At 41.6% G+C, this 72,089-nt stretch overlaps 2 protein-coding genes across 3 annotated transcripts; both read right to left on the reverse strand.

Moving 5' to 3' along the window:
- Positions 1-642: 642 nt before the first annotated feature.
- On the reverse strand, positions 643-12,080 carry LOC119654614 (esterase E4-like). 2 transcript variants are annotated; one of them, XM_038060088.1, is made up of 10 exons: positions 11,978-12,080; positions 11,375-11,758; positions 11,146-11,286; positions 10,751-11,090; positions 10,469-10,671; positions 1,597-1,759; positions 1,359-1,537; positions 1,140-1,302; positions 942-1,068; positions 643-884 (listed from the first exon to the last, which is right to left on the reverse strand). In XM_038060088.1, the coding sequence occupies exons 2-10, from the start codon at positions 11,585-11,587 to the stop codon at positions 707-709; spliced, it is 1,707 nt and encodes a 568-aa protein (XP_037916016.1). In that variant the 5' UTR covers positions 11,588-11,758; positions 11,978-12,080; the 3' UTR covers positions 643-706. The 2 variants fall into 2 exon arrangements, with proteins under 2 accessions (XP_037916016.1, XP_037916015.1); XM_038060087.1 differs by lacking the exon at positions 11,978-12,080 and having other exon boundaries at positions 11,375-11,804.
- A 12,865-nt stretch (positions 12,081-24,945) lies between these two features.
- Positions 24,946-38,344, reverse strand: LOC119656092 (esterase E4-like). The gene is made up of 9 exons (XM_038062401.1): positions 38,115-38,344; positions 37,910-38,053; positions 37,498-37,837; positions 33,417-33,619; positions 33,185-33,347; positions 25,659-25,837; positions 25,437-25,596; positions 25,248-25,374; positions 24,946-25,179 (listed from the first exon to the last, which is right to left on the reverse strand). The coding sequence occupies exons 1-9, from the start codon at positions 38,307-38,309 to the stop codon at positions 24,999-25,001; spliced, it is 1,692 nt and encodes a 563-aa protein (XP_037918329.1). The 5' UTR covers positions 38,310-38,344; the 3' UTR covers positions 24,946-24,998.
- Positions 38,345-72,089: the final 33,745 nt, after the last annotated feature.

The raw sequence follows: 72,089 nt of genomic DNA on the forward strand, positions 1-72,089 counted from the left end.
AGATACTACCTATGTAGTAATGAGACCAACGAAACTGATGAAATCAAATTCTCCTCCAGGAATACATTTGCTGTATCTCCTACAAATACAATTCAAGACTACTTGATTCCACGCTACTAGATCCTTACAAAGTTCTTGCTTGGGGGTAGACACAAAGAATCATAGATTATGGTGCTTTGTCTCTTACAATTAACTTGGAATTGGAAAGATGTCCGCTGCTGGATCCTGGGCACAAAATCATTCCAGCGTGGTTGCCTCTAACAAATTTGATATCAAGTCGCAGGTTATCGGTTTGGTGAATTTTTCATCGTAGAAGATTATGCCCTCCATTACTGGCCCGTTACAAAAATTTTTGTTGAACCGATCCCATGGCTCTGGACCAGAAAAATATAATGGCAGTCCCGCAACTTTGTAAGCCTTACTACCAGTAGAAATTAAAGGGGTTTAACATTCTGTTAATTTGACCAACATTTACATGTTGTAAAATTCGCCATTACCTATTACATCGAGTGTAGGTCTCAACGGGTTACTAGCTTGTCTTCACTTTTCGCTGAGGATTCATCAAGAAATTACCCAAGAACAGAAATTATAACTTCCAAAAACATTCCATTCTCTGGGAGCAATCAAAACTCAGTTCCTTACTTCATTTATTTAAAGCAATCTGTATTTTGATTTTCATTTCTTACTTAATTTGCTGCTGCATGTGTCAATGAAAAATCTCTTCCATGTCTCTCCAAAACTGCATTCGTTCTTCACGAAAACCTACTTCATTGGACAGGATTGTCCAGTCCCAAAGTGTTTTCCGTCCAATATGCGCGTAATTCAAAGGGAACTGATTCGCCGGTATCCATTTGGAAATTTCTGAAGTTCTAGGAGTTGGATTCCTAAATGGAAATGTTTTATTAATTATTCTCTCACGGCACACCAGAAAAAAAAATCACCCTGTTTTTGCAAAGTTTGTCCACATATACGGCAGCGCCCATTTCATTTTATCGTCATTGCTGTCTCCTTGGATATTAAGCGATTTGAAGAAAAACAAATATAGCAATTCATCAAGGTGACAAACTCCTAGATTTGATGAATATAATTGGACCCAAATTTGAAAACTTTTCCAGTTTATGATCAATTAAAAATCATACCATAATACTCGGGTCCTGCTTGTAAATATACACTCACTGACATTGGCCCTCGATGGTCAAATAAATATACGTACGTTGGTCCAACTTCTGTGTAAGCAGCAGTGTCGAATCTGTTCCGCAAAAATTTATCCATACCCCATCCGAACCACGCATCTGTAAAGAGCTAAAATAGTTCGATTCAATTTTAATATTTTCCAGCTGTGCATAATACTCCCTTACATTGGTCAAATTGTAATGGTTTTCCTTGGACCAATTGTGTTTTCTCTGGAAATAAAATTCATCGATTCGATCTGTGATTCCGTTTCGGATGTACTCGGGTTTATGGTCATAAAATAAGATTATTGGAAGAGCTTTCCTAAATCTTTTGGTAAAATCTCTTTTTCTGAGGTTGAGCAAAGCTAAGAAAGGGAATTGGGCAATTAATTTGTTTTTGATCTATTTCAATTTAAATCTTTACGTCCTGATTTCATTGCTCCATCTTCACTTAAAATGCCTACCACCACGGGGACGTTGGCGCTTGGTGCAATTTCGAATTCGTACGGATGCTTCGTTAGGAAAGCTCGTTTAGAGTCAGGTTCAACTACTGGTGGTAAAACGTCTGCAGGATCGATGTCATATTCCTGAAATAAAATTTATTGATATCCGTTTAGAATTTTGCAGTCATGTCGGGTTGAGGTGCCCTACTTTACTTGTTGTCTAGAATCATTCTGGGTTGATCAGTTACTAATACGACCCCGTTTGTCTTTCAAGTGCGCGATGGGGAAATGGACGATCGCTGATCTGGCATAATGCCTTTTGGTCTAGTCAGTGCGAATCCGACATTCGCGAAATCGTTCAAATAACCGCGAATTGAGCCGGGTTTTTCAAAAGCTGCGCACTACTGACGTAATACACCCTGGTTCCTCATGGAGAAATACCGTGAAAAACATGGCCTCCTTACATTGCATTTCAGGATTTGAAAAAAGCCTTGACCGTGCGCCACAGAAACTAATCTGATATGCTCTACGACAACACCAGAAGAACACGTGCGGTGGTTCAATATAGCGATCCGAAAAATAAAGTTGGAAGTGCGGCGGGTGAATCAAAATAGCTTCGTGTCTCTGACAATGTTCTTCTAGGAAGCACGCTTTCACGACTCTTCTTTGTTCTTGTTATGGCATTGTCACCCGCGACATTCAACGTCCAGTGCCTCTATGCGGATGATATTTTCCTGGCGTCTCATAACAAAAATTATCTCGCCCAAATAGTCCAAAAATCAAATTATTGTCTCATGCAACATGGTCTCCAACTGAATCTGGATAAAACTGAATTTTTATCGACCGATCGCCATGAAGGAGGCACAATCACTGCCAGTGGCAGTGAGCTGTCCAGAACTGAGCCATTTAAGTATCTCGGCGCAATACTATCAGAGAACGGAGAACTGCATTAAGAAATTGTTAACCCAACCTGAATAAAGTGGCATTCCACAACTGATGTCTTTCCTTTCCTTTTTCTTTTCACCTCCAGTTAATGAAAGGCATTTCCTGATTTGAGGACTTCATCTCAAACGATTTCAGGATACTTCTAGTTAATAGTCCGCTTACGGGAGTCCAACATTCAAATTCATCCATTCCATTCAAATTCAGCCTTTACGTTCTGCCAGAATACCCTGATGGCGCGACGCAGGGAAATGCTGACAAAGGCTTGAAGCTTTCGAGTCACTGCGGTGGCCACTTTGCATGTACTTTGCGAGGTGCAGTCTCAACTTGATGTTGATATTTACATTTCGAGATTTTGGCAAAACAGCGAAAGCGGCTTTAGCTCTGTTAACATGTCAAGCCACTTCAAGTTCGATGCAGTTGGCGGCAAAAACAAACCTACCCAGATACACAAACTGTTCGATGCGATCGATGTTACCTCCGTTAATGTAAATAGAAAGATTGCGATGACAGGTCATATTGAGACCCAAGGTTTAGTTAGTATTAATGTTCAGTTCGACACTGTTAGCTTTCCTTTCCAGTTCCAAAGTCTATGCATCGGTAAGAAAGCAAATAGATGCCATTAGTGTAGTCGAGGTGTTTGAGGAAAGCTGTGATGATGCGTTGAAGCCCTTCACTTTCTCCGCACACGGTAGGATGAAGAAGATTATCAATAAGACTGTCGCACTCCACTTTGGACTTCAAATTCCTCTGAAGTTTTACGTCAATGCCGCACGTGCGATAATACCTGAATGGCTAATGCTAGCCTCTTTGAAATGCCATCAATCACCCCCCCCCCCCCTGCATAAAGCATTTTAGAAACACTGTCGAAAGCTTCCCGAAATTGATGTATGGCAGGTGAAGCGGAGATGTGAACTCCGCACACTCCAAAATGATCATAAGTTATTAATTTGGGCAATCCTGCCTGCTTTCAATGGATAAGTATTCTTCAATGTATTGTTTTCGCAGCGGCAAGAAAAACGGAAATTTCCCTCTGGTTGTCGTATTCAAGATAGATATCCTTTTTCGGAAACTTAACGACCATCACCTTCTTTAACTCAGCGATTTATGAATTAATGGAAGAGTAGCTCTGTAGTGGCTGGGGCAGGGGCTGAACAGGTATCAGGGTCCAACTTTAAAGAGCCTCATCAGTTAAATAATTGGTTATGTACTGAGGAAGAGTCCAACTGTTGCCGCCAATACGTATTTAGCAATAAAATAACATATCCCGCTTTTAAGGAAAAAAATCAACTAGCATCTTTTTATTTTTACTTTAGTGAAGAGCATGGAAAACCACGACGAAATTGAAATTGATGCGTATAGTTAGTCATAAAAAGCTTCCCCTTTTCTGTGTCGGAAATTTTCGTTAGTGTGTAGCGCTGCATAATTGTTATGCTCCTTGATCACCATCTTGGCTATGAGTGCGTGCCCTGATATACCAAACAGCAACAGTGTGATACCGCATTTGCGTCTTCTATAAATAGGCTTAACAGTTATTATGTCCGTGAGACACTTCGGTGGCTCAAAGAATAAGTGTGATCAATTCCTCCCAGACTAACTTTATTTTTTGGTGGTTGAGAATCCAAGTATTCCCTGGTTATTGTAAAACGAAGCCAAAAGGTATAGTGATTTTGGGGTGATAACATGCAATTCTTGAACCCCTTATGAATCAGAAATATGTAGCTACGAACTTTTGGTTTGGTCAACTGTTTATGATTGGCTTCTTGAATCTGGGAATGCTTTTCGAGGACAGTATCGAGGCTCCTCGGAAAGCATATTCAATCTAACTTCAGCGAAAATTTCAGCAGCACTCAGGAGTTTAGTGAGGTAAGATGATGGGACTTTGGGAACACTTTTCTCCCTCCTGCGGCACTGTGTTATTGTAATCTTGCAAGCCCGCCGGAAGTAAGCGTGAATTTGGTGTCGAATTGATGCTTGTTGCTTCCACTACGTGGTCCAAATGTCAAGATGAGACAACACCTTGCTCAGATATGGAATGGGGAAACACGGTCGTAACGATACTGGCGAGAAGTTTTTGGATTTCAGCAGCTTCAACAGCCTCGTCATTGGTCAATTCGGTTTCAACTCACCGCCAAAGTACATCTGATCAGATCAATCACATCGCGATCAGCAGTAGATTTAGCAGTTGTCTCCTGGATGTGATGTTCGGTTGCATATTCATTCGGTCTATAAACCTGGACTTGCAAACGGATCCACGAACATAGGAAACTGAAGGCTCTTGTTACCGCTACGAATGTGATGTGTTTGGGCCCCAGTTTCGAAGGAAGTTGTGCGAAGTACATTGTCATAAAAGCGAGTTTGTTATTGTGCTAGTTAGGGAAGCAAAGGCTTAAGCCAGTAATAACGATGTCCATACCATATCACGAAAAAACTGGCAAGTGGTGGCAAACCTTTTTGTGTCCTGTGAGGAGCGGTAACGGTCGATTCTCAACCACAACGACGAGCTGCTTAACGCTTGTGTTATCACTAAACAAAGTCTACGTTGTTTACCACCCGTCTACCCATGCACAGTTTTATAAGTAATATAGTACCATAGCTTAAAATAAGTTCATGTGTTAGATAGATATTGACTATGTTATAATTCACCAAGTTATTCGAGGTGAATATAACAATACTTGACTTTTTTTTTATATGCAATTGTGATGCTTGTAATCCTAAATCAGGTATAATACCCAGGTAAGGTAGGATTCCTTGAATTCAAAAGATAAGTAAAAAGAAGGGTCTCTATATTCTTTGATATCTAAAAAACATTCTGGAAAAGTTTTGGAACGAATGTACACCAGGTTGGCTTATCGTAGGCTTACAAAAAGATAGCGCCACTAGTATTGAATCTATATGATTGTTAATGAACTCCCACCTTCAAAACGCACCTGTAGAAATTTGGCAGCTGTCGGACTATTAGTTTGTGGTATAGACCATTTTGAGTGAAGCAACTTTTGTTATTTGAAGAAAATGGATAAAAAAAATACTGTTGGAGCCAAGGCTTGGCTTGATAACCATTCTTTGGACTTTGTATCAGGAAAATTAGCCGTTGAGAAGTGGTTTGCTAAATTTAAACGAGGTGAAATAAACATCGAGGGCGATGCACGCAGTGGACGCTCCAAAAGGCTGCTAGCAACGAAAACATAAGAAAAATCCACAAAATAATTTTGAATGACCGCAAAGTGAAGTTGATCGAAATAGCGGCTCTAAAGATTTCCGAGGAACGTGTTGGACACGTCGTGTATGAATGTTTGGGTATGAGAAAGCTCTGTTCAAAGTGGATACCGAGCGAACTCACAATCGACCAGAAACAACAACGAGTTTTCGATTCTGAGTAGTGTATGAAGCTTTTCCTCTATAAAAAAACCCGAATTTATTTGTCGATGGGTGAGAATGGACGAAACATGCTCCATTATTGCACACTAGAATCAAAGCGATCATCATCTGAGGGGACTGCACGTGATGAACCAACTCCAAAGCGTACAAAACCGCAAAAGCCGGCTGATGGGGATATCGCATCAGTATTTCGGTGATGGTATAATGTTCATCGATTATCTTGAGAAGGGAAAATCTATCAACAGCAGCTATTATATAGCGTTTGCAGCGCTTGAAGGATGAAATCGCGGAAAAACGGCCGCATTTGAAAAAAAAGAAAGTGCTGTTTCATCAAGACAATACACAGTGTCACAAATCAACGAAATCGATGACAAAATAGCGTTAATTGGGATTCGAATTCTCCAGATCTGCTCCAGCGGCTTTTCCATGTTCTCAGACCTCAAAAGACTGAATTTTTGAAGTAGCACATATAAAACAAAATATTTAATGTAGTAATCTGAGTCTAAAGGATTTACTTTTGGTGACGATGCTTAACTGATTAACTGTGTTTTATGATGAATCTAAAACCGATGCCAATACCATGCAACAAATGTGAGTGAAGTTCTCTAATAAACGACGAACGGGTAGTCGTTCGCCCGCTTGATGTCGATATCGTCACCATGGGCCAGTAGTTGTGTGGACTTAAAGAGGATCGTACCCCTCACATTTACCTCAACACCACGGATCACTTTTTCCATGATCATGATGCATGATCCCCTTGTCGTAGACCGTTGTTGATGTCGAATGGTCTTGAGAGTGATCCTGCTGCTTTTATCTGGCCTCGCACATTATTCAGGGTCAACCTAATCAATCATATCAATTTCGTTGGGGTACCGAATTCCCTCATGACCGTGTACAGTTTTACCCTGGCTATATTATCCTAGGTGGCTTTAAAGTCGATGGGAAGATGGTGCACTTGATGTCCAACAACTTTTCTATCACTTGCCGCACAGAGAAAATCGGATCTGTTGCTGATTTGCCTGAACCACTGGTAATTGGTCGCCTCCATATTTAACCAATTCGGCTGAAATTCCATCGGCTCCTGGCGATTTATGTTTTTTAAGCCGATGAATTGCCTGGACTGTTTCTTCTATACTTGGTGGTGCCAGTATTTGTCCGTCGTCTTCAGTTGGCGGGACCTCCAACTCGCCGATGTTCTGGTTGTTTAGCAGTTCATCAATGTATGGCTCCAATATGCACATTCTTTCGGAAATCAGATTTCCTTCTTTGTTTCGGCAGGATGAGCATCGAGGTGTGTAAGGCTTCATCCTGCTCACTTGTTGGTAAAACTTCCGCGCCTGGTGCGGTTGCTCCCTGTACTTTTCAAGTTGACAGACATATTTGTATCCGTATCAATGATAATGTTCTTCAGATGATTGTGAAGATCATTTCTTAATGCTTCATCTCCAGGATCTCTGTTGACTGCGGTTATTGCGGCATCCATTCCCCCCTTATAGCTATTACAGAGGGCTGTGGTATGGATGGCTTCAGTGTTCACTCTCACCCAATTGTGTTGTTATTCGAGCTTGGAGCACTATGCCAACGAGATAGTGATCCCAGTCTATATTGATCCCCCTATATGTTTTGACATTCATCGAGTCTGAGGGATAGCGGAGTCTGACCAGCACGTGGTCAATTTGGTTGAAAATAGTCCCGTCTTTTCGTGTCACCTTCCTAATTGGATAATCATTTGTATTTTGGTGTAAGCTATGGGGGCCAACGTATCGCCTGAATACAGGCTCCGTCCGTTCCTGTTAAAATCCCCCCGAGGGTTAGTTCTATTGGCATGAACTTTTATGAGATTTATATTTTTAAATTTGCCTCGCAAACGTAGAATGCATGGCCTTTCGCTTATATTTTCAAAGCCAATAACAGCCGGTTTCATTTTTTGGCTGACTAGGAAACATATGGTTTACTGGATTGCCACTATAATACAAGGTGTAGCGACCGTTTTCCAGGAAACCGGTTCCTGTGCAGGGTATCTCTTGCAGCGCTGTTACATCGGCCTTATATTGGGACAGGGTATCGACTAGCTGCTGAGCGGCATTCGGTAATGCCGTTGTCGTTGTGAGTTTCGTCATTGTAGAGTCCATGCTGTCCGTGGCTTCGTAATGTTGATTATCCGTGTAGGGTTGTCAGCCCTACCCAACTTTCAACCTGGAGGACCAGTTGGTACAATTACAGATTCGCCTTCATCCTTTTCCGTCATCAGCTTTTCATTAACAAAGAGCTCGGAGGGGTCAACACCTGGCTGCTTTGGAAACGTTTGATGCTCCATCGTGGGTACCAATCCACGTTTTGGCCTGGGACCTATACTACCCTTTGACCACAAATTAGGGATCGAAAGTTAAGAGAACATACCATGCCTCAAAAATTACTAAACGTTTAGAATTCAATCATGCCACAATATAATAGTCCCATTATTTTTTGGTTATTGGGTAAATTTCGAAAGTTGTATATTTGTTTTCGTAACGATGATGATGTGAAATGTAGTTATTATTATAATATAATCAATGTACTTACATATGTATACACTTTATAAACGACTAGAAATCAATATGTTATTAATGTAATATCTATTTATCTTTTTTGTCTAGAAACAGATTTGTTTTATGATATAATACATAAATAACATAAATTGCGTATACCCGGGCATCCCTGGTGGATTATACATATACCTTTTTTAAGCTTCAATATTTTCTTAGTTAAAAAAAGTTGTTGAATGAATAGTTTAATAGGAAATCGCCATCAACGAACCCAAATGGGACCACCTTGTAACTCCTTCCTTCCACCTTCACGGAAATTCCGAATCCGGAAATTGGAAATCTTTCCCACTGAATAGTAGAAGGGGGTGACTGTGAAGGTTTCGAAGAAAGATATCAGTCTTCCGTGCCGTATGCGATGGACCTTTGCTGCTTCTAGTCACCGCAAAGTCGCAAAGATGACAGGTAAAATTATCAATAACATAATACAAACATCTAAAAACTTTGAGTGACAGAGACGCAGATAATTTCTTCATAGATCCTCCTCCTCATCAACACTCTTTTGATGACTTTGTAGCGGTGCATGCAACTCAGATTTCCGCTTCATAGATTTTGAGAATGCTTTCGATACTAAGCATAAATAGAGAGTGTATTTGCTCCACGCAGGAGGGGCATTCCGAAGAAGCTAACAACTATTATCGGAGCAACATCTAATGCACAAAATGTCATGTGCTACATCGAAGTAAAATTTCATAGTGAAGTACGACAAGGTTAGATTTTTTCGCGGATACTATTCCTGCTCCGGATAGCTGAGTGGGTAGAGCGCAAGGCTATCGTACGGAAGGTTGCGGTTCAAATCTCACTGGTGGCAGTGGAATTTGTATCGTGATTTGACGTCGGACACCAGTCGACTCAGCTATGAATGAGTACCTGAGTCAAATCAGGGTAATAATCTCGGGCGAGCGCAATGCTGACCACATTGCCTCCTAGTGTACCGGTACGGTCTTGAATGAAGTGCTCTAACACACTTCAAGGCCCTGATCCAACATGGATTGTTGCGCCAACGATTATTATTATTATACTATTCCTTCTTGTTTTCGGTGGCATACTTTATGCTACCTTGTCCGGAGGACGTGGAGAAGTTGAATGGACGATGACCCCTTTCCTCAAACACCTTGGCTATGCTGCCGACATATGTTTGTTCTTTTATCGATTTGGAAAGGAAGGTAAGCGGAGTTGGCTCGAAATTAAGCACCAACAAAATGAAAGTTCTCAGTCTGCCCGATCATCGCACTCTCGCTATTTACATTAGCTGGCAGGACATCGAATGCCTTGACCAAATTGTCTATTTTGGTAGCATTGTCTCTTGTCGGTGCCACTGCAATTGAAATCACGAGATAAATTAATAGAGCTAGATCAAGTTTCGCTGTTTTGTTCTATTTGTAGTATGTAGGTTTTTCTTTAAGACCTAGAAGGATCTGAATTATCGAACCTGCAACGCCTCATTGTTGTGCTTAGTGGCCGCGCTGTGCTCCATATGGGGTATATTCACAACAATGTAAACATTCTCACTAGTACTCCTTCGCAAAGGCGGTGAATATTATTTACGAAACATGTGAAAATTATATTTTGGGTCAAACTGCTGGGTTAACTACTGTCATTCTTATATTCCTTCCTCTTCGAATTTCCCGGCCGAACCAGCCAATTTCTCCCTTCCTCTATAGCTAGCTCTTCTTCTGTCATCCCAATTTGCATGCGTCCTCAGATTGTTCAGTTTTATGGCAAGCTAGGGCTATTATCAAGGAGCTAGCAATATATACTTCGTTCGTGGTGTGAAGCTCAAATAGCCAATAGTCTGCGTTCCCTGGTCTATAGAAATGAATATCACGAGATAAGCTAAGGAAGGAAGAGTTCGGAAATACCAGTACAATCACCCAGGATCATCTCATACGTAAAATCTACACATTCTTCCTACCCTGTTACTAAAAGGGAGAAATTTTGATATACTTACAAATAGCTCAAGAATAGTTGACGCAACTTCGACAGCTGGCTTCGTACGAAGACAGTCAATAAATGGTTTCCAATTATCGCCTCGTTTAGAACAATCTAGCAGTCTTCCAATTTTTTTTGTTCGTTCAAGTATAACAGATTCTTCTCCAACTGCCCATACATTAAAATTTGTTCCAGACTGTAGTATAGATTTATGGAATAGTCCTGCAACAATGAAATCGCAAAGTGAGATTGAAAATTGAAAGAAAGATTAAACGTTTCAAATAATACAAAAGCAACTCACCTTTAGACAGATGCGAAAACATATGAAGCCCAACACTTGCGCCTCCTGAGCTTTGTCCAAATATAGTCACATCGTTTGGATTCCCTCCGAAAGCTGCAATATTTTCCTCTACCCATTTCAGTATCATTACCTGATCTTTCAATCCATTATTTCCAGGGCAATCTTTAGTTCCGGTACTGAGAAAGCCTAACACGCCAAGTCTATAATTCCCGGAAACCAGAACGATGTTATGGTCTAACAATCGTTCAGGTCCATATAGGTCTGAATTTCCAGTGCCTGAGAGATATCCACCACCATGGAACCAAACCATGACTGAGAGCGGTTCCCGATTAGTTTGCTTCTGAAATGGATTTATATCAATTTTGATATTATATACTCCAAATGCAACTTATTACAGGTGTGTACACATTAAGATATAGACAATCCTCGTCGCCCACTGTTCTGAAATCTCGTTCAAAGATGTTTTGGGACAGGCAAGCGTTTCCATCACTGTTCGCGAGCCTCTCACCAGTCCATGTTTCTGCTGGTTTTGGACGCTAAAAATGTTGCACAGTTTTGGATATTAGATATATTGAATTAACCACAAATATTAGACAAAAATATTAGTAACTGTAATCTTCTTACTCTGAATCTTAAATGTCCCACAGGCGGTTTAGCGTACGGAATGCCTCTGAATGCTCTAATTTGATTTCCATTCGCGGTGTCTATATAAGATCCAACGAGGATTCCGCCATGGGGTAATCTCGTTTTCGGAACCAATCTCACACCCTCACAATCCAAAACATTATTCAACTTGAACACAGTTAACAGTAAAACGAAATTAAACAGAACAAACATTTCTTAAACTTTTTTAAATACTAAGCGATGACCGTGTGGATTTGAATACTGATGTCCACTGTCTCCAGCACACCTTTCTTGTTCGTTACGATTGGAAGCTTTAGGTGCTATCACTACACTAATAGAGTTAAAATGATACCAGCCAGAGAATTTCCAATAATGCAGTGTTCCCTGCAAATATTATTTACATTCCAGTCGAAGTTGTCAGAGTGAATGTGAACTCCAGAGGTTTAATAAAAATATATAAACTGCCACAAAAGCAGTGTGTACATAGGTAGAACAGAAGATGCTGAACTACTTTTCAGTTTTCAACAATAAAAGTTGTTATTGATATTATTGGGAAGGTTGTGATAAGTCGATAACTGTTCTATTAAATTTTGTTCACCTCACCTCAATTCAGATATTAAGCAAATATAACGTTATGACCTAATGTGAAGTATTTTTTCAACAGCTAGACTTGCTTGTGTGATAACATTTGTGAACTCTTTCGCTACTTCAGAATCATCTAAATTCTAAAATCTACAAATCTGCAAAACTGGTTTCTACCTAGACGGAGAGTAATGGGTGTTGCATTAATGTGCTGCATTGCTAGCTATTTTGGGAAGTAAATATGTTTTCTGTTCTTTTTCAGTTTTCTGGGCGATGTAAATAGCTTTCATGCATTTTATTTGTTATATAAAGAAAAGAGATGTTCTTCTCAAAGTGAAGATTTTTCACTAATAAGTTAATGAAATTGAAGCACAGTCCCATTAAGGGGTTATATGCAGTTGTGATCGATTTTTAAGGTTTTGTGTAAACACAAAACCTTATTAAAATCGGTTTACCGTCTGTCTGTCTGTCTGTCTGTCCGTCACACGCATTTTTCTCGGAAACGGTTATAGCGATTGACACCAAATTTGGTAGAAAGGTGGGAACTGTGAACGCTCACGCATACAGTGAGTTACATCCTTTTAAGTTGAATTTAAGGGGGGGTCCCCATACATGCAAATGGGGGGTGTAAATTTTTTTTTCATCAAATATACTCATGTGGGGTATCAAATTAAAGGTCTCGATTAGTACTTTTCGAAGCCGGTCTTAGTTTTGAGATTTGTTAGAAAGGTGGGGAGTGCGGGGGGTTGAAAGTGACCATTCCTTTAAGGGGGCCATTCTCAGAAACTAACATACCGAAAAATCTGAAAAAAATCAGGAGGCTGCCACTATATGGTGCCTAGGCTCCGAAATACCTTCCATACTGATATCTGTACAAATAAAGTTAATAATAGTATATTACCATAATTTTTAGTAATTGGCTGCAAAACCCCCCTTAAGTTCACGTTAGCAATACTATAGGGTATAACATAGAGCACGATCTCACCAAGTTTGGTCGAAATACCGCTATTACTAACAAAGTTATAATACGTCAAAGTTGTCACTTCCATGTAAATTCAAGACTATGAATGTCAATGTCATCCGAAAGTGGATATTCTCACATAATATATGCATATATTACCTGCTACGTGCAAAGAAATACACAAAACCTTTCGTACCTGAAGCGTCCAGCTTCCGGTTTCCCGACTTGTTTATATTCATGAACACATTATCTCACAAATATTCTCGCCAAATCTCATAATGCAGCCGGAGCCTTAGGTTCCAAGTTATAGGTATTTGTAACACGTTACTGCGCTATACACGCTTATGTACATGTATATCCGGCCGTAGTCGGTCCCAAGTCCGGTTGTGGAAGGAGGAGGGATACGAGGGATACGAAAGTGCAGGAACTTTCCAGTCTTGCAGATTACTCACTGAGGAAGCTATCTCTACACCTGACAATTAGGTATAAAATCCACTTAATGAGAAGAGGGAGAAACTTGCGGTCAGGTACGGATAACCGGCGGGAGTCGTCTGACTTGGGACTGGGTCGGGCTTCCGCAATGGACAGCACGGCGTCGAAACCGCTAGTCGTGGGGCGGTACGTCTAGGCGCCACGACGACCAAGAGCATAGCTCCGCCTGTTGCACCTAATTCGCCACAATCTCAGGTTCACGTGGTTCACGTAGGCAGCGGATGAAGGGGACTCAAGAAATCAACGTTTGCATATACCAGGGTATTCCAGGCTCTATGCATCTCCAGCAGAGAATTCTATCTCAAATCAATGATGAGATTGAATCTCGATTGTGTGCTGATGTGTCGCTACTGTAATTACAATCACGTTACGGCTATCAGATTGAGTGACCAAAGAGATCCAATATGGAAAATTCGTCTGGAACGTCTTGGGGACTCAACAAGGCAGAATATTGCTGGACTTCAGATTAGTACTAGCAATGCCAGCAGACGGGTGAGAAATTAAGTGCAGAGAACTGAATTTATGCCATCCCCAGTGAGACACCCGTAGTTGTAATTTTGGACACACTAAAGCAGAAACTTTCTGTCATATGCAGTCGGTTACGACGGTAGGCGAAAGTCATTCCAAACGTGTCCAGAATGCAATATACGTGAGGAACCAGCGGAGCTTTTTCGGAACGAATCCCAACAGAGCGTCCAGACTGTACAGTTTTCGATGACGGAAGCGAAAGAGTATTGGGGTGCACTTTGGGGGTTACCCACCCAGCATGCTGAGTGCATCCTTCCTTACTGCGTGGATTACCTACCTTATCCCTAAGAAGGACACGGTGCTGACCCTGCAGACAGAAGACCAATTGCTTGCTTACCAATCCTCTCCAAATTCATTATGTCCATTATTAGTGGAAGGGTCGATGCGTACCTCGAGACCAACAACATTCTGTCCGAGGAGCAGAATGGCTGCCGCATTATCGACTCGGTAGTTGTAGAACAAGCAACTAGAGGCCAAGCAAACCTCTTAAGTTGCTATATGGATTATGCCAAGGCTTTCGATAGCGTTCCGCATACCTGGATGATGGATGTGCTACATCTGTAGCGCAATCCGAAATTAATAAAGTTTTTGGCGAAGGGGAAGGGTGGCTAGAGGCATGGTTTTGTAATTAAATATGGTCTACGTGCTAGGTGCGAACTAGCACACTTGATGTGCTTAGATGACATCAAGCTGTATGCTGGTACTGACGACCATCTTAGAAGTTTTTTGCGAATAATAGACATCTTCAGTCGTGATGGAGTTTGGATTATAGAAGTGCCGAATCCAAGGCATCCGCAAAGGTCATCACGAGCCGCATGTCGGATATAGCATTGGTGACCTCCACATCGAAGCTATGACCGAGACAGATTTCTACAAGTACTTAGGAATTCTGCAAGGAACCCATGGTCCAGTTGGTAATCTGAAGGATGCTCTGCTGTCCGAATTCCTGCGAGGTGTAAAGCTGGTACTGAAATCGCATCTCTCCGGGACCCCTTCACTAGTTTATACATTCGGAATATTGCCGTAGACGAAGACCGATCTGAAAAGCGTCCAGTGGCGGATACGGGCAACTATGTCCAAATTCCGAATGCATCATCCAAACTCTGCCGTGGAGCGGATGAGCCTGCCTCGTGACATCGGAGGTAGGGGCGTGGTTGACGTGGCGACACAACATCATTGCCAAGTCGACTCACTGTGCGCTTGGACCATCTCATTTCTGGCTGTACTGTTATGGCACCGGTGCAATACATAACCAGGCATAATGCTGTATGTAAGGTTATCCATCAAAACTTTGCATACAAGCATGGGCTGATCACGGGAACATGTCCGGTTTACCGATATGAGCCGCAAGCAGTACTTGGTATTTTTGCTTATAGCATGTATTGGGACCGGCGAGTTCTGACTGATCGCCATACTCTCCATAACAAGCCTGACGTACTGTTAGTTGACAAGACGCTCCATGTATATTATTGATGTTGCTACCCCCATAATAGCAACATCGAACGCAAGTACGTGGAAAAGAAAGTGAACTATGAGCCATTGGCTAGGGAAATCAAAGAAATTTGGCGTCTCGAGCGGGTGGTTGTATTTCCCATAATATTGTCAGCTACAGGTATTATACCTAAATCCCTCATGGCTTCCCTTGATGTCCTGGGACTTTCGCACAGTCTGGTTCAAACCATGCAGAAGTACACCATTCTGCATATGTGCTCGATGTTGCGGGGAGTTCTCGACGGATTCTCCCATTGACCTACCACCGGCCATCACCACTAGTGCCCCTTTAGTTTTTAAGTAGGTAGGATCGTCCGAGCCTAAATGCTTGGCACTTAGTGCTAGTATTAAGTAAAATCCCGCATCTGCCGGGATTGTGACAACTCGGAAATAATAATCGTTGCCAACAATACATATTGGAAGTGTGTTAGAGCACTTCATTCAAGACTGTAACGATTTACTACAGTAGTACACTGTAGGATGCAATGTGGTCAGCATTGCGCTCGCTCGAATTATTACCCTGATTTGACTCAGGTACTCATTCATTCTCATTGAATCTACTGGTATCCGACGTTAAATCACGATACAAATCCCACTGCCACCAGTGAGATTTGGACCGCGACCTTCCATATGACAGCCTTGTGCTCTAACCACTCAGCTATTGGAACCATAAAAAATTTAAAAAAATAAAAATGTTACACTTGAAAAAGTAAACATTTTGTTAAAACAATGGCCGAGTTTTTCTTTAAAGTTTACACTTTGACAAACGCAAATTTTATCACAGTGAAAAAGAGATTCTTATTATTTTTTTTAAATAAGTATTTATTATTTGAGTCCAACCATTCATTGAAAGTTTCAAATACATTTTGAATTTAAAAACTACATAATTCCATGTCGATACTGGACGTTTTGTGTTTAAGCATAATTTTTTTTACATGTGAGCGGCTCGGAAGAAAGGGCTCACATGCCTAAAATATCGATTTTCAGGTGTTGACAGTTTTCATACCTACAAGGCTCCATCTGTCAAATGCCGTATCTTCGCAAGGGTGAACAAATTTTTGGTGACGTGTAATTTGTATAAAAAATACCAACTTGTATTTCAAAAACAATAGGAATAAACCATTATTAGGTTCTTTGGCTGGCTCTCGATGCCCGTTTGGCTGTTTGTTGCGGAAGCGCAGTTTTCGGTTGCTTGAGGAATGCATCTTCTTTTCTGGATTAGATCAGAGTGGTCAGATTAATTTAAATATATATCACAATCGTTGGAGGGATAATGCTTCTGGATGAACTTGTTGGGGAATCAGTGCAGGTTCTGGTACTGTCTGTAAAATATTGTACACCTGCTCTGTAGAATCCACGAATTCATTGCAGTGAACGCCGATATCCCCATTCGTCCATGAAAAATGATGGAACCCCGTCAACAGTTGACGAGACTTTGGAAAGTGCCTATACTCCTCCGTGCATACTTTTGCTTGATCAGGAGTGAACTTAGCGTACCTCATTAAAAAAAATTTAAGGAAACGTTTCCATTGTATGGTATTTCATGTGAACACGCCTTGCTAGGTACTGTATGACTGCATTGTTCTTGCTCTGTCCTACAGTATTGTCCCATAACAAGGCTAATTGCTTGATTGGAAGTGCCTTCGGTAAAAAGTCACCTTCCTTCCTTCGTTATTAACTCCAAACAGTTCCAAGCAAGCGATAAAAGCATATAGTTCGTTCCATTTTTTAAAAAATGTTTTCTTGTGCATGGTGGTTTACAAATTTTTTTCTTGGCACGCTTCCATGTACTAACATCGATTTGTAGATCAACAACTTACAATTGAAGAGAACGGTGTTTTTTTGTGAAGAACAAATAGTTTTTGAAGTTAAATTTGAGTTGTTGACTTTTCGCCTCTATGTGTCTTATCCAACGTGTGTCCCCAAGTTAACGTGTTCCGATTGGGATACAGCAATATTGTTGATCTTCACTTGAGGACAATTTCCTTTTCGCAAACTGTTATTTGCACCCACTTCGACTCGCTAACTTTCACACTCCAAACTAAAGACATTTGTCGACTTGCTTTAGAAGCAACTCCAAGTGCGGAGCGGGTTCCCGCCATACCCTGATTGTGCGCGTTCTCTCTTCCGCCGTCAGCGTGATTTCCAGTTGTATAATCTTCACATCTCCTCAGTCAAAATATGAATGAGCACCAATTCCACGACTACAAAAGCTACTTTTTTTGACGTTTTTTGGAATGATTTTTCTCTCGCTGCACCTGTTGGTGTGGAACTATCCTTAAATATATCAGGGAACATTTCCGCGTCAAACAATTTTGAACTCCGCGGCATGACTTTTTGTCTCTTGGGAGCCCCATTCTCCTACCCTTCATTACACTAAACAGTACAGCCTGATGATCGCCAGGTAATGTCCCTCATCAACATACTGCTTACGAAGGTAATATCTACCACTGTATCTATCGCCACTTTACGGAAGGTATAGGTACTTACGATATTAGAGGGAACTATGTCCAGCAAAGATGAAGCATCCAACGATATCAGCCCCCTGTTATTATAAGCCTTGCTTCCCCACTCGGTACACCTTGCGTTGAATTCTTCCGTGATGGCAACGGCGGATCGAACACTTACAACTCAAAAGATCGTGTGCCTTCTTTTATTTTTTTTTTGTTTTTAAAATCATTTTTTTTTTTAAGAAATAGGTAACAATAGTATATAGATTGGAAAAATGAACAATAAAAAACGAATCTTTTAAAATAACAAAAATAACTTAAATCTAATGGCCACTGTGGGCTCTCAAAGTTTTCGAATAACAATTTACAGACAGAGAGAACAGTAAGAAATAAAAATCTAATTTTACAATAAGTTGCCGGGAAATGGTCAAAAACCCGACAGAATTCACTTGGCCTTAGTGGCAAATAAAGAAATATAAAAGTAATAATAAATATTTGATCGCTTCAAGAAATACTTTTAACTTAAATTATTGTTCTTAAAACTATCATAATTATATATTTTATATTACACATTTTTTCTTTTTTTTACAATAACATCCATACAAAAAAAACAAAGAATAATAACGTATGTATTTATAAGTTACAACTGGAGACAAAATCAGCACCCGTTAAATATGTACATATTTACAAAAGAAAGCAGATGGCAGAACTGAGCACGGCCACCGCTAACCGGCATCCCGCAGCCACCAATACCAGGATTTCTCTTTTTCATCCCGCTTAATATCAATTGCTCTCGCTCTGGAGTATCTCCAGTCGAATCCCGGAGCCCCCACTGTCAAATTCAGGGGGTATTCTATCCTTTTGTCCGTGGCCCGTCTATGTATATGATACATAACCGGATCACCGACAGAATCAAGAATTAGACCATTCCTGTCAAGATACACGAACGCTTCGGGAGGAATGAAGCCTGTCGTGAGAGTTTTCTCGAAATACCCATCATTTGGGTAGAACGGCTGCGAAACCCAAGGGTTCTCACCATGCGAAGCAGATCGCACTATATGATTCCGAATCAATCTGACGATAACTGTGTCGATTCTTGGCACAGCAGCAGCTGCATACATCACTTCATTAGTTACATAGTGCTCATAGTTTGACGAAGCAGTCCTATTAAGCCCCGTGCAAGCACACAGACATTTCCTTTCAAAGATCCTTATTTTCTCCATTTGGCTAGCACTCAAATTAAACCAGATAGCACACCCGTAGGTGAGCACCGGTCTAACCAAAGTAAGATAGCAAATAATCTTAACCTTCCGGCTAAGATGTGGAGGATAAAAGAGTCTTGAAAGAGACATGAATGCTTTGCGAGCGCTCACTAGCGCGACTTTAACGTGCTCGTTAAATTGGAGACGCTCGTCAAGACGCACACCCAGGTATCTAACGCACTTCTTATGAGGAATGCGCTCAGAACTATCCTCGTTCGCGACAATGTGGAAATCTCTCCAATTCCTTTTCAAGTTCCTACTGGCATACGCCAAGGAATTTCGAAACAGAATCGTTTCACACTTTTGCGCATTGATTTTCATCCGCCAACTGTTCGTGAAGAACTTAATATCATTGAACATCTTCTGAAGTTCAACTTGCACCTCAGTTACCTTCTTGTGCACCGTGTAGGCTATCAGATCGTCAGCAAAGGCAACCAACGACCTTTTAGGAGATTTATTAAAATCGAAAGAATTGAACAATTCGCCGACAAATACCGCAAAAAGTGTAGGCGCAGTCACTGTCCCTTGCTGTAATCCATTCAGAACATGAAATTCTCTGTTAGTAGTGAGATTTCCGTCCGTAATGACAAAGCACTTGCCATACAGCATGCTACACATCATCGCTACGAGGTGACTGGGAAACTCATTCTTCAGGAGCCTGAAAATCAGTCCATCCAACCAGACGGTATCAAAGATTTTCTCCATGTCTATGAGGCAAGCGCCTAAGCACTCATCATTGTTAATCCGCCAGCAAATATCAGACGTTACCTTCGTTATTGCATGTATTGTCGAATGTCCAGATCGAAATCCGAATTGGGCGTTCGGCAATAATTCCTTCTTCTTGAATCGTGTGCCTTCTCACAATGGTTGAGGTTTATCTAAATAAAGCTTATTTACTCAACCCCCCTAGACAGCGGCCATTGTTCGCTTTGTTCGGCGTGACCCTTATCATCAAAACATGCATTCAGGGTCTTTCTCATAATTTTGTGCCAGGTGTCTTTGTTGAAACGTCAGTTGCATCGATCAGACCTATCGCGCTTGCTTGTGAAAGATCTGGCTATATGATCGTAGTCCAGACATTTAAAACATATAGTAGGAGATATTTTCTCCCAAATCCTACAGACAGTCTATCCAATCTTAACCCCAACTTTCAGCAACTTGTTTGCTCAAGCACCTGGCAAGCTGATGATTGCATTTGCTTGCTAACGTATACGTTCTGCAAGTTCTTTATTGCGTCGACATTACCGTCTAAAATTTAAAATTACCACACCAATCCTTTTCATATGTCCTCCTTCGTCTTGATCTCGTCAAGGTCCCTGCACACCACCACCACCAGTTATGTCGTGGGTCAATTGCCTGACCGTAACCTCCTGGCCTAAAGATCTACCAACCAAGTTTTGGTAGTTGAGCGCCCTTTCGTCCTGCATATTTCGAAGCTCCTCCAGGAGCAGTTTCCGCTTCTGTGTTCTTCTGATCCGTGTGACATTGCCTCCTAGGCCGTTTAGTATTGGATCTCCTTCGACTTTCCGCAGAATCTCAGAGTAAGAGAGGTAACTCTGTTTTCATCAACAATTGCATCCGGAATAGGCTTCCTTCCTTACATGCTTCCTTCACAGTTGTCCAAACATTTGCTCTCACCTTCTGGGATTTTGTTTGTGAACCCGATTGAAAGCCCAAACGTTGCACTCCCTCCATTGCTTGTCCTATGGACTCTCGGCTTCTTTTGTGTTATAAACTTTACACCAGTATCCCCCATTCCTCCTCTGCTAAGTTTACGCCCTCTACAACTTTCCACTTTGGACTTGTTTCCATTGTCCATATCCAAAAAATTTCGTTCATATTGGTAAAGCAGACCGACAAATAAGCAACGACCTCAAGCTGGTCGACCAACTTTCTTATATCAAAACACTGCAGAAATTGAAGAAAAAAACGTATTTGAGTTCTACAAATACTACTTGTTTGGGTCCTGTTTACTTCTTGGCGGGTGTAGGGCACCCACACAGTCTATTCGTTGTTATTGCTACTTTTTGCCAAATTTTATTTTCAATGAGACGGTGGTTCAGTTTCATTATTATCACACTTAATGCTGAGCAAGTGATATGCTTACTACAGCAGGGACAAGCAAAAAGACAATCACAATACATCCATGACGACCAGAATTCGAATCTGGAGCAACGAGATCGAGAAAATAACGTTTTCCTCCACGGTAAATTTTAGATTTGAGACGTTCGTTGATACGTCGACCACAAAGAACTACAGGTCCTCCCGACTCATTAGTCGGTTCCTCAAGGATAGTGCATTCATTATCCAGTAATGGAGTTATCGTCCTTTCTGAAAATGTAACTTGCCCCATTCTGTTTCCGCCTTCTAATTGATGCATTTACCGTGTATTGACGTTGCTCTTCACTCGAGATTTTGTTCAGCCACAGTACACCGATGATATGGCGAAGACAGGAGCTTATGAAGACTTGGCGGCTTTGAGTAACAAAAGTGGTTATTTTCCATGTGCTGTTCCCATACAAAAGAGGGTGACCGCAACTTTGATACCACCGACGCCTTCGATGTTCTGTCCGTTAATGTTAACGATAAGAGTGCATGACCGATGAAACTGAGAACGACGGTTTTGTTTTGTATATTTTCAGCCTGACTCGGTTTGCTCCCTTTCTATTTGGTCAAAGCGCATGGCTCGGTAAGAAAGCCAACAAATGTAATCCGCGTTGCTGAGATGTTTAAGTGTAGATGTTATGAGTCATGGTCCTCCACATCGTTTGGGCACGCATGAAAGAAGTACCAAGAAGGAGAAGGATCGGAGGCGGAATGCACCTTTACCATTTTCCACTAATAGCAGGATATAGAGCGGATATTAGCGGTGGAAAGTCCCACCTGAAGAATGTTAAACCTTGCCCTGATTGAGTGTATTGATAGCCGAGGCATGCATCACCAAAATAGCTATTATTTGCGAAATCTTCTGTTTCGTTTTTGCATACCCGGATATCAACTCTTTAGTCTACTGCTCATCGCGATGTGAACGATTGGAGCAGATCTGGTAGAACAATATGGTGAGCTGGTGGAAGCCCAGAAAGCCATGAACCTGTCACCGTCGTCATTATGGTCCTAAAAGCCTTGGAACAAAATCACATGTCCGATCAAGGTGTTATCGATCAAGTCGTCAAGGAGCGTTCGTACATTTTAGAACGCAATCATGAATTGTTGACGAAAAGAAAAGGTCGTAGCCGGAATACTAGGCCGATTCTGAGACATGCTAACCTATTCCAAAGTATAAGGAAAATCGAAATTTTCAATTTGCTAACCCACATATCTCTATCTATTTTAGTGCCTTTGACGACGAGCAAATTTTAAACCTAAACCTTCACAGTGAAGTCACTGCCTTAGCGGAGCGCCAATTTGCCGCCTTAATAGTAAATACAAGTAGTCTGGGTAGAGTTGGCCCTTCTCCTAGGAGCTATCCGGCCAATCACCTTATAAGGACTTTTCCCCCCCCCCCCCTCTTTCTCAAACAGGAAGGTGCTTCGCGTTTGATGGTTGAACTAAAGTTAAGTCCAAAAAGCCGGAGAAAAAGAAGAAGGGTTTAACTAGCATTTGCCATTTGAGCTGCAGGTAGATATACTTAGAACAAGTCCAACAGAAACTTGTTAGCACTGATGAAGGGAACATGTGGTTCCCGAAAAATCGGTATTTGCAAATAAAAATCAACACTAGCGAATAGGAAACACAAGTTTTTATTATTTCAAACACTTACCAGAGGAGTTATGTACCATATTTGTTTTATCACTCCAGGGACAACGCTGGTCCATCCCAATTCTCTAGACAATCCTACCTTTTTGGTGCTGACACTTTTTTTTATCAACTTTATCGTGATGGTGATTTTCATACTTTCACTTCTCAATATCTGGGTAAGGTTTCGAATGCAACTCCCTTATAAGGTCAAAGTAGATTGCTCCGATAAAATCCAACTTTCAGCCTCATTTTTCATATAAGCTACGACTGTTTTCTAGTCATTGTTATTTTGTAGTTGAAGCCATGATACCTTATTCCGCCGAATCAGATGTCGCTTCCTATTCACAAAAGGTTACTTTTTGGCCTTTTACACCTACTGATTTATTAAAAAAAATGAATTGCTCATTTTGCTAATCGTCAACTTAGCTATCGACCAGAACTAGATTTGGGCTAATGATTGAAAATACATGCTATATACTGTAGGAAAAAAATCAATTAGAGGAACTTCCCTGGCGACACAAAATGGGAGTGAAGAAAGACGAGCTCATATCTGTACGTGATCCAGTTTTTGTCTCCGGTGATGACTATATGCAAATATTCCTTGGGCAACCCAGTTGCAGGTTCAGTACAGTCATCTAATGTCCGATTATTGATCCTTCGTGGGCACTAATGGTAGACGTGTAACTTGAATCGGCATTCAAGAAAACGCTGCAGTCGCTTATTAAAGAAGCTGCAAGCACCCTTGAAATAACAAGACCCCAAGGCCTGACGAAGTCGTGTCGGAATCGCTAAAAGTTATCGTTAGTGCTCACAAATCTTGCAAGATATTGGTGATGTATATTTGACAGAAGATATTTTCCGTAGAAGGTGAAAGCGTACCATAATGGTATCGTAGAGACTCCATAGAAAGACTGGTAACACCAAGTATTGAAGTAGTAACTTAGAAGCTTGAAGGTCTTACGTTCAGAAAACAAGGTTTTACGACAAGAGTTTCAAGTTCAGGATCAATAGAGAAACTGCTTCTCCTAACATGCATATGCCGTTATAGATAAATCTCCCAATCAAAGGATAAGTTGACAAGGTGCGGAAAAATGTCAAGTATCTAAGTAACTTACTCAGCAGACACAGGAAAGAAAGACAAGCAGGCAATCCCTACCTTCAATATATAGGTTCAGTGACGGTATTAGGGCTAACCGCTCTAATTATACCACATAATTGATCTACTTATTCTAGATAGAGGAAGTGGAAGGCGCGAAAAAGGAAAGGAGCCTTGGATGCGGACTATAACAAGAGGCACTCACTACTTGGGTGAAACAATTGTCCTTTCGTAACCGGAGAAAAAATTCTGAGACTCCTCACCATGCAGATGATATCTGTTCGTTCTTGTATCGCTTTGTATTTCAAAGATTCGAGGTGAGTTAACATGAAGATAAATACCAATAAAACTAGAGTTTTTTTCCTGATAAGTCATGAAGGGATCAAATAATTTGTATAACTCCATAAATTTAATATCTTTCGAGGTTCTACCATCGCTAAATTCAATTTTGGTTTTTGTCTGCGATCCTGAAATATGTATCTGAAGACTGAGCTGAATCTTCAAGCTTTCATTAGCTTACCTCAAATCAAGCGTAGTGCTACTTTGGCATGTACATAATACATATATTGATACATGTTAGTTAGAAGGCAGGGGTAGGTAGGTCACATTTTAAGGATTGGGGACAATTCTATCGCCAAATATATCATGCAATGGAATCGAATATGTGCTAAAACAAAAACAGCACAGAAGTAGAGAAAGAGTGTTAGCTTCACTTTAGGCGAAATAAAGCCTATTGGAAGAAACCATCAACAATGGAACTTATGTATGGTTGAAGCATCGCACACATATCAGTATAAAGCAAAGGTGGCAATGCAAAGATTTTAGTTCCTATAATTGGTAAAAGCCAATTCAGGTCAACGGATCAGATAATATTGTCAACTGAATTGTATCTACAAAAAATTCAGAAAATATCCCCTGATGCTTCAATAGCGCACCTTTTAATTGCTAATTTAAAAAAGGTAGTCCTTTTTTGCTTGTTCTTTATCCTTTGTTTAGAATAATTTTATGCACATGCAACATACATTTAAATATCAAATTCTTCTTCAAGTTTGCGCCAAAATTGTATTCTTTCCTTCAGGAAACCTTTCTCGTTTCGCAAAACAACCCAGTCTTCAGAGTTTTTGCTTCCTATGTGAGCGTATTGAAGAGGATATCCTTCTGCAGGTAACCACAAAGGCAGATGCGTTCCTTCCGGAGTGGGATTACTATAATGAAAATCAGAAAGATATAAATAATATTAATAACACAATTTATTACATTCAACTTAACTCACCCAGTCCTGGCAAAGTTTGTCCACAGTTCCGGCATTAGAGTCTTCAGTTTTGTATCATTTTCGTCACCCTTCAGTTTCGAGAAATTATTGTAGAAGATGTAGGGCAGGTCGTCAGTATGGCAGACCCCTAAGATGAGCGATAATGAGCATTAAAAACTACATAAAGTCAATTTTGCCTATTTAAAATACCATAATACTCCTGACCCCCATGAAAGAATTCACTTGCTGATTTAGGGCCTCTGTGATCGAAGAGGTATACAAAAGTCTTCCCATCGGTTGCATTACTTGAAGCAAATCTTCTCCTTAAAAACTTATCCATCCCAAAGTTGAAGCGTTGATCAGAAAATAACTACGATGAAAATATTTTTTAGATAGCATTCTACTGTTTTTTTCAAAAGCTCTCCGACGTACATTCGTCAAATTTTGGTGATTTTGTTTTGACCAGTTATGACCGTCTTTGAAGTAGAATTCGTCAATTTGTTCCAATATTTTCGTAAGAATATCTTTTGGTTTATTTTTGTATCCCGATATAATTGGTAGAACTTCATAAAACTTTCTTGTGAATTCTTCATTCAACAAGTTTAGTATTGCTTGAAAATGGACGAGACATATTTACATAAATAGTGTTTTAATATATTTAAATTTATATTTTAATACAAACGTAAACACATCGATAGTTGTTAACAAAATATCGCCTATTATTAATAAAAAGTACTGCTTTTTGTCATATAAAAGAATGTATTACGTGGAGGAGTAGGATCAGTTACGCACTTTTCGAAGGCGGTCTTAGTTTTGACATTTGTTGGAAAGGGTCGAAATTGATCATCTCTTTAACGCACCCATTCTCAGAAACTACCCAAAGGAAAAATCTGAAAAAAATCAAGAGGGTGCCGTTATATGGTGCCTACGCTCCGAAATACCCTCCAAACCGATATCCTTTCAAATAGAATTAATAATAGTATATTACTATAGTTTTCACTAATTGTCTGCGAAAACCCCCTTAAGTTCATCCTCGCATCATGAAATCGCAGCAGTGTGAAACTATAACACAGAGCATAATCCTACCAAGCTTGGTGGAAATCGCATTATTACTAGGAATGTTATAATGGGTCAAAGTTGCCGCTTCGTTGCAAATTCAAGACTTTGAATGCCGATATCACTTGAGAGTATTATATATGTATATATTATATTACGTGCTATGTACTAATGGGACAAATGCATACATATTTTTACAGAAGGAGTACACAAAACCTTTCATATCTGAAGCATCCAGCTTCCGGTTTCCTGGCTTGTTAAACAACGCTCAAATGCCATAGTTGTCACACCGAGTTTAAACCCCCTGTAAGGCTTTCTAAGAAACTTACATTCGACTTTGACAAGTTTTTTGAGGGCTCGGCAAGCCAATCACAGTCTATGTGCGATACATAAGAATCCCAACTGATGAGTATCCCTTTGTAATGAGCCAAGCAGTAAAATAAGCAGATTTTCTGTACACTCTCGCTATTTTCAACTCACATTGTCGCTCTGATAATAATTATTAGTTACCCTGCAATGCACTCACTGTTTACGCACACTGGTCCATAATAATCCAAAAGGTGTTGATGTGGTCGGTATAGAAGGATGACGTTTTTACAGTCGACCCGGTGTTGTAACGTCCTTTTAAGACGTCCCCAATAACATGAGAGATACATGCCCTTTTGATGGCGATCGAGTGGCCATTAATATTCTCTATCGAATTGTTGTGAGTTGGTGTTGTTTGCATAGTAAGGAAGTTTTCCCTTCATTGGGCGTTAGCCAGATTACGAAAATAGTAGCGATTAAATCTGTAGTAGCCCTCAAATAATGGTCCGTCCGAGGCCGATCCGAGCACCTCTTTTGTGGGTAACAAAGCAGTATAAAGAATCGAGTTTGTAGCTGTGTAAAAATGGGCAAAATGGCAATGAGGAAATTACTTAGGGTCACGCAATTCCATGTTGTAGGAAGATTGGAACACCGAGCTTCGGGGGATTTGAGGTCAGTGAAGTCGACCCAGATGATTAAAGGCGGGTTAGAACTCCGCCGAACTCTGCCGAAGCCGGTCCTAATCCCGGTTGTGAAAGGATGAGGGATGGATAGATTCAGTCTGAATGGCTGTACGCCACCGCAGCGTCTCAGGGGGTAGGTGACGAAAGTGCAGAAACTTTGCAGTCTTGCAGATTACTCACTGAGGAAGCTATCTCAACACCTGGCAGCTAGGGATAAAATGCACCATCAAAAATGAGAAGAAGGTCCGGTACGGATAACCGGCGAGAGTCGTCTGACTTGGTGACTGGGTCGGGCTCTCGTAATGGACAGCACGGCGTCGAAACCACTAGTAGTGGGGCGGTTCGACGTCTAGGTGCCACGACGACCAGGAGCAGAGCTCCGCCTGCTGCAGCTGTTTCTCCACAATCTGTGGCGATCACTTCAGCAGGTTCGCGTAGGAAGCGGATGAAATGGACTGATGAAATGAACCTCTTCATCATCCGCTCCTACTACGAAATAACGGCGGGGGCGGGTACAACATCTTACCGCCCCTTGTTGCACCAGAGATTCATCGAGCGTTTCCCGCAATTGGCGCACGTGACTCTGTGCAGCGAGTCACAGACCAGTACCGCTTCATCACTCGCAGCGACACAATCCCGGCCACCATCAGGGAACGTGTTCGACTTGAAGTCATCGGGGAAACTGGTGACCGAGAGTCGGTGGGGGTAGAGGCGGCGGCATCAACAACACCACGCCGCACTGCAGGTAACAGTTTCAGTACTCGCCGAAGCACTTTTCTCCACCGTCCAGCTGAGGTTTCCGCTGAGGTTCGGGACGAATTCCAAAGAGCGTGTATAGAATTCTCGGATATGGATCCTTTGCATAGACCAGGTATTCCCAGGCTCTATGCATCTCCAGCGACTCCGGGAATTCTATCTCAATTCAATTATGAGATTGCATTTCGACTGTGTGCTGATATATCGCTACTGCAACTACAATCACTTGTGTATTGTGGTGCAGTTGCGGCTATCAGATTGAATGGTCAGAAGATTCGTTTTCGTGTTATTGGTTTGAGTGACAAAAGAGATCCACCATGGAAAATTCGTCTGGAACGTCGGCGGGACTCACTAAGGCAGGACATTGCTAGACTGATTCAGATCAGCACTGGCAATGCCAGCCGACGGGTGAGAAATAATGTGCAGAGGGTTTACCGGAACTATGCCATCCCCTGTGAGACACCCGTTGTTGAAATTCTGGACACACTAAAACAGAAACTTTCTGTCATATGCAATCGGTTACGACGGTATGGCGAAAGTTATTCCAGACGTGTCCAGAAGGCAATATACGCGAGGAACCAGCGGAGCTTTTTCTGATCTCTCAACGAATCCCAACAGAGCGCCCAGACAATACAGTTCTCGGTGACGGAAGCGAAAGAGTATTGGGGTGGACTTTGGGGGTTACCTGCCCAGCATGCTAAGCATGCTGAGTGGATCACCGCCGAAGGCACCCGCCATGCCAATACACCTGGCATGAATTTTGCGGGTGTTACCGAAGAGGAAGTTCGACGAGCCATAAACATCTCGAAGAACTGGAGGGGCCCAGGTCTGGATCGGGCGCATAATTTTTGGTAAAAGAAATTTACCAGCGTACACAGTCGATTGGCACGCAGTATAAATGAGGTCATGAGTCGGCCGGAAGAATATCCGCTTTGCCTCACTGCGGGGATTACCTACCTTATCCCTAAGAAGGACACGGTGCAGGACCCCGCAGACACAAGACCGATCACTTGCTTACCAACCCTCTACAAATTCATCACGTCCATTATTAGTGGAAGGATCAATGCGCACCTCGAGACCAACAACATTCTGTCCGAGGAGCAGAAGGGCTGCCGAGTTGGGTCAAGGGGTTGCAAAGAGCAACTCATTATCGACTCGGTAGTTGTAGGACAAGCAACTAGAGGCCAAAGAAACCTCTTCAGTTGCTATATCGATTATGCCAAGGCTTTTGATAGCGTTCCGCATACCTGGCTAATCGACATCCTACATCTGTATCGCATTGATCCGAAACTAATAAAGTTTTTGGCGACAGTCATGGAAGGGTGGCATACCACCTTATCGGTGCGTACATCTGAGGGTGCTAATACCTCAGAGCCCATCCATATACGGAGGGGCATCTTCCAGAGGGATTCGTTGAGTCCCCTTTGGTTTTTTATGGCACTGAACCTCCTTTCATGGCTACTGAATAATGCTAGAGGGCATGGTTTTGCAATAAAGTATGGCCTACGCGCTAAGTGTGAACTGACACATTTGATGTACCTAGATGACATCAAGGTGTATGCTGGTACTGACAACCATCTTAGAAGTCTGTTGCGAATAATCGACATATTCAGCCGTGATATTCGAATGTAGTTTGGATTAGACAAGTGTCGAATCCAAGCCATCCGCAAAGGTCATCACGAGCCGCATGCCGGACTTCTACAAGAACCTAGGAATTCTTCAAGGAAACCATGATGGTGGGTTGGTGATTTGAGTGATGCTATGCTGAATGTATACGCTATCCCTTCACTGGCTTATGCATTCGGAATATTGCCGTGGAAGAAGACCGACCTGGAAAACGTCCAGCGGTGGATACAGAATACTATGTCCAAATTCCGAATACATCATCCAAACTCTGCCGTGGAGCGGATGAACCTACGTGCTCGATGTTGCCGGGAGTACTCGACGGATTCTCCCACTGACCTACCACCGGCCACCACCACCAATGTCCCCTTAGTTTTTAAGTAGATAGGATCGTCCGAGCCTAAATGCTTGGCACTTAGTGCTAGTATTAAGTAAAATCCGGCATCTGTCGAGATTGTGATAACTCGGAAAATAATCGTTTGCGCGACAATCCAATTGAATCAGGGCATTGAAGAGGGTTAGAGCACTTCGTTCAAGACTGCAACGGTATACTACAGTACACTGTAGGAGTCAATGTGGTCCGCATTGCGCTCGCCCAAGATTATTTACCCTAATTTGACTCAGTTGCTCATTCACAGCTGAGTCGACTGGTATCCGACATCCAGTCACGATAACAAATCCTTCAGTGACCAGTTAGATTTGAATTGCGACCTTCCGCTATGATACCCCTGCGCTCAGTTGAGCTATCCGGGCATTTAATAGAGGTAATCAAAAATCAAGAGCAACAACGTGAACAGCGGTTCTCCTGTAATTTCTAGAAACCGGCTTTCTTAAAATACCTTTTATTATATTTAGATTACCAATAGCTAGAAAGATATGTTCCTTAAACCATGTAAATACGACTAGTTGGTTTATTGTAGGATTTTTTCGTTGCAACTGTCGTCAAGCTTCTCTTAATGTTATTCTACAAAATGCTGGAAGATAAGGTAGGTAGAAGAGTAAGATGTTTTGGTTATATTGAAAGATGATGGATTTAACAACGCTTCGGTAGCGTAGCGTATTATGCTTATGCAAAAAATGATATTCGAAAAGAGCTTTTTATATCATTCACGAATAAACGGCTATGGCACTTATAATCGATATAATGGGGATTTTTGATAATACCTTCTATCTATCCGGTCAGCTCCAAGGGATACGTATACTATATACGTCGTTGCACTGATGAAGGGAATAAGTGGTTCCCCAAATATCCGTATATGCGAATAAAACGAATAATACTAGCGAATTATTTGAAATAGTATACCTAAGTCCTGTTTTTTCCTTTTCGTGTTCGTACACGAAAATGCTCCAGTTCAACCACACCCGTCTAAGCTACAGCAACGAAATCGGCGCACGGTTGTTGTCAGCCAACAGAGCCTATTTCAGCTTACAAAAACTGCTCCGCTCGAAACGTCCCACCATAGGGTCAAAGCTCTTACTATACACGACAATGATTTTACCAGTCCTTATATATTCCTCAGAGACTTGGGTTCTTACATAAAGTTGCGAACTCTTGGCCGCATTCGAGAGAAGATTCCTCCGAAGAATTTTCGGTCCCCTATATGAGGATGGACGATTCCGTAGCTGACATAACAACGAAATTTATGAGTGATACCATGACCATCCGGTGGTGGCTAAAATCTGACTCAATAGGTTACGCTGTGAGGATGATCCAGCCCTGAAAGTCTATAAGGTCAATATCTATGGTAGGAAAAGAAGACGAGGCAGACCCTGCCTAAGATGGAGCGATGGCGTAGGTCAGGACGCCAGACAGCTTTTAGGGATATCGAATTGGTGGACCTCGGTGCAAAACCGGGATGTCTGAAGTTTCTTATTAAGGCAGGCCTAGACCGAATACCGTTTGTTGCGCCATTGATGGTGATGGTGATGATGAAATTATCCCACATTTGTTCAGAGGAGGGGGCATAATAAACCCTTTAAAGGAGCGTCTCAAGGGGTACACAAATGAAAACAACTCCCACACACGCAGTAAAACAGGCATTCCCATTGATCGCAATCTGTCCAACACTCTCAAATATTAATGTTTTTTAGGTGAAAGTGTTTAGGTAGCGGTTTATGTGAAGGTGCTGACATTTGCCTCGTAAGGAATCATGGTTTGGTGGTCGCTTGCCTACATATAGGTATTGCTACTGCGTCTGTTCAAAAAGAGCAAATCATTGGGCCCCAAATTCACAAAAGTCTATTTGCGTGATCTTGCTATCGTCCGGCAGTGGGAACAACTATTTACTAATCAAAGAGTTACGTTCTCGGTACTATTGAGCTGCCATCGAAAGTGCATGTATCTCTAACGCGGATCAAGCTATCGGTAACGTTGAAAAAGCATATGACAGAACATGGCTGACTGCGAAAATGTTGAAGTAGATTGCGAACCTCCAATACTGAGAAGTACATTATAGTGTACTCTACGTGAAACTGAATTGCACCATTGCGTTGTTGAAGGAAGCTTAAGTTGCCGCAAAGACACAAAGTTTGTAGGTGGTCATAAGCCTTTTGACGATATTGTGAGGGACGTAAACGGTACACTTCTCATCCATGATACTGATGAGCTGAAGAAATGGAAGGAGCTATTTACAGCAATTTTGAATAGTATAATATCCGGTGAGGTTCCATCCTTTTCGTGTTATATGGCTAACCACCGCAACATACAGATACGGACTACATTTTCAAAACGTTCGAGTGAAGTAAAACCAAAGACCTTGACGGTCCGCAAATATAGTAGTTAATGTAATCCTGCTCTTCATTGATTTCGAGAAAGCGTTCGACAGCATCAACAAGGGGTTTCTCTGGAATGCTTTCGGTAGGAGGGGCATTCCGTAGAAACCAAAAGCCATTTTCAGAATATGATGTCGCAAACAGTCACATGCTGCATGACGTCAAATTTCAGAGTTTCATAGTTTAAAGTCCTAAGCGGGATGAGCTAGTGGTGTTTTCGTCGCTCATATTTTTCTTATCATTATCACATTGCCTTGGCTGACGTATACAGAGGAGTTCAAAGGACCATAACATCTTTCCTCAAACACTTCGACTACGCTGATAACATCTTCTTGCTATTTGGCTGATCCTTTGTATTGGCTGATCCTTTGTATTGGCTGATCCTTTGTATTGGCTGAATTGCTTTGGATTCGGAGAAGGAGACAAGCAGAGTCGAATTGAATAAACCATCGTAATTTTCCTATTTCAATTAATGTTGATAATATCGTATTTTACATCTAGGAAGCGTTGTTCCTATCTATCTAGGAAGCTTTGGTCCTGCAAACAGTGGCACCGAACTTCATGGCGTTTGACACAATAACAACACTTTCACTATTTTGTCCAAAATTGGAAAATACACCTGCATATATCGATATTAACATCCAGATGCTTCCTCAAATTGCTTTGCGCTAATACCAAGAAAAAAGTTGACCTCATCTTAACATTAGGCTTGCTATTAATGTTGATATATTTCATATTGTTTCATTACTGCGGAATACTTACGTGCTGATTTGATAACACCTTCGTCAGCTGTTCCACCAATAATTAACGGTATGTCCCCATTGGGAGGAGGATTAATATCTTTTGGATGCTTAGATAGGAACGATCCCTCATGATCTACTTCTACCACACCGGCGAAAGCTATCACTGGGTCAATATCGAACTCCTAAAAATTTTGAAGCATAGATTACTCGTTAATGTTATTACACAATATATGCAAAAGCTATTCACTCACGAAATATTCCTTTACACTTAAGACAATATCTGCTGCAGGTTTTTTCTTTAAGCATTCGATCATTTCCATCCAATTATCTTCGAAATGTGTGCAATTCATGAGACGTCCAAGTTTGGAGGCTCGATGTGTTGCAATTGAAGAGTCAACCACGGCCCATCCACTGAAAATGCTTCCAGATTGCATGATGGCTTTATGGAAGAGACCTGAAACAGAGTTTTGTGGAGAAATCGTGAAATTAAGTAAGTTTTTCTCTGTTGTCTTGCAAATAAGAAACACTATTAGAATCAACAGTAGAAAAACAAATCTTACTTTGGGCCTTACTATCCCTATCCTTTCGAGTTGTAGATTGAAAACTTCAAATAATTAAGTAAGATAGCAATTTACCCATGACATCAAGATAAACATTGCCAAATCCTGAGGTTACACTTTTTCTAGAGGTAACTGTTGTCGGCCCTTTACCAAAGTATTATATATATGGCAGCTTGTGTCTCTATGTTATAGTGCTCATCTTTGAAGTGAAGTTTCTATCAGAACTGCTGTTGCCAATAAGAAAGCACTTTCCTGAACTATAAGCAGTAATATCAGAGCGAGTAAATGTATCTTAAGACATAAGGTACGGTTTCATCCTGATATTGCTCTCCCGATTCATTCCCGTGTGCACGAAGCGGGCCAGTCCAGATTGAAACGTTGTCAAAAAGTTCCAGATAGGACGTAACACGTTGTCAATCGCACCCCCAAAGTCTCCTCCCTTGGAGCCAATTGTCGTAACTTAGGCTATGACTGGAAAGATGGGTGGGATAATGTCTCAGCGATCCATATCTCACAAGGCTCTTCTTTCCTTGAGGTCCACAAATCTGTAATGTCTTCAACATCAATCAGAGATTTGTGGCGAAAAAGTATAATATATGCGCTTGGTACAAAAGCTCGAGATCTTTTTTCAATAAGTAGAGATGCCTATTTGAAATACAGTTCTACTGGAAAGGAGCCACTTGCCCAGTGTATTTACTTTCTATTCTGGCAAGGTAATTTATAGGAGGAGATTCTTGTCTTCCCGACATTCGAAGGTTACAGGCCAGGTAGTTGCGAGTGAGTATCGAAATCAACCCAGAGCAAATAGAAATGTCCACCAGCGTCTGTGTGTATTGATTGATTTGATTGGGGTGGTGTGGGCATTTTTGCCAAAATATCGATGCCAGATGATAGGGTCGTCACGGGCATGCCTTGCGGTATGGATGTTCGCAGGAAAAGGTGGTACATGGTATCATTTCGGGGAGCTATTTAGGTACCCGGAGCATACAATACCATATCACAAATTGCTCAGTAGAAACGAAACAACTGGTATTAAAATACATTGATAAAAAGTATAAGAAAAATACGCCGCTTCAGGTCTGACAGTTTTTGCGTATTGCTTACATAAGCACATTTGTACCTAACTCGTAAAGTTTAGTATGGTTGGAGTAAGTTTACACATAAGATAAAACCTTGATTTATATAACTTTATTAATAATGGTAGGATTTTCTCCAACCTTCCCAAATCCAAGCTCCATATTATGACTTATACTATAGCCGACTTTAAAGGGGTTCTTAACAAATAGTAGATTGGCAAAATATAGCAAGATAACATACTATTTTTAGTTTTGTTTGTGCAGATTTCAGTATTTTGATGCCTAGATATTATATAGGATTCTTTTTTCAGTTTTTCGTGTTTCAAATTTCTGAGAATAAACCCTTGCGTGTGGATTCACAGTTCCAGAGTCTCTGGAAAACGCCGTATCCAAACGAAATCACGTGTGGTAAGCAGACAGATGGATAGACAAACGAATAGACCGACAAAATAACAGAGAATTTTTGGCGTGTATTGCAGCAGAATTCCTGAAAGAAAATTATTGTACTGCGATCCGGAAAATGAACCTTAAATGTATCGGATGGCCTATGGGGTCAAACAAGGATCCGTTCTCTGTTCTTCCCTATGAATAATCACATATAAAAGCATTTTAGCGTTACAACTCCTTAAAAACGTGACCTTCTTTGGCTTTGTAAATGATATGGAATGACTATTATTGCACAACATATCACGGAGGTCGAAATCATCACGAACGAGTCAAATTTGGAAGTTACATTCCGACTTCGGTCGTATGATCTTAGGATCGTCAAGCAAAAAACTGAGGTAATTATAATCACGAAACGAAGAAAGCAAACCTCCATCAACATTAGGATAGGCAAGCAAACCATATATTCAGAACCAGCGCTCAAATACCTAATATGTATTTAAAACCTAATAAGATTTTGTTTTGCAAACAAAACCTTAAAAACGGAGTAATCTCAACGTCAACATCAAGTTGAGACTGTTTTGTGATAATGTTCTTTCCGTATTGCTATGTAAGGGTAGCACATAAAAAGTGACAAAACCATTGTTACCCAAAAGTTCTAAGCCTTCGTCAACACTTGTTTGCGACGTGTCATGGGAGAACGCTGGTCTGTGCACAGTAAAAGGGAAGTATCGGTACCAGGGTACCGAGAAGTTCTAGAAGAAGTTGCAGTGCATTTTGAGTGGATCATGTACGATGACGCGTAGTTGTAGTTCATGCGGCATGCCCTACCAGATATTGAATGGAAACCATATATAAATATATGTATGATTGACCGGAGACTAAACTTGAACTTAAATTTCCAGAGCTCAGCAACAAAAAAAAACAGGGATGCAGGTGGCCTAAGACAAACCTGTCGACTCCTGCTGCCGCTTTATGCAGCTCCTATCAAGGCATTGGGGAAGAAATCATATAGTGAAAAAACGGCCTGACGAAGCAACAAGTATGACAGCAGATATGCTACCCATGGATATTTTGGCGAGCGAGGGTTAACGGGTTTGTAATGCAACATATGCAACCGACCAGTCACATACGTATTGTCTGTGGAGTGAAAAAAAAGATGCCACGGTTCCCAAAAAGACGTTGGTCCTGTCAATCCAACTAGTCTCGCAATCACACATACGAGTATACCCACCGGTTTTGCCTTACCGCCACAGAGGGAAAGATAAATTGCTATCTCGCAATTAATAAACGAAGTTTTTAACCAGAATAGGCCCAACTGAGGGCGAAGGGAGTATTGAGTGAGAATGCAATCCGAAGTCTTTGCCTCTCTCTCTTTCGGATTGTATTACCTGTCATAGATATTAGACCCCTTGTACATGCTTTGATTTTTTTTTTGTTCTTCCATGATCTAGCCGTTACCTATTTCATTTTGGTTTCTATAAAATTTTGGTTTCAAGTGTAGTTTAAATGAGCTCAGCATGAGAAAGAACGACGAACCGAAGAACTTGAATGCCAAGGATCCTCATCAGATTTTTCCAAACCAGTCAGATCCAAAAGAAATACAAATCCGCTATCATCGTTTACAATATTCGGGGGGATACGAAAAAATGGATACAGATACAGACCCTTATAATTTTCTCCCTGGGGCCCCGTTTTTCCACCCAATTTTCACCACGGGCCAAATTTTCTCCCTAGGACTCTAAATTGAAATTAATCTAAATTAAATAACAATTTCATTGGTTCGTTGCTATTACCGTAACAAAAACTCCAAATTGACTCCTTTGAAAAAATCAGCACTGGTTTTACTCGTTTTCTTAACGAAAATTTAAAGTATATCAGACCATGAGTTGAACATTTTTCTTTCTTTGAATAGTTAATCAAAAGAGCAGTAAAGATTTCATTTTTGGCTGATAATTGAAGAGATCATGAAGTGCTTAGTTTATAGCAACTTTATTTCGAAAGTGGCTGACATAGTCATCAACCGAAAATATTTTGACTATTTCTTTAAGGGCGTCGTTAGCCATTTTATTCAATCTTTGGTCGGCATTTTACAAATCTGTATTTCCAATGATATCTAAATGAAAAGCGTATTAAGTCGATTTTTCTAAAAAAACTTTACCTAAATGTATTCCCAAAGGTAAATTAAGATCGAAGATCGAAAAGATTTGAAAATGCGTTTCGTCAATTTAAAAGTGCATTGGCCTGTTCGCTGACACTTTGCTCCCCATTCTTTAAATCAATTTTAGTTCCTTCAATACAAAAAAAATTACCTTTTGATGCGTGGGAGTACATATGATAAGCCACACTAACGCTTCCAGCACTTTCACCAAACAAAGTTACATCGTCTGGATCACCTCCGAACACTTTAATGTTATGCTTCACCCATTTCAATATCAAAAGTTGATCCTTGAATCCATTATTCCCAGGACAATCTTTCGTCCCGGTACTGAGAAATCCAAGTGCACCAAGCCTGTAGTTCCCAATCACTAGTATGACGTCATGATCTAGAAGTCTTTCGGGACCGTTAACATTAGAATTGCCGTTGCCAGTGACCCAGCCTCCGCCATGAATATAAACCATTACAGGTAACTGTTGAAAATTGGTTGGACTCTGTAAACAAGCACCTTCAATATCCAATCTGAATTTGAATTTTAAATTTAATTTTAAAACTATTAACATTACCTGCGGTACGTACACATTCAAATACAAACAATCTTCCTCTCCAAATACTGTAAAATTACGTTCATAGGGATTTATCTGGATGCAGACGTTTGGGTCTTTGTTGGTGAGTTTTTCGCCCACCCATGGCTTTATAGGTTCAGGGGCCTGAGAAGATACCACAACACAGTGTTATCAGTTAAATATCCGTATCGACGGGCTCACTCACCTGAAATCTCAAATCTCCGATTGGTGGTTCGGCATATGGAATACCTCTAAAAGCCAATATGCCCTTTCCTCCAACTGAGGTCATATAACTGCCAACGACACCTCCTCCATGGGGTAGAACAATTTTCGGGGGCTCGATGTTTGAAACACAAATGCAAGTGCCTACTATAACCGAAAGTGACACAAGTATCCGCATTGCAGCAAATTATTGTTTTCAGACCAGAATGAGAAGAAATACTACCATTAGAGTTGGGAATGAGTTGAGTTTCGTCAACTTTTTGGGAGAGATTAGATGAAAGGTTATTCTGGGTCACGCTTAGCTTATCACTAATTTGAAAGCAATTAATCATTTCTTATTTCTCTAATTATAAATATGCAAAGTTGGGGCCACCATTAGATTTACATATTTCTCAGTTTTAGTTGTGATTATTTAGATGAAAGTATTCTCTACTACAACTCATCTGACTTTTGAGGTTCTTCCACGAATGCAATAACAAATAATAATGGAAAAAGCTGGCTGATTTCCGAATTTTCCATTACGATTTTTTTTAGGATTCCACTGTTCAAACAGAATTTTTCATACACTAAGTTAAGTTGCCTATGACCCTCTACCAACATCAAATCAAATCACTAACTTCGCAACCAGCAGTACAGTTCAGCTTCAGGTTCAATACAAAAAATTGTTGGATTTAGCGAGGCCCCTTCGCCTCCTGTTACTTATTTTATTTATTTTTCACATAACCATAATATTTCGAAGAGCCTTATCATCCTATCTACACTGTGCACACAAAGTTTATACACCTTTCTGACAACAACAACCTTGATAACACTTGTGTTTGTTCGTGTCAACCTCGCCCCCTATACAGTACATTCGACTTTGGGAAGGTGGACTGTCACCAAGTCCTGTTATGTCATCCCCAGGACATGTTTCCTAATTTTACGAGTATCGTGGTTTCAAAACAGCATCAAATCAGTACCAAATGACTAGCGAATCAGTATAATTTCTCATTCGTTTTCCCTCATCAGCCCCCGTTCGGAAACGCAGCTAGAACAACTTGCGTCATTTTCCCGGTCATTGGCCAGATTTGAATTAAGTTGAGAGGCTCTCAAATTTTCATCAGCCTATCAAGCCAACGTTGTTTCGGTCTTCCTTTTAGTTGGTTCCTATGTTCAGGCCAATCTTGGTAAGGAAGTTCTCGTCAACGTGGATTACATCTTTAACAATCTTTCCACAATCGGTACAACAGCATTTTGATCGCGGATATCCATATTCTAAATGTGATCATGGCGTCGTACGCATTCATCCGACAAAATGTTTATCTTTTTTACCACGAGACCCACTGTCATTGTCTTTTATAGTCGGCCTGCATTGAAAACCATCGAAGTCGATAGGGTGCACGACATTGCGGTAAATTTTTGGATTTGAGACGTTAAGTGATGCCCATGAAGATCATAACGCAGTTCACTATTAGCTAATGGCATTGATCCAGGATATTCAAATCATTCAATTCTCAATAGGTCGGCACAATTGCCTGTTTCATTAAGGTTTTTTTATTTTATTTAGATTCAGTTTCGGACCATGTTACGCAAGATAAAGGGTTTTCTCTAGATCCAGAAATGCAATGTAGAGGTGGCAATGCTTCTCAATAGGTAGATAATGTATATAATATCACTATGTAGGTAATGCATTAGTATTACAAAAGTGGTATCACCTTAAAGTGGAATATCACATTACCATCAACTAGTGCGATCCAAATATTACCAAACATTACAACTTCACCAAACATCGAATTACCAACCATTATAGATCTATCTAACATTCCCATTACAAAGGTGATATAATATGATATATTTCCAAAAAACACCTAACATTATCACTCTTTGTAGTACAAGTCGCGGCGGCTGAGCGGGCTTTTGTACTGGCTTCGGGCTGACTTTGGGATAGAAAATGATGCAAAATATTGAATATTGAACATCGTGCAATACATCAGCGGTTTCGTAATTCTTGAACAAATCCGGCTTCGTTCACTGTTATTTGAACGATGCTACGAATACAGTTTTCACGAATGCGTTCAAAAATCTTCATGGAACCAGACGGAGATTTGATAATTATGCTGGACTGCTTTTCTTTTTCTACATTGGCTCGGTGGTTCTCAATCAGATGGTGCTCTTCCCTTTGCAAGAACCCGATTGAAAAACTGACTATGTATTGTTTTCAGCTCTTCTGTCTGCAGAGTTCAACTGGAAATCAATGAAGCCCTGTTGCTTTCACCGATTTCACAGAGATCCCATAGACAGTGTACTCAACGTAACCAACCAGGGGCAAGAAATATAAGTACTGTCCTGTACCATCTTTAACTTGGTGAAATAATCTGAGACTCAGGAGTGTGCATGAGGGGTACCATTTTCATTAAATGCACCCGATGGCGGGGTTTCGCTGATGATACTCATGAAAGGTGGCCAAAACAAATGACCCAATATTCTTCTGGTTTAAATTTTGTTTGGACCATAAGATTTCATTATACCAATTTTCGAAGATAATAATTACCATTTGGGTCCGTTTTATGACATATCCGTAATTTTCCAGAATACTTCTGTCAATAAGTTCTGAAATTCTTGACGCATGATTTCAAACTACCCCTTAGAAAGTAGTCGAGGAGTATTAAATTTGGTTATCTTGCCTTGCAATATCACCACCAAAATGCGATATCACATGGTTTGGAAACGTCGGCTTCAGAATGCGCAATGCGTCATGTACTATGTAGGTAGTTGCACCGTCCTGTTAGAATCACATATTCTCGAGTCCCAACTCATCCAATTTGGGGTAAGAAACTCATTAAACAGTGCTATGCATATAGTGAATTTGAGCGACTCTAATGACTTTTCATGAATGATACTGAGATTGCCAGCATACTGGAACGTTTCCAGTAAGAACCTCATCAAAAAATTAGGTACTTCGTTATTAAGATGTTATTGGATAAGGATGGCACGAGCATATGTCATTCGTATTTCGCCGTCAACTGACAATAGCTGATGATCTTGTACTTCGTAAGGAAACATTTTAAAATCCTCATTCAAAATGCACTTCATAGATGGCATGAACTATCTAATTGTGTCGAACGTGGTTGAACCAGTTTTTAAGGTTTTGTGTAAAACAAAAGCATATTAAAATCGGTTTACTGTCTGCTTGTCTGCCCGTCTGTCTGTCTGTTTGTCAAACGCATTTTTCTCGGAGACGGTTATAGCAATTGACACCAAATTTTGTGGAAAGGAGGGAACAGGGAACGCTCATGCATACAGTGAGTTACATAATTCTACGTTGAATTTAAGGGGGTCCTCATACATGCAAAAGGTTGGTGTAATTTTTTTTTCATCAAATATAGTCTTGTGGGCTATCAAATGAAATGCCTCGGTTAGTACTTTCCAAAGCCGGTGTTAATTTTGACATTTGTTGGAAAGGTGGGGAGTGCGGGGAGTTGAAAGTGATCATTTCTTTAGAGGACCTATTCTCAGAAACTACCCAACCGAAAAATCTGGGAAAAATCAAGAGGCTGGCACTATATGGTGTCTAGGCGTCGAAATACTCTCCATACCGATATTTGTTCTAAAAAAGTTAATAACTGTATATTACTTTAATTCTTAGTAATTGGCTCCAAAATCCCCTTTAACTTCATGCTAGCACCACGCACTAATTTGGCAAAAATGGGTTTAATATAGAGCAGGATCTTACCATGCTTGGTGGAAATCGGACTATTAGTAACAAAGTTATAATAAGTCAAAATTGTCGCTTCTTTGCGAATTCGAGACTGAATGTCAATATCACTTGGAAATGGATATTTTTACATAATATAGGCATACATTACCTGCTACGTACTAATGGGACAAATCCACACTCAAATTTTGGTGGCACCAGCGTCGAGAACAAGGATGGAACGTACTGGTCAATCAGAGACAGAAAGATTCAACTTCGTGAAAGTTGGGATGACAAGTCATATCCGTCGATAATAACAGTGTTATTAGTTAGCAGGGCCCCGTAACCAAACTCTTATGCGAACCATGTCAATTGGATAATTTGCGATCAGCGCCAACGGGTTGTGTTCGAATATACACGTTAATGAGTAAGTTTGACATTGCCGTGCTACTGTCGGCAATGTCTCGACGAAGTGATTGAACCTCATATCAGAACTAAATAGCCTCAGCCCGGAAGTAAAGAAGCCCGGGGTAGCTAGGAACGAACCTGGAGAGCTGGCGATCGGTATGATAGCTTGAAGTATTATATAAATAGACAACTCTTCCTTATCTGGAAGAAATACTTACTCACGAAAACTACCAAAGTACCATCAAATGCAGTTTTGGTATCACCGTGATGCGCATACGAAAGAAGTAACCAAAGAGGGAAGCTTCTGGAGAAACACTGAATCAAACTCAGAACTCAGAGAATTATGCAAGTCATTGTGAGAAACTTTTAGCAAAAAAATCGCCGTGGCTTCTTTTTCCAAATTCAGAGGTATTTTGGTAAGCATCTGTGACCCAGTGGGAAAATGGAATGATGTCACCGTAGTCGAGACGTTTAAGGTGAAATAACATAGTCTATTGCAACCCACCACGTCCTCTGGACAAGACAGTATGAAGGACGCCACCGAAAATAAAAACCATTGGTGACAAAATGTACCCCAGGTAGACTCCGCTTTGAATTTCAAATTCCTCAGAGATTTTACCTCGATGCATTACATGACATTTTGCGAACCCATTTATCGCAACGGTAGGAAGAAAGCACCTTTCTATTATGGTGCCCATTTCCGAAATCGTAACTCTCATTGTCTTCTTCCATTCATTCCAAAAGATTTAATTTCCAAGGAGTCTCGAATTAGTAGAAGCAGTAACTCTCCAAAAACTAATGCAATGGGGAATAGTTCCACAAGGAGACTGTCAAGGCTTGCAAATTTACTTCCTTTGAGTGCATTGATGGCCAAGATGATTTTACTTCTGATTGGTGGAACAGTTTGTTTTGATATGGTGCAGAGGGGAAACTTCATTGGGTGTGATACGTTTGCGAACCGTGATGAAATTCTACACTTCTGAAACTGCTAATTATGTTACTATTAACATCCTTGGACAATTATCGGCAAATCCTTTTGTGATTGGGTATACCGCACCGAAGTTTTCATTGGATGCGGTAGCCCCTGCTTCCTTCATCAGATCATTTCCCTTTTCTCACGATAGATGCAACGCCGCATTTCACGCATCACGTATGGACAGCATACACGTAGCAGTAGGGCCTTCTGCTCCTCAGGTTCATCGATATGCCTCCGTGTTTCCGTAGTCAACCAGGTCTTATGACGGGGCGCGGCGGAAAAGTAGAAGTAGAAGGGATTTTAAGGAATCCTATACCTGAGGAGCAACATATCTTATCTAAAGATTAGAAGTGATATCAGAAACGAATTAGAATCAGACAGAATGATGCAAAACTTAAATTCCGTAGACGATTCAGTAACTGAGCCTGAGTCTTAAAATATATACTGAAGCCATGGAGGCGAGCAAAGTATTCCTTCACTAAGTCTTTCAAAAAAGTAAAAATAACGGTAAAAGGGGGCTAGAATTAAAGGATAGAGAATACTAGTGTGACTAAAAATGGGGCTAAGGATGACCATCAACGATTGCCTATGATGCAGTAATTTGGTGGACAGTTAGTCAAGTAGTTATAAGGACTCCAAAGACAGCAGGTTTAAAATTCGTCTTGAGATTGACTCATTTTCATTCCCGCATGTAGATGCAAGTAAAGAGAGCAATCTTCAGAATATCTGGACGCTGCAGTAAGACATCATTAGACAGTGGATTAGAACCATAGTTCCTAGATTGCCAGGCTGGGAAGTAGTGGAAGTGTCAACATGTGCTGGGGATGATATACCAGGAGCCCACATGGTGACAGTTTTTCTGCCAAAAGCCGTGACAATAGAAACGGACAACCTTATGGGCCTCCTAATCGCCCAGAATGAAGATCTCCATACCCGACTATTTAGATTCGCGGTCTGCAAGGAGGAAGCATGCAGGTAATTTGAGACTCCTCTTGTGAAAAACCAAGAGCTTGCATAATTCCTCAACGTAATTTAAAATACTTAATGTCTTTCAGAGTTCTTAACCGGGGACCTTGTGGCTATCCAAGTCTCATTGGAAGCCGGGAGGAGCACTCGAGAGGCAGTCGTGGCATCGGGATACGAAATCCGGGCTCCACCGGAACAAGTCGCAAAACTGACGAAGTATTGCGAGAGGAGGGCGTTACCACTTATCATCGGCTGCGATGCCAACGTCCACCACGAAGTCAGGGGAAGCAGCGACAACAATCGTAGAGGTGAATACCTTCTTGAATTTATTTTTAGCAATAAGTTAGAAATATATAACTTAGAGAACACTCCAATATTTGTGACCAGCACTAGACACGAAGTACTAGACATAACTCTAGGAAATACTCTAATGAACGGAATGAGCAGGAACTGGAGGATGTCGAATGAACGCTCTGAGTCTGATCACAGGATAATCAGATTCGACATTGAGGGTAACTCCGAAATAAAAAGAATAATAAGGAATCCCAGGAGAACGGATTGGGAATGTTACGCAACGCACTTGAGCAACAACATTGCCCACCTTCAAGGGGGTGGTGACATTAGGAGCGAACTGGAACTGGAAACAGTATTGGAAAGCCTCAATAAAGTCACCATTGACACATATGAGGCCAGCTGTCCGGCTAAAACAGTTAAGCCATCAACAGATGTACCATGGTGGAACAGGAACCTGGCCAGATTGAGAACAGAGGAATGAAAACTCTTCAACCGAGCAAAACAAACCGGGGACTGGCAGAGGTACAAGAATGCACTGACTGCGCATAGCAACGCGATCAGGGAAGCAAAATGGAACAGCTTCAAGGAATTCTGTGAAGAGATCGAAGAGATCACAGAAGCAACCAGGCTTTACAAGACAGTAGCCAAAGACGGGGGAAGATCCTCTGTCTGTTTGAAGAAGGAAGATGGGACATTTGCCGAGAATGAGGAGGACAGGGTACACCTGCTTCTCAGAACTCATTTCTCGGGTCCTATCCCACGGCGGCAGGCGACAACATTCTGCCTGACACCCCAACAACGAATAAAAGGAAAAGAAAAGAGAACTGGAAACTAGCAAAAGAGGTATGCTCAGAAGCTAGGCTGAGTTTTGCAGTGGAAACTTTTAAACCACTGAAATCTCCTGGAATAGATGGCATTTGCCCAGCACTAATCCAAACAGGCCTAGGAATTATCTTAGAGTCTCCTCTGAGGGTGGTAAGTGGGAGCATAGCACCGGGATACATACTAAGGGTATGGAAACGGGCAAAAGCGGTCTTTATTCCGAAAGCGGGTAAAAAGGATCCTTTCCCCCCTAAATTTGTCAGACCAATTTGCCTAACATCGTTCGTACTCAAAACGATGCAGAAGTTCTGAGGCGTTATATCCTGCATCACTGTCAACACGCTTACCGGACAGGACGGTCAACTTAAACTGCTCTATATCAGCTGACAGCGGTACTACGAGATGCCATAGAAATAAAAGAAACAGCACTGTGCGCGTTTTTGGATCTCGAAGGAGCATTCGACAGCACATCGTACACATAGATGTCCTGAGTCGCAAGCGAGTGGGAAACACCTTGGCGTTCTGGATGGGCAAAATGCTAGAAAGCAGGCAAATAGAAGTGCCGACAGGTACAAATTCTATTATCATGAACACTACTCAAAGCTGTCCACAGGGCGGGGTACTATCGCCGCTAATGTGGAGTATAATAGTGGACGACCTCCTGGACGTGCTAACAAATACTGGAATACAAGTCCAGTTACGCGGACGACATTATTTTTATCTCTAGGAGCAAATATGAAGATACCCTATGTGATAGAATCCAAAGTGGACTAAGGGTTAGTAGTGGCTTGTGTAGGAAGCTGGGACTGCGGATCAACCCAGCCAAAACCACCATAGCACCATTCACTAGGAGGCGTAAGCTTGATTACCTGAGAGCCATTATATTACATGATATGGAGGTGAAACGAGAAACTGAGGTCAAATATTTGGGAATTACGCTAGACCAAAAATGACTCTGGAAGACACATATCGGAAACACTTGTCGGAAAGCCACGCGGACTTTGATGACTTGTAAATCCTTAGCAAGAAAAAACTGGGGTTGCAGCCCGAAGATGCTGCTTTGGATATATACTGCAATATTAAGGCCAATGATTACCTATGGGGCGGTAATCTAGGCAGAAAGAATCGAACTCAGCACACACGCCAAGGAATTACATAAGCTCCAAAGACTGGCTTGCGTGTGTACCAGTGGGGCAATGAGGACATGCCCAACAGCACCCCTGGCGATCCTTCTGGGATTAACCCCTCTCCATCTGCACATACAGATGCAGACAAGGAGTTCAATATTCAGGATGGCCGGGACTATCAGTGAGGCTAGGCAGTATCCCGAATTACAGATACAAAGGGATAACATGACAATGGGGTTTCATTTCGATGAGAAGTTTGAAACACTTTGGAGTAACAAGGCAAACTGGGAGAGCGTGGCTGCGACATACGGCTTAAACCAGCAACTGATTACCTAGTACACTGACGGATCCCTCACAGCAGAGGGAGCGGGTGCCGGTGTCTTTAGTCCAAGGAAAATGTACTTTAAGCCAATGGGCAGGTACACTAGCATATTTCAGGCGGGAATATAAACCATAGGCAAATGTGCCTCCTTTAATCTCCAAAGGAACTACAGGGGGCAGAACATAGTCATTCTCACCGATAACCAAGCAGCGATCAAGGCACTTAGGTCCAACCAGGTGAATTCTGAACTGGTGTGGGAATGCCTTCAGTGACTGAATACACTCGGCTCGTCCAACAAGGGGTTGGAAGGCAACGAGGCAGCGGACGGACTAGTCAAGTAGGGAGCAGGGACGCCTTTACACGGGCCAGAACCCTTCTGTGGAATCGGAAACGGTTTCATGGCTATGACTCAAAGAAATGAAGAGCAACGGTTGAGGGAATTATACTGGGTGGGCCTACCAGGGATGGAACAGTCCAGGGTGCTTATTGGGGGATACGAACCCATACTCACAAAGGATTGCTTAAACCTCACCAAAAGAACCACCAAATTATAGCGGGAATTCTCACTGGTCATTGTAGGCTGAACTATCACCTAGGAACGCAAGGGATATCTATGGACACTGCCTGCAAGTTTTGTAAGGAGTATGACGAAACCTCCATACACGTCCTGGGACAGTGTCCGGCACTTGTGCAAAGTAGGTCCACCTGGGAGAACATTTAATACCAGACGCAAAGCTGAAAGACCTGGAAGTGGGGAACATATTAAAGTTTCTGGCGGTTATAAGCCTGCTTGAGATACTATGATCAATGGGTATAGTATAACCAGTATAAGGGGCACAATAGTTCTTTAAGGACGCGGTGCGACTTCCCTTAATAGAATAATTAGGATAATTAGATATCAAACGGAGATTGTTTAAAAAAACAAACCGGGAAACCAGAAGCTGGACGGTTTGGTTATGAAAGCTAATGTGTATTTCCTAAATAAAGTTTGTTTCGTCTGTGCCTAGCTGGTAATGTATATGTAATACATATTACATCTCAGACTATTGACTTCATCGTGATACTGACATATGGTATATTTGCAAACAAGCGACAACTAAGACCTATGATAACTTTGTTAGGAAAGTACCAAACTTACCTTTCTTTACATTATGGCCTGTACTGCTACAACATTTAATGATTTTAAGAGGAACTTCCAGTTAATTACCAAAAATTTTAATATAATATAATATTATTCACTTTATTTGGGTATTTCGGAGCCTAGATATGTGATTTTCGTGATTTTGCTTCTGATTTTTTGGTTGAGCAGTTTGATGATCACTTTCCAACCCCCGTCAGCATAGAACGATGTTACTCACTAAATGCGTGGGGATTCACAGTTCCCACCCTTTCACCAAAGTTTATATTAATAGGAGAAACCGGTTCTGAGAAAAATCCATATGATCGACAGACAGACAGTCAACTGACTTTAATAAGGTTCCGTTTTTCTTCCGAAAAACCTAAAAAGGCTCTTTGCACTGTAATTTATTTTTTTCGATGATACATGTTATTCACACGCTGCTCTTACAATCAGTGCTAATTTTACAGGAGAATGAATGTAGTGCTGAGGAAGCAAATTGCGTCCAAAACATTAACATGCTCGGAAAACATATACCTCAATCAACATAAACCGATTCTTGTTTCAATCAACTTAAACAACAATCTTCGTTTGATGAGTACGCAGTTTCAATTCAATAAGAGAGGATGAGCAGCAGGATAATAACACTTGTATCAGAAGAAATTGCACTGGGTCCTAAACAACCATTCTGCCTTTTGGATTGTGCCGCGTACCTATTAACTATAGAATAATTATCAACCTGTCCTATAAGGGATAGAAATTTTAGGATGTTTGCATCTTCTACGTATTTTAGTGTTATGTCTGGTGTTACATACTCTCCCTGGTGTTTTTGGCTTCTTTACGGAAGAACCCGACATGCCCCCACAATATTCATGGAGATTTCAACTCTCTCTCTCTCTCACCACAATCTGCAGTCAGTAGCTGCAGATGTGTCAGAAGGATTAAAACGAAACCCCTTCTGTAAGTTACCAATCGATACAGATGCAGCCTCCCGTCACTTAGGATAGATGGGTAAGGTATAACTAACATCAACAATCTAGACCAACAAATGGTAACTCTGCACAGAGACGGGCTTCTTTCCAACAAATGGAGCTTATGGAGGAATTTACGAGCAAGACAAAAGACTCTTTCAGCGGATGTCTAACCGGGACACGAATTTTAGGGGAAAATAAAGTCCATAAAGAATTATGCTCCATTCAAGCTCCAAAAGGGCTGTGGAAATCATAAACACTGGAAGCTTAATCCGACACCAAGGAACTTAAATCCAACCCAGTGAACTGATTGGAGTGAGTGTCCCTGGGCTCGCTCAGCATGTACGTTAAAGTGTGGATATAGTTTATTCTGGGCATATGGGGGTAGCAACCAATAAAACGATTTATTGATGGGTCGGTGTGACGATGGCGCTTAAATCGTTTTTTTATGTGTATTTGCCCATCCCATGTGATAAAGAGCTGGGCAATGCCACATGCCCCCAACCACGTTTGCGCACACCAGACCTTTTGCGCCTTTTCTCTTGCAAATACCGTCGACGGTCGAAGATGTGCAATGATTCTTCTGCACCACAAAATTTCGAAAGATGCACTGGGATTTAACACTTCTGTATACAGTCTTCTTGGACGGCAGATCACGATCGATCGTCGGTGTGTTGTCGGAAGGAAGAAGAAAAGATTTTCACCTTTACTGTTATTGTATTTTGTGGGAAGAAAAAAGGAAGAAAAAAAATGACCATAACTAGATGCGGCAAAGGTATTGGCACAACAACGAAACTTCATTTTAATGTTATGGACGTAATTACAACTGTAAGACAACAATCCATTGAAGTGGAAAGGTATTGACAGATTCATATAACAATCGTTGGCGAGGAAATCCAATTGAATCAGGGCCTTGAAATGTGTTAGAGCAATTCATTCAAGACTATCACGTAACACTACAGAATTACAGTCCCCTGTAGAAGGCAATTAACATCGCCGTGATTATTACCTTGATTTCACACAGGTACTTCTTCACAGCTGAATAGGTGGTATCTGCCGACAAGTCATGATACAAACCCTTCCTTCCTACATTGTGTTTTGAAAACCATTTTTTGAGATGTGGCTGGAGTTCGAGTAAATGCTTCACGTGTTCAACTAGGTTAAGACTTTTCGATTGGGTAGGCATAAAGTGTCGGCGTTAGACATCAAACAGTAACCGTTTTCGATCTCAAAAGGAAGCGCACTCGGGGTTGATGTGCTACTAAAAAACAAGCAATTTTTCTTTGCTTAAAGTGGCGCTTTGTAGCATATTAAAACACAGTACATTAGAGTGTACTTTCTTTTCATATTTTAGTCAATAAATGGCAAATAAATCTAGTCGGTTTGAAGCATCAATTTTAACTACTCCCACCACCATGCTTGACGGTTCCTACGAATGACCTCATGTTGTTTTCGGACTTATAGTTTCCGCAGGGGGTCGTCCCACTTTATGACTACATGCACCGAAAGCGTTACTTTATTTTCATGATTTTACAACGTAGCCAGTTCTTCAGATTTCTTCAGACTTTTCATTCAGCAAAACGTGATATTCACTTTATTTCGGTTCCTGTTAAATAGTAGTAGTAGAAAAACTGTTAAAATATGGACAACAGTTGCACCATCTATTCATCGACTTTAAACAAAACTGAATTTTTGACTACCGATCCCCATGAAACAGGCACAATCACTGTTAGCGGCCGTGATCTGCCCAGAGCTGAGCGATTTAAATACCTCGGGTCAACGCTATCAACCAATGGAGAGCTGCGTTATGAAATTGCTTCACGCATTAACGCAACGTGGATGAAGTGGCGTTCCACAACTGGTGTCCTTTGTGATCGACGTATCAACGAACGTCTCAAATCTAAAATTTACCACAATGTCGTCCGTCCAGTCGCTCTCTATGGTTCTGAGTGTTGGCCGACTATAAAAGACAATGAACGGCATCTTGCGGTAATGGATGCTATTATACTTTGGACTAGTGGCGTCACACGTTTAGATCACATCCGAAATGAGGATATCCGCGATCGTTATGGGGTTGCACCGATCGTGGAAAAGTTGCGAGAGAGGCTTCTTCGGTGGTATGGTCACGCAATTCGTGCAAACGAGAATTCACTTGCAAAGATTGGTCTGAACATCGAAGTCGATGGTAAACGACCAAAAGGCAGACCTAAGCATCGGTGGCTTGATACGCTGAATGGGGATTTGAAAGCCTCGAGATTGCCCCCAGATCAGGCATTCGATAGAGCCAAATGGCGAAGCCGATCACGACGAGCCGACTCCGCTTGTGAACGGGACAAAGGCTGAAGAAAAAGAAGAAGATCATTCTCAAGACCATTCGACATCAACAATGGTCTACGACAAGGGATGCCCTATCATGCGTCCTCTTTAACCTGGCCCTCGAGAAAGTGATCCGTGATGCTGAGGTAAATGCAAGGTACGATCCTCTTTAAGTCCACCAGAGACTGCAGCGTCCAGCGTGCGCCTTACCGGAATTATCATTTTATTCCCACCTTCTATTGAATATTCTGCTTCCTTATATGCCAATTCTCTGAATATTGTCACACTTGGTGGTGCAGACACCCCCCCCCCCCCATCTGGGAACATTCCTGGGTTCAGGGTGTTCCGTCTTCGTCGATATGTTCCAATATAGTTGCGCTCATATCATCACATTCCCTCTCTTCCGCTTTTCCTAGTAGATCTGGAAGAGAATGTTCTGGATAAGCACGATTTAGGCTATAATCCAATCTCTTTAGTGACGAAGTCTCCTTCTACTATGCTCTACTACCAAACTCTATCTCCACCACTACGTGGCGATCACTTGGAATTCTTCCTTAATGAAAAACTGCAGACGGAGAAATATGAAAGCCAGTATCCCGCAAATAAAACAAAGGCAAATTATGGTCCTGCAGGTTGGGTTGGGCTAACAGCCATACATGGAAAACAACTTATCACGAAGCCACGAAAGGAGTCCTGGACTGGATTCACTACACAAGGGTAAATTCGGGCAACGAAAATTCTCATGGAACATGCGTTCCTTGTACAGAAAAGGAGCAGCGCTGCTTACTGCCGATACTCTGTCCCAATATAGGGCTAATGCAACAGCGTTGCAAAAGGTGCGGAAAACTATATGCTCGAAATAGGTTTCCTATCAGCTTTGAAAACATAAGGGGAAAGTTATGAACTTAGACCTTTGAGGCAAATTTCAAATATAAGGCTCATTAACGTTTAGGACCCTAGAAAGTTGGAGAAGAATAGACGCTACGAGGCAGTAGCCTATCCCAGGTATGATGTCAAGATCATACTTGAAGACACATCGGCACAAAACTACCAATGACTAACGATTGCGGAATATTCAGATAGAAGTGCTGCATAAGATGGTTGTTGGAAGTACTTGGCTTGCGCAGGAATCTCCTCATGGGACCAATTTCAGTCAAGTTGACCACGTGTTGATTGAACACCGCCTCCTTCGAGCCTTGATGAATGTTGGAACCCCCTTATGATATGCCAATATAGACTCGAGTCAGTATCTCATTAGCATAGTGATCTGGGTTTGAATAACAATACCACCTCGGATCACATCTTACAATCAGGTGAGAGTTATCACTGAAGCCATCCATAACAATTCGGTCGAAATTACAGAAATACACGAATCTCCCACCATTACCGTTTCGGTTCCCAAGATCGTGTTCCCTTTCACATGACCGAGAAAGGCGCTGTCAGATCCCACTTTAGCATTCAAAACATCCATGACGCAGGAGGGAGAAGTACTCTCCAGAATCCAACCATCTTACTTCGCTTAGACCCAGAATCTTCAGCTTTATTGTTGGAATTCGCGCTCAAGTTGGAGAAAGCGAGCATTCTGAGAATACTCGCTACCGTTATTGAAGAGCGTGCACACATTTCAGAAACCATTCATAGTCCGTTTTCGTCCCTATCCGAGGCATTGTAGAATTTTCGTTAGCAACAAAGTTGAAAATTTGCAGGATGCTAGCCCACCAATTTCTATCCCTTTTAGACGCCTCGTGAACAAACAGAGAAGACTTTGAGTGCTTTCTTAAACCCCAACTCACATGGCAACCTGGTGCCCAGAAAAAGTGATTCGTAATGCTTAAGTAAATTTATTTATTTAATTTATTTAATTAATTAACGGACAACAAACAGAAAGAATTCCAATTAATTATCATCCTCAGGAGGAGGAGAAAGCAAAAAACTTATCCTACGTTTAAAACTACTTAAAGTAGGGAAGTTAAAAGGACCAAGCTGTTTTGCATTATAATTTCGGCAAAGCCTGGGAATCGGGGAATGAAAATAGACTTCGAGCTCTGCGAAAGGCACGTTGAAAATATCTGCGTTACGTGTGTTATAAGACGCAGGACGGCAGGTGATCTCGTCAGCGGCGGAGCAGTCCATCAGGCCCGAGGAAATTTTAAAGAATGTGCATAGATCCAGATAGGATCTACGCTGTTGTAGGAAGGGAAGGTTTAGAAAGCGGAGGCGGGAAGGGTAATCCACACGAGGGAAGCTTTTCTTAAAGAAGAGAGAACGGGTGAATTTACGTTGTACATTTTCAAGGGCAAGACAATCACAGTTACGAGTAGGTGACCAGATCACGGAGCAATACTCGAGGGTATTCCTCACAAGGGAATTGAAGAGAGCTAAGGAGGGTTGGATGGAGTCAAAATCAGAGGAGGAGCGAAGAATAAAGCCTGACAATTTTGCTGCTCGATTGATGACATCGAGGCAATGGGTGTCAAAGCGGAGCTTATTGTCGAAAGTGACTCCGAGGTCTTGAGTGGAATTTAAGCAGGATAAGGAATGTCCGTTAAGCGAGTAGGAGAAAGAAGTGGGTGAGGATTTTAGGGAGTAGCACATAGAGTGACACTTTCTGACATTTAGCGCTAAACCATTAGTCGAGCACCAACGAACCACAGTCTCCAGGTTATTCTGAAGGGAAACACAGTCCATAGGCGACGATATAGCGGAGAACAGCTTAAGGTCGTCTGCATAGAGCAAACAGGGACAAGTAAGGAGGGGAGGAAGGTCGTTAATAAAAAATAAAAATAGCAAAGGACCCAGAATAGACCTCTGTGGGACGCCAGAAGAGGGGGAGAAGGAGCGGGAAGTACAGCCGTCAAAAGAAACGCGGCAGGATCGGTTGGAAAGGTAAGAGGCAAGCCATACAACAAGTGGTATGGGAACGTTTAGGGACGAGAGTTTGGATAGAAGTATCTTGTGATTTACAGTGTCGAAGGCTTTCGCGAAGTCAGTGTAAATGTTATGCACTTCTTGCCGTGAATTTAGACATTTGGCGACAAAGTTGGTAAAGTCAAGCAGGTTGGAGGCAGTGAACCTACGTTTAACGAAGCCGTGTTGTTCTTTCACTATGTGTTGGCCAAAGTGGGCGGACAACCAGTCGCTGACATATCTTTTCAGGATTTTGGAACAGGAGGAGAGGAGGGAAATGGGACGGTAATTCTCGGCAAGCGAACGATCGCCACTTTTGTGAATCGGGATAATGAGAGCCTCTTTCCACAAGCTGGGAAAATGATTCTCTTCAAGGCTTTTGTTGAAAATAAGAGATAGGGGAAGGGAGATGGACTTACCAGTTTTGATCAAAAAGAGGTTTGGAAGACTATCGTAGCCAGGTCCGACCTTGGCATCAAGTTCGCTAATGAGGTATTCGACAAGGATAGGAGTAAGAAGGGGAATGGTAGGCGATGCGGGGCAGGCTATATCTACTATCGGGAGGGATTCGGAGGAAGGAGGAGGAACATAGACTGGCGAAAATTAGCGGCAGAGTAAATCTTCCACGCTGGACAAATATTCGTGTCTGGACTTACGTATTAAAGATTTGACCGAGGAACGAAGGGATTTGAAAAAAACTAAGTCAGCAACGTTTCTAGAAGACAGGAACTTCTTTCTCGCAGTCTGTTTTTGACGTAGTTTTTTGTGAATTTTAGTGGTGAACCAGACGGGGTAAGAGCGTAAGCACTTAGCAGAAGAGGGAACGTAACAAGGAAGAAGATCAGATAATATGGTATAGAAAGTATTGAGTGCTTGATCACATGTAAATGGGAAGAGTATGGGGACCCAGTTGATTGACGCCAGGGCTGAGTTCAGACCTTCGAAGTTCGCCTTACGAAAGTTGAACTTGGTAGGCTTGCGAGCGGCAGGAGAGTGGAGTCGGGATATCTGAACATCGAACTCGAGAGCAGGATGATGGGCGTCAGGGGCAACGTAAGACGGAGCATGAAGGGATTGGGAAAGATAACGTACAGGAAGGCTAGAGAGGACAAGGTCAAGAGTGCGATCTAATTGGTTTCGAGAAAGGTTAAATTGGAGGGCCCCACAGGTGTACATGAAAGTGGATAGAGGAAGGGAAGGGTGGGTCGAGTTATTAGGGAGGGAGGGAAGGCCAGGTGTAACGGGCCAGGAGAGCATAGGAAGATTAAAGTCACCGCAGAGGATGAAAGGAAGTGAGGGAAACAAACCGGTTAGGGCCTTTGATAATCTGTCGAAGAATCCTCGTACAGAGTAGGCGGGATTAGGCAGGGAAAATATACACATGATATGATAAAGGGACATACGTTTGGCGGAAGGACACGTATGGTAACAGAATCGTAGGAGGAGGAGGAAAAGATGATTTCGGCACGGAGAGGGGACTTAACAGCTACTAGGGCACCTCCGCCAGTTGTCTTGCCAAGCGCAACGCAGTCTCTGTCACAACGAAACACAGAGTAACCTTCGAGGAGCTCAGAATCTAAAATCCTGTCATCCAGCCAGGTTTCAGAAGTGCAGATGACATGATGTTGGAATGCTAAGGCAGACAGTTTGAAATCCGACAGCTTGGTCCTTAGACCCCTTACATTCTGATAAAACAGCGTATAGTTATTGGTATCATTCAAGTTCGGCGAGGCAGGCGGGCGGGCCGGAAGTTTTCACGAATCTTAGACCTCTGATAAGGCTTAACGAGAGGCAGTATCCTCTTCAAGTCCTCCCCAACCGGCCTATGCTGATGATATTGACATTATGAGAAGAACGACTCGAGATGTACAGATCTTGGGCTACACATAAATGGAAAAAAGATGAAGACCCTGCTTTAGATGAAGCGATGGCGTAGGCCAAGACATCAGATAGCTTTTAGGGATATCGAATTGGTGGATCTCGGCGCCAAACCAGGATATCTGGAGTTCGTTACTAAGACTGAATACCGGTTGTTGGGCTGCTGATGATGCTTCTCTCTTCCATTTTCTAGAAGATTTTATCAACAATGTCGTGACTGTAGTTGGGTTTCCAGTTACTCACATTACGGCAAGCGCTGAGTGAAGTATGCCTTTCGCAGACTTGTCCGTGGATTTCACGCATATTTGTTGACCCATTTTGGCTGTACTCCCTATCTGTAAGACCACAGCGTGATTTTCTTAAAAACGGGGGCTTTGGTTGGATCTGTTCTCTGGATTTCCATTACTATAGTCTTTTGAGTCAATAGTAATTTTCCCGTGCAGGTCCATCGAACGCTGCGAAAATTATATTCTGTATGTTAGTTATAGTTGAATACCCCTTTAACTGTAACATAATGTTAAATTTCATTATGAAGGAAATGTCATACAAACTGACAGGGAAGAAAATAAAAAAAAACAATTTCTCACATCAAAATGAAAGTGAAAGTTGATTCAAATTCAATAAAATATATACTGGACTTCTGGATCCGCAAAATGGGAAATGCTGAGACAAGAAATGAATATAAACTTAATGCGACCATATATTAGGAACATGTGTTGCCTTTAAACACCCGACAGATCTCATATGTCCTGCAGCGAATTATGGATGACAATTTTTCCAAACATTGGGAGATATCCTGCCGCTCGATATCAAGGACTTGCGGCCGGTATTGCCCCAATACATTCAATATGCTCTTTTGTGTACGTTGTTGTTTCGATCTCCGACCACACAGTGGATACTTTAGCAGTGTATGCTGAGTATCCATCGAACGTACAATACGTTGGTATAGTGGAAACCCGAAGGTTGCTCTCCATTCTGTCCCCACATAAGTATAATAGGATAATAGTAGCTGCTATATGAAATGTATAATGGCTGTTTGCCCGACACACCCCGGGAAGTATTATATGCCGTTTAAGTGTGCATTCGATGGACTATTGAACCAAACGAAGAATGGACCTTTGGACTATTGTTCCGTAATGAATTGCCAGACTCCCGATAATTTATTAGACTTGAGTAGTTTTCTCTTTTCTTTTCTTTTCTCTCCTACTTTTTTCATTCGATTTTTCCGTAGACTTTGGAACGAAGAAAAGAAAAGAATATCCTGGAGAGTTCTTGAATTTCAATAGGATGAAATTGATAGGGCGGCAGTTCAATTGTATCATTGTGTAAAAGTAATTAGGGATAATGGGAGTAGGTTTACAGAGAAAGGTAAACTTAATTCGAACAATAGGCCTTATTCGTTGATTGATCACGCAATCAAAAAGGTTGTATCCGAAGGCACTCGGACATAGTCTAAACCAAAGTGCTTCCGTAAACTGCAACGATCCAGCAAACTACTTCATGGCTTTATTTGAGTGATTAGGAACCAGTTTAAGTCCAAAAGTTTCCTTTGTGGAATTTCTTTCCGTTTACCCCTTTCCTATCAGGAAACTCGGTCACGAAAAATATTTACATACAAGTATTCCTCCAATATGAGAACCGCTTACAAATTTCAGTGGTTTAATAGAAAATTTAATTATCAGCAGGTGACGTGGCTTGTATCCCATGCCGCAGTAATTAAGACAACAAGAAAAGTACAAACTCCTGCCACGAAGAGCAAACCCTCGCATACTTACCCGCTCTGCCTAGCAAATAAGCTGGATACTAGTACGCATTCATTTCACCTATCCGTTTGTTGGCTTTTTTCTATACCCTTTACTCCCTTCGTGCTCATGGGAACCAAAAAGAACTGAAATTAGTAATCAGAACACACCTTCACACAGTTGGTGGTTTCCCTTAATGAATTTTCAAGAATTTTATTAGAAGGAACAAAACGAAGGAAAACGCTCGTGCAACATGCTGCTGCCTCCGCCGCTAATCACTGCACATACCATGAACAAACATAAATTATAAAAGTTCTGATGAGAAAATTCATACATTGCCCGCAGGTAGGGTGGTGGTGTGTCACCTGTAACAGCGCTGCGTGCATTATTTTAGAAAAGAATGACTTGGGAAATGGAAGGGGCTGAGAGTGTATTGAACGATTCTGAGATGAAGTTTGAAGCATGGCCCACTCAAAAAGTCTTCATGGCTGCAACGGCCTTGACTGGAATGCGTCCTCATTATCAACAATGTAAACGGAAGTGCTGGGATTAAAGGAACGGTTGTTGGTATGTGGAAGATTTAACCCTCACGTCACTTAAGGTGGTTTGACTTTGAGGCATTTACGCTAATGATGTGCTCTTATTAACCTTGGAAAAAGTAATTAGGAATATTTTTAGGATTAGCATGAGTGCAGGTTCCACCTCATCATTTGCTTTGGGTTTATTTTTAATTTCAAGGCAAAGAAGAAATAATTTCTATAAGCAGCCAACTAATTTAGCTGGTGAAGCTGGTGGAAAGTGTTATACACTTTCCTTGCCCTTTAAATTTAACGAAATTCCAGAACATCTTGAATTACAACCATCATCCTAATCTCCTTAAGCCTACCGTCGTCAAAGAGTTAACAGGCACTGCCATCAACCTAGTACTCTGATTCTGCCCATGTTTTTTTCAGTTCAAGTACGGGATGAGTAATAGGGTCGATCCCAATGAGTAAGAGCCGCTAAAGTGCACTCAAAATCCTCTCAAAATGTCAACATTCGATGAAGAAAAAAGTCAATTTAGGTGCCAGGTCTCTTTTCAACCTTCGTCGCTGGAACAGAACGGCTAGTACACGTTGACTGTGGGAGCTGGTGAAGTGTCTGTACGTACAGGTGAATCTGGACGACATAGTCACCTATTAACTGATAAAATAGGGACATTTACTGATGAAAACGCGAAATGAATGATGATGGGAAAAAAAACTCTTTTATTAAATTTCTAGATTAATGAACAGAGAATGAATGAGAGATTTTAGAAAAAGGTACTTCGCAGTTAATGAAATCATATTGGAAAACCGTTTGGAGCGTACCACGTCTTAAGTAAGTTATAACAATAGGCGGAATCAAATTAAGAATATTTATTCCATTCCTCATAAATAATCATAAAGCAATTGCAGAAATTTAATTTTGATGCAAGAGAGTTTAATTATAGAAGTTACACCAAATTATCGATTAAAAAAACTACTTGCGGTGTATCTAAATCTTTCTCTAAGCAATCCAGGATGGGTCGAAAAATTTATATTACCCAACGCTTCAATCCCTCCCTCTGTCTATACAGATGCGTGGATCCGCACCGGATCTTACAAATTTTAAAGAAATAAAGGGGATTCGAGTAAGACCATCAAGATAAACCAAACGCCAGCTAAAACTTGAAAAATAAAAAAACCACTTCTCGGTCGCGCGTCGTAAATCTCCGCATCAGCGGAAGGGGGGGGGGGGAGATCCAGGAAGAATCGCAGTCTTGATCCCTGTCTCAGGTGTTTATTGATCCGCCGCCTCTCAGGTTCCCTCCCCTCCTTTACATCCCTCAGGCCATTATTTTGGAGGATGTCCCTAAGGTAAAGTTGTGCGGGGTTTAGTAGGAGGAGAAAAGAAGGAAGTCCTTAAGCTGACGGAGAGTTGATTATTATATTATATTATTATATTAACAAAAAAAAAAGTCGGGAAAACGTAAGCTAGACGCTTCAGGTATGAAAGGTTTTGTGTATTTCTTTCATAAAGAGATCTGAGTGTGTATTTGTCCCGTTAGTACGTAGCACGTAATATATGCGTATATTATGTGAAAATATCCACTTTCAAGTGATATTGACATTCAAAGTCTTGAATTTGCACAGAAGCGACAGCTTCGACCTATTATAACTTTGTTAGTAATTATACGATTTTCACCAAATATGGTAGGATCATACTCAAAACTATAGCCTGCATTGCTGCATTTGGTAATTCTAGGTTGAACTTAAGGGGGGTTTCCCTGCCAATTACTAAACATTATAGTAATATGCTATTATTAACTTTATTTGAACAGATATCGGTATGGAGGGTATTTCGGAGCCTAGGCACCATACAGTGTTTTTTTCTCAGATTTGTCGGTTGGATATTTTCTGAGAATGGGTCCGTTAAAGAAATGATCACTTTCAACCCCCGCACTCTCCACCTTTCTAACAAATGTCAAATCTAAGACCGCCTTCGAAAAGTACTAACTGAGTACTAAACTACTGAGGCCTTTCATCTGATACCCCACATGACTATATTTGATGAAAAAAAATGTACACCCTCCTTTTGCACGTATGGGTCCGGTATCAAGTTGGTGCAAACTTAGGACCCCATAATTCTCAAAAAAATATTCCCATGTCAGTTTAGAGTTCACCTGGTTGGACTTAAGTGCCTTGATCACCGCTTGGCTATCACTCACAATAGCGATGTTCTGCCCCCTGTAGTTTCTTTGGAGGTTACAGGAGATATATTTGTCTATGGTGTATATTTCCGCCTGGAATTTATTAGTGTGTTTACCCATTTATTCCAAAGACATTTTTCTTAGACAAATGACTCCAGTCCTCGCTCCCTCGCCTGTGAGGAATCAGTCAGTGTATCAAGTAATTAGTTGCTGGTTTAAGCCGTACGTCACATCCACATTCCCCAGGTTGCTCTATGACTTCAACGTATTTCAAACTTCTTATCGAAATCAAACCTAGTTGTCGTGTTATTCTTCGGTATCAATAATTCGCTTAGAAAGAATATCAATCTTCCTTCGACTTAAGCAGCTCCCCTCCTCACAGATATCTCCTGTCATCCTGAAAATCGCGCTTCTTACCTGCACCTGCAAAATTCCAAAAGACCTCCAGGAGTGCCGCACGCCAGTCTTTGGAGTTCGTGTAACTTCCTGCCTTATATGCTGAGCTCAGTCCTTTCTGCCCAGATTACCGTCTTATAGGTGATCATAGACCTGCTACTGCAGTGAATATCCAAAGTAGTATCTTCAGGATGCAATCTCATTTTTGTACTATGGACTTGCAATACATCAGACCCCTCGTAGTTTTGCGACAAGTTTTTTTAACATGCGTCTTCCAGAGTAATTTTTGGTCTGGCATGATTATCAAATAATTGACCTCAGTTTCTCGATTCACCTCCACGCCATCTAACCTTATGGCTCTCAGGGATCGGCTCAGGGCATCTGGTATCTCTGTGTGCGATGTGTTATCGAATGCTCATTCGATTTCCAAAAAACCACATAGTGCCTTTTCTTTTGTTTTAATGATATCCCATAATACATACATCAGCTGATGCAGTGCAGTCTCGGTTGACCGTTCTGCGCGGTAAGCGTGTTGGCACTGATATAGAGGATTACGCATTAGAACGTTAGTTCTAACATAGTACCATTGATGATTTCACCGTTTTGAGAACGAATAATGGTAGATAAATTGGTCTGAAAAATTCAGTTTGGATAGGATCCTTTTTACCCACTTACGGAGTAAAGACCACATTTGCCCGCCTCTATGCCTTTGGTATGTATCCCTGCTGGCCCTCACTACTCTTAGAAGAGACTCCAAGATGATTTCTATGCCTCTCTGGAGTAGTGCTGGGAAGATGCCATCTACTTCCCACTGCCCACTGCACCCTAGCTCCGAACATAAATCTTTTGCTAGTTTCTAGTTCTACTCCAACCTTAAATAAGACTCGAAAATGATTCCTTGGCCTCTCTGGAATAATGTGGATAGGTGACATCTGCATACGGTGATTTCAGTGATCTAAAGGTTCCCACTGCCCACCTTACCCTCGCTTCCGACCATAAATCTTTTGCTAGTTTTCAGTTCTTTTTTCCTCCCCTTTTGTTTGTTGCGGGAGTGTCAGGCAGAATGTTGTCGCCTGTCGCCTGTCGCCCCCGTGAAATACTTTTTACAAGTAAGGCGCAATAAACCTGGGCCAGGCCTAGTGAATTATTCAAATCGGCTGAACTCCATTCAGAAGATTCAAGCTGATACCCTTATTCGGTTGCGATCTGATGGGGAGAGAGAAAGAGTTTCTTCAACAAATACTACGTTTCGACGTTTTCTTCCACTGGCATGGCTTTCATCCAGCAAGATTTAACGTTTATGGAAACTGAAAAACCTTTTCTTTTCGATCTCGAAAATTGTGTATTTTTCTTCAGCCTCTGTTCAGTTTAGAAACGGCCGGCCGACTTGTTTTGGTCGGTTGCATCATTTTGTTCGATCGTATGCCTGATCTGAATGCAGTCTAGAGGCTCTTAAATCACAATCTAACGTGTCAAACTACCACCACCGTCTATGTTCAGAATTATTTTGGTGGGTGAATTTTCATCTCCGCGAATCACATGTCGTTACCACAATATCGATCGCGGATATCCTCATTTCAGATTTAATTCTAGCGTCTGTCAACATTTTTGTATCATCCAAGTTGCGCTGATACGTGTAAACTGAACTACAAAAAAGCACAGTCCAGTGGCGAAGAAGCAGAGGCAAACAATTTAAGAAAAAATTTTAGTTGCTTTTTCCTACGACGCCACCTATCTTCGATTGAATATAGCCCATGCTATTGCCTATTTCCCTCTGATTCACACCGGGATTCTCGGAAAGGCTAATTGTTCATCCAATCACGTTAACACGCCTACGTTGTTCAGTTTCCTGATGAGTTTCTCTCTATTTCTAATGGACGCTTCAAAGGGTAGTCCAATTAGTTCTTTGGACATATGTAGCAGCTACTTGGCGTAGTTTGTTGTTGCTGTAATTTCCCGGAACTGACTGCCACTGTATCCAGTTATAGAAAAACAACTGAAGTATTTAAACTCGACAACTTGAAACAAAGTTTAAGGTAATTTGTGTAAAGTGGACAGGCAAGCGAGAAATAAGGAAAGATTTTCAATTAAAAATACATAAATAAAATATAGAAACCCCGGGAAACTACAAAGAGAAAAGACGGTATTAATTACCATTAAACGAAATGCCGCAGGATCGGCGGAGGGGAGAAGTTGAGTATAGACAGGGCTGAATAACGGGCATAAATTTTTACATACCATCCCCGTAAAGGAAAAGGAATAAGGTAACGATCGAGTAGGTTGCAAAGGAAGAAATCGAAAATGCGATGGAAGGAGTTCCTCTTCGACCATCTATTGAAATTCCTAATTTTCATCTGTTTCTAAAGTATTTGGAAGGCTTAGTGGATAGAATACTACGCTTTTGGAAGACTGGATACCAGTCCAAATAGTTGTGAATCTGTACCAGAATTAAATTTTGGTAGTAACCTCCGTCAGCGTAACGTTAACCTCCTAATATACCCTTATGAACAAGAAGTAAGAACGAATGAATGAAAATGCTCTCGGATCCTGAAATGTCACTAACCAAATCTGGTGCTGTCAAAGAGTTACTTCAACAGACCAGTAAGTACAAGGTCAGGATCCTAGTCTACCAGGGAACGAATTGGAATGATTAACCAACATGCGGTCGCACACAATATTCAAAAATTGTAGGTCATCAGGGAAACGTGAGTTTGGAGTCATTTTCATTGTGTATAGGAACTTTAAGCAAATATTATCGACGAAAAATTGTGTGCGCTTCGTATCAAAACAAAGTTTTTCAATATATGACTTGTCAACACACACTTCCGAACTGAAGAAAAATAAGTCGGCAAACTGGAAGCTTTTGCTCCATTAGTACGTAGCACGTAATATATGTATATATGTGAGAGTATCCACTTTGTTAGTAATAGTACAATTTCAGCCAAACTTGGCAGGATCATGGTGTATTTTATAGCCGTTCTAGAATGAACTTAATGGGGGTTTTGCAGGTAATTACTAAAAATTATAGTGGTATACTATTATTAACTTTATTTGAAAGAATATCGGTATGGAGAGTATTTCGAAGCCTAGGCACCATATAGAGACATATAGAGACACCTTCCTGATTTTTTTCAGATTTTCGGTTGGGTAGTTTCTGAGAACGGGTCCGTTAAAAAGATAATTACTTTCGACTCCCTGCACTCGCCACGTGTCCAACAAATGGCAAAGCTAAGACCAACTTCGCAAAGTAATCGAGACCTTTCATTTGATACATGATTATATTTGGTGAAAAAAATTCCACCCCCTTTTGCATGTATGGGGCCCCTCCCCTTAAATTCGATGCAAAAAGAGGTAACTCATTGTATGCGTGAGCGTTTACAGTTCCCACCTTTCCATTAAATTTGGTGCCAATCGCTATAACCGTCCCCGAAAAAAATGCATGTCACGGACAGACAGACAGACTTTTCTTTTACACAAAACCTTAAACAGGACGAAGTCAAACGACAACGGCCAACGTCTTATTGACTTACCATACAAGCGCATTGACAAAAGAAGGTGAGCATTCCCTGATGACATTCCTTTCAACTAGATAGACCAAATCCTCATCACCAAAATATGGTCTCAGCATCCTCGAGGAAAGATCACATCGAGGAGCAAAGTATGACTTCGAACACACACATGGTAAAAAGCGTTTAGAAGTGGCGAATTTCAAAGCTTCAAGAATAAAAACCACTCCACTTCCAAAATCTGAAGTGGGGAAACTAAAAAATAATTTAATAGCAGGAGAGTGCTGGTAAAATTGGGAGATCGATTAGGTTCTATTCTCCACAATCTCACTTCCGTCTGCGTTGAGTTTATAGCATAGACAGACCTGATCTCCCTTTAATGATTAAACATTATCAAATATGAGAATATTCGGATCCCACAGCCGCCTTGGTTGACTTTTGAAAAATCCTTCTGTATAATGACAGACTTAACCAAAATTGTTCCAAAGGTAGTTGCAATTCCTAGCTTACTTCTGGCAAACCATTAATCGAGCATTAAATTTAATATTCAGCATATGAGCAAGTGAACTCGTAAACGTGATTTCTTACATTTCTTCACGCAATCATCAAATTTTCAACATTTGCAAAGTCAACTTCTGACAATATTTTATCCCAGAATTTCGGTGCTTAACTCGACTGTTAACATTCCATAACATTCGTATCACCTGTTATTTAGTTGGCAAATGAATGGCATTTTTATAGAGGCACTGACTATCAGGCCTAGGAATCAGGCAGTTTGTAGCCTCGCGTCGTTCTTTTTTATGTCCTGTTCCCGCTAAAAGCAGTAGTCAAGTCTTAATGAAGCCCATAAACGCGCACCCAAATTCCTTTCACTATTACGGTTGGGTGAATAGGCCCTGTTCCGCAGTACCCGCCACACTCACTTTATACACTAGTACAATTCTACTAATTATTAGGAAAACCTAAAGAATGTCAACTTGTAGTTGTTCTGTTTGAACAGAGCAAACACCCTGAAAATGGTTAAAAAATAAAAAGGACTCGTCGTGCACGAAACAGTTTTCCATCCACTACAAAACTTCTGCAACGTTTCGTAGTGAAGGAAGAGCGACAAACGAAAAATGCTAAGCAATAAACGGTGAAAAAATTTAATTAACCATAAAAGGAAGAGAAGGACTCGCAGTGGTGGAGGAAGGAGAATAAACGCAAACACAATAAAAGTGAATCTGTAATTGTATTACTTGACTGCTTGCTATAAAGACTGCAGTCGGTACTGAGCTTTTCAGAATGTCGATCCTGTGAGGCTTTGGTGAAATTAGTTTGTACATTGCTCAGTGAGATTTCGTCCTTGCAATGTACAGAGGGAGTGTTGTCGTTTAAAGAACGGCATAAACGCTCTCTATGCGTACATCGTGCTTAAAGAAAGTCGGAGTTTTCATGCTTGTAAATCTGAAATACTAAATGGCAATAATTTCTGAATTCGTATTTTCCTAGTTTCCATCAGTCTAACAGATTCTCAATTGTCCTTAAGAACTTCAAACCTGACCACACAAAGTGTTAGCGACATTTTTCTGCACATTATCCCAGAAGAGTTTCCGAGACGACAACTCCTCCCCAAATGCAAATTCAGAAAAGGATTTTCCCTTAATTACAGCACGCTTCTATCCTAGCTGGAAAAATGTTGTGTTTCTCTAGCCTCCCCCGAGGCCCGAGACAGCATCGTCTTTCCGTTTGGCATCCGGCTGACAGACCTATTAAAATAATTAGGGCATGTTTTCCACCATTCGATTCCCCTCCTTCGAATCACGATAGGAACAACATAGACACAGGCTTCATAATTGGAGGATTTTCTCTAGTCAATATAAAATTGAGAAGAACTTACCGCGGGTACAGAGACAGCGGAATGTATCAAACGGCCTTTTAACGAGCACCAGTTTCCGGACGGCCATTATTGCAAAGTTATAAAAACGTGTGGAAACGAAAAGAAAATGATTAGCTATCATCATGGCTGACATCAGGTGAAACGGACTGATGTATTTTTCGTTTTATTTCGTACGAATTAATGGCAAAAAACAAGGGGCGGAAGTCCGGATGGGAGGCAGAAGCAGAGAGGAACCGTAACAAGGAAATCATGGAAGTTTCGACTGTTTTATAGTCCTATTTGCTATTATTTCGAAATTAGTCATTACAGTTTATCACCTGTAGTACATTCATTAAATTGTCGATTTTCCGTTATGTTTTAGATTTCTACAACGCTTTAGAAACGGAAGTAAATAAAACGAAGATAGAGCTCGAATGTTAAGTAGACGAAAATGGTGCTGAAATCATCAGTATTCAAAGTATTCTTAGTACATCTAAAATATTTCTGAAATAATTATGAAAGTGGATTCACAGGTAGTCAGTACCGTTACAAACAGAGCAGAATAAATTATATATCGGATCCCTTTAATATTTAAGGAACGGTAAATAAAAAAAGGTACACACCTCCGTGAAGCAAATGATTTTATTCATAACCAAGAAGAAGGTGAGCCACATTGGCACTTTGCCTAGGTCACTGGCACAATTTGGCAATAATATCTTCTTGAAACTAGTGTCTTTTCAGGACAAAAAGAATTTTCTGAAAAGCGTGGAAAGGACGAGAACCATGGACAAAGGCAAGTATGATTGACACCAATAATAATATAATAAACCGATCAGAAACAATCTACCACGTAGGCTAGAGATCCCAACGACTTTCCAATTGACTCCTTCAACTGGATGAGCCTTGTATTATTGTTCGGCGAAGTGATTTACTTGGCGAGTTTCTCCATGACCGACGTTCTTTTTCCAAATTTTGGTTAAACTGGGCTAATATTAAAGTAGTAGCTCTTATTGGAAAGCAAGGTTTATGGTTGCGTTAAACTACTTGCTACCGAGATGACTGATATAATGGACAACAACGAAGATAGCTCGCAGGTATACACACCTCCCTCCCCCAGTTACCAATATTGACGGCTATTCGGACTTCAATATTCATACGTCGAAGCAAAAAATGGAGCCAATTTACTTGGGGAACAATGCATTTCTTCATGGGCGTCGCAAAGAATGTCAATTAAGCCCACTGACGATATTGGAGGAGCAATTTTCTAACATACCGCAAGCTGCAGCCGAATATATAGACGCAAGATCTGATCCCTATACGCATCATCATCATCAACGGCGCAACAACAGGTATCCGGTCTAGGCCTGTCTTAATAAGGAACTCCAGACACCCCACTTTTTCGCCGAGATGCACCAATTCGATATACCCAAAAGTTGCCTGACATCCTCTCTTAGTTAGTTAGTTTAGTTAACTGGGAGGAGCCGCAGCTCCGAGCACTCAGGCCATTATTAAGCCCATTGTACTATCCCCGTAAGTTGCCTATTCAATGGCTTCCCGCCTACGTTGTTCGCAGGCTTTAGCGAATCTGAGAACATTCTCAAGAGGTAGAGAGTGTGCAGACTCTTCATTGAAGAAAACCTTGCCAAGGTGTCTTCGTCTGAGATCTGAGGATGCCGGGCAGCTGCATAAAAAGTGCAGAGCTGTCTCCTCCTCCTCCTCACATTGGCTGCACACAGCCGAAACCACTACCCCAATCTTTTCCATATGGTAGTTTAAGGGGCAGTGTCCCGTCAAAAGCCCTACTAGGGTTTTCATGTCCCACTTCTTAAGGGACAACAAAAATGCCGCTCTAGTGGCCCTAGGCTCCTTCACAAGGATTTTCGCTTGCCGGCAAGAGTCCAAATTTCTCCACTCGGCTGCGTGAATCCTTGCAATTTCACCCTTCAGAGTTGACTTGACAGTAGACTGTCGGATTCCAAGAGCTGGTTCTGGTTCCACCATCGTGGATCCAGAGCCACTCTATCAGCCTCCTCATTACCGGCGATGTTATAGTGCCCCGGCACCCACATCAGGAATGTTTCGTTCAGTCGGCCAAGTTTCAGCAGCACCTGATGACAACTCCACACCAACTGGCTTGATATGTTGTTGCCATTTAGTGCTGATAATGCCGCCCGACTGTCGGAACAGATTCGAATGGTGCGACCCCTCCATTTTTGTCGCAGACATTCTTCCGGTGCCAATGAAATGGCATATATCTCCGCCTGGAATATGGTCGTCATTTCTCCGAGGGGTCGGGTCAGTTCTATAATCGGATTCTCCGAGAACACACCTGCACCCGATCCATCTTCCGTGACTGACCCGTCGGTGAAGATTATTAGGTCTGTAATCTGAAAAGGCTCATGGCCACTTATCGATCATTCTTCTCTCTCGGTGATTAAGACAGTGTATGTCTTTTCAAAGATGAATCTGGAAACCATATGATCGGTCGGCATCAGGGCTACCGGATGTTTTTCAAGGAATTTCCAGATAGACGCATGCCAGTTGGATTGGCCGCCTTTCCACGCCCCAATGGTATCGAGCCTATATGCGTCGTTGGCCGCTTTCCGTTTCACTTCCAAGTGAATGGGAGGTAAATTTAGGATAGCTTCAAGTGCCGCAGTCGGCGTAGTACTCATTGCTCCAGTAATACTTAGGCAACCAAGTCTCTGAATCTGCGTGAGCAGCTCCCTGCTGTTAGCAAAGTTCAGTCTTGGCCACCAGACGATGCATGCATACATCAAAATGGGTTTTATTATGGATGTATACATCCAATATATCCGTTTAGGTGAAAGTCCCCAGGTCTTACTTATCGCATTCCTACAGCACCAGAGCAATCTGCAGGATTTCTGATATTGTTCCTGGATATGATGCTTCCATGTTAACTTTAAGTCGAAATGTACTCCTAAGTGCTTGACTGTTTGTGCCAGCTGGATTTCCGCCCCTGCTAAGGTGGGTAGCGTATAGCTGGCCCACCTGACATTCCTAGTGAACATAACTAGTCCAGTCTTCCTAGCGTTCACCGTGAGTCCATTGCGGACGCACTAGCTATGGATTACATGCAGAGTTGCATTCATGCGGTCACATACTCTGTCCGCAAACTCGCCGATAATTATTACGGCTAGGTTGTGCGCAAATGCTTGCGCGAAGATTTTTTTGTCCTCCAGGAGCCACAGCAGGGTATCCATCACCAAGAGCCATAACAGTGGAGAGAGAACCCCTCCCTGTGGGCAGCCCCTGAGACATCCTGCTTCAATAGACTTCTGGCCGACCGATATGTGGATTTTTCTCCACTCTAGCATGTGAAGGATCCAACTGATTAGCAGCGCTTCGATTCCATGATGTCTTACCGCATCACAAACTGCCGCAAATGAGGCATAATTGAAAGCACCTTAGATGTCCATGAATGCGCCCAAGGCGTATTCTTTTTCGGACATCGCCTTTTCAATTTTTGCCGTAAGTTCATGGAGTGCTGTCTCCGTGGATTTGCCTTTCCGGTAGGCGTGTTGCCTATGGTGAAGTGGCCATTTAGGAATGTATGTATCCCTTATGAACCGATCTACTAGTCTTTCTAGTCCTTTTAGCAGAAAGGGCGTTGGACTGATCGGTCGAAAGCTTTTTGCGTCTGTGTAGGTGGGTTTTCCTGGTTTGGGAATGAACAACACCTTCACAACACCGCCATTTAATTGGAATATAAGCGTGTGCTAGGCATGCACGATATATATTCCGAATGTGTAGACTCAGGGCATCCATTCCTTCTATTACTTGCGCAGGGATGATGCCATCCGGACCTGCAGACTTGTATCTATGGAATGATTTAAATGCCCATTTCACTCGCTCCAGTGATACTACTTTGCATGCCAGATTCCAGTCTCTCGATTGAGGGCTCCTCTCTTACGCCATTGCTCAATCTCAGGCAGGGTCTGCCGCATCTTCTTTTCCTACCACAGATATTGACCTTATAGACTTTCAGGGCTGGATCATCCTCACACATATTGATTAAGTAACCCGCCCAGCGTAACCTATTGAGTCGGATTTTAGCCACAACCGGATGATCATAGTATTACTCATAGATTTCGTTGTAATGTTAGCTACGGAATCGTCTATACTCTTGTAGGGGACCGAAAATTCTTCGGAGGATTCTTCTCTCGAACGCGGTCAAGAGTTCGCAACTTTTTGGTAAGAACCCAAGTCTCCGAGGAATATATAAGGACTGGTAAAATCATTCTCTTGTATAGTAAGAGCTTTGACCCTATGGTGAGACATTTCCAGTGCAACAGTTTTGTAAGCTGAAATAGGCTCTGTTGACAGCCAACAGCCGTGGGCGGATTTCATCATCGTAGCTGTGTGGTTTTCAACCCTAGATAGGAGAAATTATCAACGGTCACAAAGTTGTAGTCTCCGATCTTTATTCTTCCCATTTGACCAGTGCGGTTGGATGCTGTTGGTTGGTTGGTTTTTGGTGCTGACGTTGACACCATTTATTTTTTCTTGCCTTTAGTGATGTGCAGCCCAAGATCTTACGCCACCTGCTCGATCTGGATGAAGGCAGTTTATATGTCTCGGGTCGCTCTTCCCATAATGTCAAGATCGTCAGCGTAGGCCAGTAATTGGGTGGACTTGAAGAGGATGGTGCCTCTCGCATTTACTCCAGCGCCAGGTTGAAGAGAACTCATGGTAAGGCATCCCTTTGTCTTAGACCGTTGTTAATTTCGAATGATCTGGAGAGTGATCCTGCTGTTTTTATCTAGCCTCGCACATTGGTCAGGGTCAGCCTAGTCAGTCTCATTAGTTTCGTCGGGATACCGAATGCTCTCATAGCTCATTTTTAGCCTAGCTATGCTATCATAGGCGTCTTTGAAGTCGATGAAAAAATGGTGCAACTGTTGTCCATATTCCGAAAGTTTTTCCATCGCTTACCGCACAGAGAAAATCTGATCTGTTGCTGATTTGCCTGGAGCGAAGCCTCTTTGGTATGGGTCGGAGCGACTAGCGGAGAATGTCATATAGATGGTACGTTGCTGATACCTTTATAGTTGCTGACGTATATGCAAAGTAATGCCTAAATTCCACAACGAAATTCTCCGCGTATTTGAAAAGAGCAGCGAAAATATCAAGGACACTCCTTCAGTAGACAAGCTTTTTGTCTTCCTACTCAATGCTTATCGTCGAAAAATAATATTAAAAAGTAAGCAGCCAATATCAGGCATGTTATTGGTAACAGCCTTATCGAAGGTGCGGTCAAGGGCACCATACCGAAATATGCAACCATATCTTAGACGAGGAAATAAAGCGCAGTTGTTTGCACACATGCAAGGTGTCCCAGTCAATACAGCTCCGTCAAATATTACAACAGCAGAATTGCACAATGTTGTCCAGTAAAATTCTTCAATCGGGACAATCAGGACGAGGAGATGACATCCGCAAATGACAATAAAATACTAGAGTTCGGTGATCTGAGAAGCAGACGAAAGATACGCGCTAATTCTCTCCTTCAAAAACGAAAAACACTGGAGCCACTGGAAAATTTAATTCTGAACTAAGCAAGCGTATCACATTGCTACAAGAATGCAAGGGTGTATGGAGCAAACAGCCCCTTTCGTTGCAGGGAAGAGAGACGTTTTCTGTCATCCCCATGATTCAATCAGTGGTCATTCGGGAAAGTGCTTCACCAAAAGTGCTTCTGCAAAGACTGCAATGACAAACTACACACTGGACTAAACTGCTAGACGATAAGGCCCAGATTTTGCTAAAATGGAGAAAATGAAAGTTCGGAGTTTCAGCAGATATAGAAAATAGGTTTCCAATGGTGAAGATGCGGGCATGCCACAAGTATATCTTATATACGCTAACCAAAGGATTGCCGATACAAGGGTACATCCCAACGGCAGCATCGTTTGGTGAGACTGCAGCAACTGTCAATAAGAACTTTA

This window comes from Hermetia illucens, chromosome 4 (genome assembly GCF_905115235.1).
Source record: "Hermetia illucens chromosome 4, iHerIll2.2.curated.20191125, whole genome shotgun sequence".
Taxonomy (NCBI): Eukaryota; Metazoa; Arthropoda; class Insecta; order Diptera; family Stratiomyidae; genus Hermetia; species Hermetia illucens.

Excerpts from the sequence above, each read along its gene's own strand:
- LOC119654614 (XM_038060088.1), bottom strand. The coding sequence starts at position 11,587 with ATGTTTGTTCTGTTTAATTTCGTTTTACTGTTAACTGTGTTCAAGTTG. Across the intron at positions 10,672-10,750 it reads GTTTTCGCATCTGTCTAAAG|GACTATTCCATAAATCTATA; the intron begins GTGAGTTGCTTT and ends TCATTGTTGCAG. Across the intron at positions 1,303-1,358 it reads ACCATTACAATTTGACCAAT|CTCTTTACAGATGCGTGGTT; the intron begins GTAAGGGAGTAT and ends GAACTATTTTAG.
- LOC119656092 (XM_038062401.1), bottom strand. The coding sequence starts at position 38,309 with ATGCGGATACTTGTGTCACTTTCGGTTATAGTAGGCACTTGCATTTGT. Across the intron at positions 33,348-33,416 it reads TAAGTGTAAAGGAATATTTC|GAGTTCGATATTGACCCAGT; the intron begins GTGAGTGAATAG and ends CAAAATTTTTAG. Across the intron at positions 25,180-25,247 it reads ACAAACTTTGCCAGGACTGG|TAATCCCACTCCGGAAGGAA; the intron begins GTGAGTTAAGTT and ends TTTTCATTATAG.